Source organism: Ovis aries, chromosome 4, assembly GCF_016772045.2.
Source record: "Ovis aries strain OAR_USU_Benz2616 breed Rambouillet chromosome 4, ARS-UI_Ramb_v3.0, whole genome shotgun sequence".
NCBI lineage: Eukaryota > Metazoa > Chordata > Mammalia > Artiodactyla > Bovidae > Ovis > Ovis aries.
The window spans coordinates 89,504,191-89,560,670 of NC_056057.1; the positions used below are offsets into that span (position 1 = coordinate 89,504,191).

At 39.7% G+C, this 56,480-nt stretch overlaps 1 protein-coding gene across 1 annotated transcript; it reads left to right on the forward strand.

Annotated features, from left to right (window-relative positions):
* Nucleotides 1–975: 975 nt before the first annotated feature.
* Nucleotides 976–42,784, forward strand: ASB15 (ankyrin repeat and SOCS box containing 15). The gene is made up of 11 exons (XM_004008024.6): nucleotides 976–1,051; nucleotides 9,559–9,627; nucleotides 17,466–17,602; nucleotides 19,159–19,211; nucleotides 19,298–19,429; nucleotides 20,602–20,760; nucleotides 30,694–30,939; nucleotides 32,296–32,467; nucleotides 34,034–34,604; nucleotides 35,128–35,281; nucleotides 39,483–42,784. Exons 3-11 carry the CDS (start codon nucleotides 17,496–17,498, stop codon nucleotides 39,653–39,655), a joined length of 1,767 nt encoding a protein of 588 aa, XP_004008073.2. The 5' UTR covers nucleotides 976–1,051; nucleotides 9,559–9,627; nucleotides 17,466–17,495; the 3' UTR covers nucleotides 39,656–42,784.
* Nucleotides 42,785–56,480: the final 13,696 nt, after the last annotated feature.

The window sequence follows — 56,480 nt, forward strand, 5'->3', positions numbered from 1 at the left end:
ACACTAAGTACAGAGTGACACAAAGACAAATCAGAGAGGCACAAAGAAAAACTGATGCATATAGTACTCCCCGAAGCCAAGGGAGTAGGAGTTCCAGGAAACGAGGGAGGGAGAAAGAGCAGGAAGCCCAATAGAGGGCCTGAAAAATAAGAAACAAAGAGCGTCCATCAGCCTTAGACACGAGCAGGTCAATGAGACCCTCGAGACGAGTTGTTTTAGTGGAGTGGTGGGGACAGAAGCCAGATGGCTTTGTGAATGCTGACAGTGACTGAGTTAATCCAAGGATACCCATGTCAAAACAAACTTCAGGCAGATTATTTTCATTAGAAAATCAGTGAGACCGTAAACTTTATTTTTTTAATAGAAAACAAACAACTCTTCCCGAGTGAAAGAATTTTCTCTTGCTTTACCCCTGCTGCTCACTTTCTATGTTTTCTAACTTGACATTAGAAGTCTTGATCAGATTACGTGTCGTTGCATATCATATCCCCATCTGTGTATCAGACTGGCAGCTTTGACATGCAAATCAAATCAAAACCAGTAGATTCCTACAACAAGAAGATTGTATGTAATGAGATTTGACGTGAGTCTGAAAGATGAAGAATGAGAAATAATGTGTGTTTAAATTGACTAAAAGTGGACTGGAGTCTGCAGACACAGAGAGTCACAGGTTTGTTTCTTGAACCACTGATTTTAAAATATTTTTAAATTTTACTCAGCTGGTTTTGCTGTGTTCCTTCAGCAAGGACCCCGGGTTGGCAGATCGTTTGTTTTCATGAGAGCTCTTTGAACCAATGAGGATCTGGATAATCTTATTACACCTCTGTGGCCGTGTGCTTCTTGTGATGAGGGTCCAGAGAAGTGGTGGGTAGCACTTCACTGTGTGCCAGGAATCGCTCATGTTTCAGTTGTACAAGGTCAGAGCTTAATTTAGCCACCAACTGGGTACTTAATTTTAGATACACAGAGGAACACATTGGCTCCAGGGCACTTCCTCTGATTTAGGAAGGCAAGGCCCTGGATAAGAATGACAAGACGATCATTCCAAAAGGTGAGATTATGAAATATTTGATCTGTACCTCATCAACTAGCTTCAGTAGTTTAGTATCGGGAATATTTTGAAGGATGGAAATGTATTGTGATCACTTGTCATTACCTTCTTTCTGATTGATCACTTGTCAGTTTGCTTGTCAATGGCGTTTTTAAGTATAGAATAAAGCCAGGGTTGTTTTGTTTGTTTACAGAATATTAACTCAATTGCATAATTATTAAGCTTGATAAAAAATAGCATCATGAGTAAAGCAGATCAAGAATGAATATGCTTATAAGTATCAATATATACACTGTGGAATGTCTTTGCTAGCTTTGGTTTCTGAGAAAAAACTAAATGATTTTTGTAAATAATTAAATTTCTCTCAAGGCTTTTTAAAATCACATAACAAAAAAATGAGTTAAATTTTTAAAATTAATTTATATTCAGATTTAAAATTCCTTTAAATTCTTTTAAGTCAGATGGAAAACAAAGGAACTCAATAGAATTGTAAATTAACTTCTGGAAGTTCAGTCATAGAGTCTGGAGGCTGGAAAGTCCTTAGAACTTATCTGAGACCATCACTCACCTGATTCTTCAGTGAACAGGTAATTTCTAAGGAACATTCTACATCTAAAATAAAATGGTTCCTAGGAAACAGCAGTGTGCACAGAGAACACTTTTTTAAACACATTTTTTGCTGAGAACTTTGTATAATTGTCATAAAATATCGTAATTCTACACTTTGTTGTTTTTAATGGAAATACCTTGTTTTGAATGAAAACATACCTAAAATATTTAGTTTTACTAGAGTTGTTTGGTAGTTTGCTAGTTGCTTGCTTAAACTCATTAGAAAATTTTTTCTGAGGCTTATGAATATTTAGGTTATAGAATAAGATCCTTTGGTATTAATTCCGAGTAGGCAAGTCATCAGTTACAGTACAAGGGTCAAGTTGTGTGACCTCTAATGTCAAATGCCTCAGTTCACATCTCCATCTCCATCACTCAGTAGATATTCAAGCTTGGACAAATTACCTAACCATTGTGTGCCTCAGTTTCCTCATCTGTAAAATGAGAGGAAAATGTGTCATAGAAATTATATGACATAATCTATTTAGCATACTTAGCCTAATGCATGTCACAGGGAGGCACTTAATAGATATTACATATAATAATTATCAAAATTGATAAAACAAATATTTATTGAGGACCTCCTGTGTGCTTAACTCTCTGCTAAACCTTTGAAGGAAGGGCAGATATTGGTGTTGTTTCTGGGGAGAATGCATTATTTAAAGGCAGCAAATCCTTAAGGCATGGATCCTATTGTCTGGTGTCTAGCAGTGTGCCTGAAATATAGCAGATATTGAATATTTTTGAATAAACAAATAGGATGATCTGAAATTCCTAAGAGAAATTAATAATAATTATTGAGAACTGGTGAGTCAGTGTTCCTCATTTGCTTTCTTGTCTCAGTGGAGAAGGAGAACGTAGTAGATACTATGTATCTGTATTTCAACAAGATATTTGACAGTATCTCTTGACGACGGTCTTGTTATCAAAAAGGAGACATTAATACTAGACGTGGTGTCTTTGGGAGGATTTGTAAATGGATAAACAGCCTTTCTTAAAGGGTGCTAAATAATAGATCAACATCAACCACTGTCCTACGCCAGTTTCTGTTCAACATTTGTCATTATTAATGGAGCAGGTAGACATAGAAGACTTGCAAATATAACAGTAATACTTGGAGGATAGAAAATGCATTTTCTTTTAGCTGATTGAGATAAACGTCAAGTCCAAAAGAAAGAAATAAATGTAATAGGACTAAATAGAGAGTCCTGTATAGAATTGTGCAGCAATAAAGTGGATGGAAAAAATGACATGTAGAATTTAGGGCAACAGGAATCCAAATCAAGTCTGTAACATGAGAGCCCCAAACTCATCTGAATGGGGGTTAAATTAACACCTCTTCAGTGTCCAGCAAAAGGGAAGTGGTCACAGCCGCTTAATGTTGTGTTGGTGTGACAGTAGCTGTTGTGTTGCCTTCAGAGTCCATGGTCCAGAGCTGCTTTTAGAAAGAGATGGATAAACAAGTGTGTTTACAGGAAAGCAATCAACATGGTGGAGGGAGGTAAACTGTTCACAGGAGGAACAGTTGTCCAGGCCTGGGCGGAGAAGGTTCAGTGCAGACTGGCAGCCTTCCTGAGGCCCCTCATGTAGCAGAGGACAAATATTTTCTCAGCGTGGCTCTGAAAAATAGAACTAGGAGTATAGAATACTGATTTGAGGAGGTGGATTCAAGTTCAATATATTTTCCAATTGTTAAAGCTGGCCCAAGATGAAGGGTTGTGTGGGGTATAGTAATCTGCCTGCTACTTTGCTTTTCAAGCTGAGGCTGGACAATTTCTAGACAGCATCTGTAAATGGAATTTACAAGTGGGGCTTACCTAATGGTCTTCAGCTCTGAAGTCTGGTGATTCTAGAGAAAAGAAAGAAAGAAGAAAGTGAAGTCGCTTAATCGTGTCTGACTCTTTGCGACCCTGTGGACTGTAACCTATCAGGCTCCTTATGGCAGCTTGATGGGATTTTCCAGGCAATAATACTGGAGTGGGTTGCCATTTCCTTCTCTAGGGGATTTTCCTGACCCAAGGATCAAACCCAGGTCTTCTGCATTGCAGGCAGACTCTTTACCATCTAAGCCACCAGGGAAGCCCCGGAAATAAAATAATGAGTGTGCCAGAGAACCTGCCTAAGATAAGGATTAGAGCTCAAACCACCAGACAATCCCTAGAATTCTACCTCCTTGTTCCAGAGGGGTTCAGTCACAGAATAATAACAGGTAACAGGTAATGTTTCTTGACTACTTGCAACATGTCAGACACAGCTAATAAGGCAGCTAAGCCAGGAAGGCAGGTTCAACTACTGTCTCCAGAAGAAAGAAATCAATAGCCTGTATATGATTTCAAAATAACATATGAAGAAATGCAATGACTCATTATCGTTTGAGTTTTGAATAGAAAAGGATTTGATGAGCACCAAACAGACCACAGTCCCTGAGGTCACAAAGAATCTGACATGACTGGGCATCCGAGCATGCGTGGGAGCAAACAGGAAGTTCTACCGTGTTCAGTGAAACCTTCCAGGAACAAATATTTTTAGAGAGAGAATATATGTGTATGTATATATGTATTTGGACTTCCCTGGTGGCTCAGTGGTAAAGAATCTGCCTACAATGAAGAAGACGCAGGTTCCATCCCTGGGTCAGAAAGATCCCCTGAAGGAGCAAATGACCACTCACTCCATTATTCTTGCCTGGGAAATCCCATGGACAGAGGAACCTGTCAGGCTATAGTCCATGGGGCTGCAGAGTCAGACACAATTTATTGACTAAACAACAATAACAATATATGTTTTTGTATATGTACATGTACATATATGTGTATATATGCACATTTTTTATTAAGGTCTAAAGATATTATTTTTATTGTTGTGGAGAAGGCAATGGCACCCCACTCTAGTACTCTTGCCTGAAAAGTCCCATGGACTGAGGAGCCTGGTGGGCTGCAGTCCATGGGGTCGCGAAGAGTCAGACACGACTGAACGACTTCACTTTTACTTTTCACTTTCATGCATCGGAGAAGGAAATGGCAACCCACTCCAGTGTTCCTGCCTAGAGAATCCCAGGGATGGTGGAGCCTAGTGAGCTACCGTCTATGGGGTCGCACAGAGTCGGACACGACTGAAGCGACTTAGCAGCAGCAGCAGCAGCAATATAATCAGAAGATTTTACTCACCCTACACCTCAATTGTGTAATAAAATTGTATAAATAGAGTGCAGCTATTTTATAATCTGTAACTGGCTTCACCATCCCCAGGAGCTGCCACTCACTGATCAGTGCAAAATAAATCTGGTCTCATGCAGATGGCACAATAACTTAGGTGATGAAACCTTTGCTTGGATGACTCATGTAAATGGATCAGTCTTTCAGATTTCTGCTCCTTCTTCCCTAGTAAGTATTAAGAGAAGTAAAAGTAGCTCAGTTGTGTCCGACTCTTTGCAACCCCATGGACTATACAGTCCATGGAATTCTCCAGGCCAGAATAATGGAGTGGGTAGCCTTTCCCTTCTTCAGGGGATCTTCCCAATCCAGGGGTCAAACCCAGATCTCCTGCATTGCATGGATCCTCCTTCTCTGCTTTACTATAAATGAGGGCAATTTTCTCTCCTCTCGACCTCACAAAGTCTGGCCTGCCAGGAAGCGATCTATCTTACCACCTATAAGATTTACCCCATGAACCAGATATCAGGCCTGTTTTCTGGAAGATTTTGTAAGATTTGGCTCGATAAAGTCAGTCATAGTTCCCTCACAGTGTCTGGTCGTATCTGATTACATGAACCTCATTCTCTTATATGATACTTTATCTACAGTATTAAATATTCTTCAAGGATGTGAATGTTAATAGCTGTATAGTTTCCCATAGCTTGACTGCACAATAATATCTTCTACAAATTCCCTCTTGTTGGACATTTTATATTGTTTCTAACGATTTGGCAGTTCAACTATGCCTGTGATGAACAATTTTCACATACAAATCTTCTTCCACATCTCTGAATCTCTGTAAGATAAATTCTTGGAATTAAAGACAAAAGGGTGAGTCTTTAAAAGTATCAAGTTATCATGCCAGCTTGTGATAAGGACACATCTATGAATAACACATCTATGAGAAACCCAAGTAAGATGGTAGGTGTTGCAAGAGGGCATCAGAGGGCAGACACACTGAAACCATATTCACAGAAAACTAGTCAATCTAATCACACTAGGACCACAGTCTTGTCTAACTTAATGAAACCAAGCCAAGTCCTCAGGGCAACCCAAGACGGGCAGGTCATGGTGGAGAGGTCTGACAGAATGTGGTCCACTGGAGAAGGGAATAGCAAACCACTTCTGTATTCTTGCCTTGAGAGCCCCATGAACAGTATCAAAAGGCAAAATGATAGGATACCAAAGAGGAACTCCCCAGGTCATTAGGTGCCCAATATGCTACTGGAGGTCAGTGGAGAAATAACTCCAGAAAGAATGAAGGGATGGAGCCATACCAAAAACAATACCCAGTTGTGGATGTGACTGGTGATAGAAGCAACGTCCAATGCTGTAAAGAGCAATATTGCATAGGAACCTGGAATGTCAGGTCCATGAATCAAGGCAAATTGGAAGTGGTCAAACAAGAGATGACAAGAGTGAACGTCAACATTCTAGGAATCAGCGAACTAAAACCGACTGGAATAGGTGAATTTAAGTTAGATGACCATTATATCTACTACTGCAGGCAGGAATCCCTTAGAAGAAATGGAGTAGCCATCATGGTCAACAAAAGAGTTCGAAATTCAGTATTTGGATGCAATCTCAAAAACAACAGAATGATCTCTGTTCGTCTCCAAGGCAAACCATTCAATATCACAGTAATACAAGTCTATGCTCCAACCAGTAATGCTGAAAAAGCTGAAGTTGAATGTTTCTATGAAGACCTACAAGACCTTTTAGAACTAATACCAAAAAAAGATGTCCTTTTCATGATAGGGGACTGGAATGCAAAAGTAGGAAGTCAAGAAACACCTGGAGTAACAGGCAAAATTTGGCCTTGGAGTGCGGAACGAAGGAGGGCAAAGGCTAATAGAGTTTTGCCAAGAAAATGCACTGGTCATAGCAAACAGTCTCTTCCAACAACACAAGAGAAGACTCTACACATGGATATCACCAGATGGTCAACACCAAAATCAGATTGATTATATTCTGTGCAGCCAAAGTTGGAGAAGCTCTATACAGTCAACAAAACCAAGACCAGGAGCTGACTGTGGCTCAGATCATGAACTCCTTATTACCAAATTCAGACTGAAATTGAAGAAAGCAGGGAAAACCACTAGACCATTTAGGTATGACCTAAATCAAATCCCTTATGATTATACAGTGGAAGTGAGAAATAGATTTAAGGGACTAGATCTGATACACAGAGTGCCTGATGAACTATGGACGGAAGTTTGTGACATTGTATAGGAGACAGGGATCAAGACCATCCCCATGGAAAAGAACTGCAAAAAGCAAAATGGCTGTCTGGGGAAGCCCTACAAATAGCTGTGAAAAGAAGAGAAGCGAAAAGCCAAGGAGAAAAGGAAAGATATAAGCATCTGAATGCAGAGTTCCAAAGAATAGCAAGAAGAGATAAGAAAGCCTTCCTTAGCAATCAATGCAAAGAAAATAGAGGAAAAGAACAGAATGGGAAAGACTAGAGATCTCTTAAAGAAAATTAGAGATACCAAGGGAATATTTCATGCAAAGATGGGCTCGATAAAGGACAGAAATGGTATGGACATAACAGAAGCTGAAGATATTAAAAAGAGATGGCGAGAATACACAGAAGAACTGTACAAAAAAGATCTTCACGACCCAGATAATCACGATGGTGTGATCACTCATCTAGAGCTAGACATCCTGGAATGTGAAGTCAAGTAGGCCTTAGAAAGCATCACTACGAACAAAGCTAGTGGAGGTGATGGCGTTCCAGTAGAGCTATTTCAAATCTTGAAAGATGATGCTGTGAAAGTGCTGCACTCAATATGCCAGCAAATTTGGAAAACTCAGCAGTGGCCACAGGACTGGAAAAAGTCACTTTTCATTCCAATCCCAAAGAAAGGCAATGCCAAAGAATTCTCAAACTACCACACAATTGCACTCATCTCACACGCTAGTAAAGTCATGCTCAAAATTCTCCAAGCCAGGCTTCAGCAATATGTGAACCATGAACTTCCAGATGTTCAAGCTGGTTTTAGAAAAGGTAGAGGAACCAGAGATCAAATTGCCAACATCCACTGGATTATGGAAAAAGCAAGAGAGTTCCAGAAAAACATCTATTTCTGCTTTATTGACTATGCCAAAGCCTTTGACTGTGTGGATCACAATAGACTGTGGAAAATTCTGAAAGAGATGGGAATACCAGACCACCTGACCTGCCTCTTGAGAAACCTGTATGCAGGCCAGGAAGCAACAGTTAGAACTGGACATGGAACAACAGACTGGTTCCAAATAGGAAAAGGAGTGCATCAAGGCTGTATATTGTCACCCTGCTTATTTAACTTCTATGCAGAGTACATCATGAGAAATGCTGGACTGGAAGAAGCACAAGCTGGAATCAAGATTGCTGGGAGAAATATCAATAACCTCAGATATGCAGATGACACCACCCTTATGGCAGAAAGTGAAGAGGAACTAAAAAGCCTCTTGATGAAAGTGAAAGAGGAGAGTGAAAAAGTTGGCTTAAAGCTCCACATTCAGAAAACAAAGGTCATGGCACCTGGTTTGCACACTCCAAATCACTGCAGATGGTGACTGCAGCCATGAAAATCACGAACATTGAAGAATTGATGCTTAACTGTAGAAGACGGCTGAAACTCCAGTACTAGAAGAGTTGAGTGACTGAACTGAACTGAACTGATGAATAATTTGCCTCTTCACAGGCCATGCCACATAAAACCTATCGTTGCATAGTATGCCATCTTCCTCCATCTGTCATGATTGAAATTGCCTTGGAAATCAATATTATGGAGTAAAAATGTCTAATGTTGTAATATGGAACTAGAGATAAAGAAAACTAGTATGACAGGCTTTATCATAGTGTATTTATCTAGAAATGAAGCCTAAGTTAGTGCAGTCCTGAAATTGGAAGTGAACTTGGCAAAAACATATGTGTGACATGGAGAAAAAACACAAGCTTAATCTATCTTTTTGCTAATTTTACGAGTGTGTATTTGATCATTCCATTTTTTACTCGTTCAGCAAATACATAGTGAATTCTTATTACATACCAGATATCATATGTAGTGTCTAGAGAAAAATATATCTATTTTGGCTTTCTATATCATTTCTAAAATGTTGAAGCCATTTTGTTGCTGTTGTTCAGTCATTGAGTTGTGTCTGACTCTTTGGCAACCCCATGGAGTGTAGCTCACCCGCATGGCCGGCATATTCCTTACCACTGAACCACTAAGGAAGCCTTGAAGACATTTTAAGGCAACATAAAAAGTAGAATCGAACTAGCTGTGCTGTTAAGAAGTCTCCCTGTCATCCATAGGATTTCTCTCTAAAAGACAAATATCATGAAGAGGGAATGACTGTGACTTATTATTTGTAGATAGAAGTTACTTGTGTCTGTGTGTTAGAAACCAATTCCGACAGTTTTACCTCCTCCTGAAATCTCTTGGGGGCTCACTGACTCTGTTGCTGAAATGAGCCTAATAAAGCTGAGTTGCCGCTTTGTACTACAGGATTCTGAAGAAGCAAACGTGTGTAGCCACCAAATAAAAAACAAAACTGTTGCAACATTTTATTTATTTCTGTATGTCTTCAGAATTACACAAGTGAATGGTCAAAGTGCAGAAAAATGAAAATGAGTATTGTTTTGCATACACTAACTGTGAAATCTTCACAAAACCAAAATGTGACAACGCCTTTTAACTAAAGCTACTCTTCTCGTAGGACGAATCCTGATGATTCTCTCTGGAATCTCCAGTGGATGATTTTCTCTGGGACCATAGCAGTTTCAAGGTAAAAGAAAATGTCCTCAGAATATCAGCACTGCCCCTACCCCCTGCCCCCCTGCCCCCGTGCCCCTGTTTCAAACAGCAGAACCTCAGAGCATTTGGAATTGGGCTAGCCCTGTATAAAGAAAACCAAATTTTACTGTATTGCCCTTTTCTTATCCTCTCCTGTTACCTCCCCCTAGATTCAGTCTTAATGAAAGTGAAAGAGTTAGTTGCTCAATTGTGTCCAGCTCTTTGTGACCCCATGGACAACGGCTTGCCAGGCTCCTCTGTCCATGGAATACTCCAGGCAAGAATACTGGAGTAGCTTGCCATTCCCTTCTTTAGGAGATCTTCCAGACCCAGGAATCGAACTCCGGTCTCCTGCTTTGCAGGTAGATTTTCGTTACTGTCTGAGCCATCAGGGAAGCCACCAAGATTCAGTCTTAGATCGTTTACCATCTTCCCCATCCCATTCAACCCTCAGCAACTATTCCAAGAGATCCTGATTCTACACTGGGGGCCACTATGGTGCTACTGGCGCTTTAAAAGGGGCAACTGGAAGATGGAACAATAAGCCACAAAGGACAGAATTGCTCACTGATGTAACAGAATTGCACTGGTGTGACAGGTGCTGGGGCAGGGTGATATTTATGAACACAGAGTCCTTCCTTGCATCATGGAAGCACCTGTCCACTCTGGGAACTCTTAAGGCCAGCCCTGTTTAGGACCCACAGAGATGGTTTCAGTTTTTTATGCCCCAGACAGAGCATGTGAGTGAGAGGGGTGAAGACTTAATGTAATCGGAAACAAGCCAACCAGACAGTTCACAGGGGACAAAGTTATGTTGGCTCTGGTCCCGGTAAAAGGAGAACCTTGAGCCCATGTTCTGGGAGCTCCCATGTTTCAGGGGAAGGACTGAGAGGCCTCACACACTTATCAACAGTAGAGGAGAAGCCTGAATTGTGGATTGAGGGTGGTTTAGAGAATTCAGGGCTGAGAGGCATCATATACCCATATTCACCTCTGCCTCATATCCTGTAACATTGTCCCAACCCCCGGCCACTTCAGGCAGGCACCAAATGGAATGTTGATCCAAGTTTTTAGACAGTAATGTTTAGAAAAGAATACAGAGTGAAAGCAAGTTTAGGACACCACATCCCCCCTAAGCAAAACAAAGCCTTATTGCACAGAGTCAACGGTAAAGACTCATGTATCCCTGGAAGCTATGTTTTATTTTTGGAAGTTATTGTCATCAAGAGCTGGCTGACAAGATCAGAATGCTTTCTTTTAAGGACAACATACTGTGGGGGTTTTTTCCTGCAGCTCTGGAAAGACATTAAAATGAAGGTACCATTCTCTGTCCAGACTCTACTTATCAGCTCTGTGACAATGGGTGGGTCTCTTAACCTCAGGAAGTCTAAGTTTCCACTTTTGCACGATGAATCTCTAATACCTAGAAAGTAGAACTGGAGGATTTAAAGCGAGACAGCATAGGCAAAGTGCTTTACATGGTGCTGGAAACAAAGCAAGCCCTCACTATTATTATAACCACCATTTTTATGATTACCAAAGTTATTCTTTCCCACTATCTAAATCTAGGATTTCACTCAGTCCATTCTGAAAGTAAACGAATAATTCCTGGTCTCTGAATAATGCATTTGGAAATCCTTAATTTAGTAGTTCTTAGACTGGGACACAAGAATGGGCTTCAGAGAACCCATAAATGCCCTACAATTTTATGCAAACTTTTGAGTGACATACATCCCTCTGGAGAGAGAATCCATTGCTTTCATCAAACATGTTCCTGACTCTAAGAAAGATTTGCTTTGTTCAGTCACTCAGTCACGTCGGACTCTTTGTGACCCCATGGACTGTAGCCTGCCAGGCTTCCCTGTTCTTCACCATCTCCTGGAGCTTGCTCAAACTCATGTCTGTTGAGTCGGTGATGCCATCCAACTATCCTATCCTTTATTGTCTCCTTCTCCTCCTGCCCTCAATCTTTCCCAGCATCAGGGTCTTTTCTAATGAGTTGGCTCTTCTTGTCAGGTGGTCAAAGCAAGATTAACCAGTGCCTGAAGTGAAAAGGCTAACTTTCCATTAGGATTGTCCCAATTATTTCATATATCAGCTACTTTGAGAATAATTAAATTTCAATAGTGGGCTTTTCCAGAACAAGGTTGACAAACTGTTATCTAGAAAGAGTCAATCATCTAGATAGAGAAGTGGGGCTCTCATGAATATGTCTTCAGTTCAATTCAGTTCAGTTCAGTCGCTCAGTCATGTCCAACTCTTTGAGAACCCATGAATCAAGCACACCAGGCCTCCCTGTCCATCACCATCTCCCGGAGTTCACTCAGACTCATGTCCATCGAGTCGGTGATGCCATCCAGTCATCTCATCCTCTGTCGTCCCCTTCTCCTCCTGCCCTCAATCCCTCCCAGCATTAGGGTCTTTTCAGATGAGTCAACTCTTCGCATGAGGTGGCCAAAGTAATGGAGTTTCAGCTTTAGCATCAGTCCTTCCAATGAAAACCCAGGACTGATCTCCTTTAGGATGGACTGTTTGGATCTCCTTGCAGTCCAAGGGACTCTCAAGAGTCTTCTCCAAAACCACAGTTCAAAAGCATCAATTCTTCGGTGCTCACCTTTCTTCACAGTCCAACTCTCACATCCATACATGACCACTGGAAAAACCATAGCCTTGACTAGACAGACCTTTGTCGGCAAAGTAATGTCTCTGTTTTTGAATATGCTGTCTAGGTTGGTCGTAACTTTCCTTCCAAGGAGTAAGCGTCTTTTAATTTCATGGCTGCAATCAACCATCTGCAGTGATTTTGGAGCCCAAAAAAATGAAGTCTGATACTGTTTCCACTGCTTCCCCATCTATTTCCCATGAAGTGATGGGACCAGATGCCATGATCTTCATTTTCTGAATGTTGAGCTTTAAGCCAACTTTTTCACTCTCCTCTTTTACTTTCATCAAGAGGCTTTTTAGTTCCTCTTCACTCTCTGCCATAAGGGTGGTGTCATCTGCATATCTGAGGTTATTGATATTTCTCCCGGCAATCTTGAAGGATGTCAAATATTATTTGGCCCTTTCTCAGACTGCTGGCTGGTGCTTTGTTTGAATAGTTTTAAACAAAGCCTGACAGTAGATAGGCTCTCCTTTTGCCCTCCTCTGCATCTTGACGTCTCTGGTTCTGTTCCACTGATGCTTCTTTGATTGTCTGCCTGACACCTTCATCCAAAGCTTTCAGGAAAAGGTTGAAGACAGCTTGTTTTAGATGGAGGTTGCTCCATGTAGTAGTAAGAGTTTTCTCTCCATTGAGATCCTGCTGTTGTTAGAGATACCAAACAGTTGTTGTGTGTTTGTTGCTCAGTTGTAACTCTTTGTGACCCCATGAACTGTAGCATGCCAGGCTCCTCTGTCCATGGAATTCTCTAGGCCAGAATACTGGAGTGCGTTGCCATTCCCTTCTCTAGGGGTCTTCCTAACTCAGGGATCTAACCTGAGTCTTCTGCGTTGCAGGTGGATTTTTTTTATCATCTGAGCCACCAGGAAAGCCCACAGAAGAGTTAAGAGTTTTAGATAATTTCCTTCTTGGTGGTAGTTAAAAGACATTTAAAAGAACTTTTCACAGAGCAACTCAGTTCTCTAAAGCAGGGGTCCCCAACCTCCTGGATCTAATGCCTGATGATCTGAGGTGGAGCTGATGTAATAAGAATATAAATAAGGTACACAATAAATGTAATGCACTTGAATCATCCCAAAACCATCTCCCCAGCCCTGGTCTGTGAAAACAAATTGTCTTCCATGAAACCAGTCCCTGGTGCCCAAAAGTTTGGGAACTGTTGCAGTAAGGAGTCTGTGATATCTCACGTACTGGAAGGCTAAATTTCAAGCAGGTTTAGCGTTAAGCTGGTGATTTAAATAGGCAAAAGGCTCTGTATCCTATTACTAATCCCAGAGCTGTGCGATCCTCCCCCCATCACCACGTGACATTAGTGAGAGAGGCGACAGGCGATGCCATGCATCTAACTTCATCATCCAGTCCTGCTACCTGAAGACACTCAGGACTTGTCTGCCAGTAATGAGTCAACAGCTGTTTTCCAGTGACCCTGAGAATAGCCATTTCCTATAGTTGATTAGGAGTGGGAGCAAAGAGAAAAGATATATGAGACAGAAAAGTCAAGACTTTATTCCCCTCAGAAAATTAATAGTCCTGGTGAGAATACAAAATACAAAAATGTAAAGAACTTGCAAAACTAATACAAAATGATTGTAAATTCAGTTGGAAAACACCAGGTGAGCAGAGATACTCAGGGATTAAAAGGACCAGAGAGGAATTCAAGAATTCACCGAAGGTTTCCACAGGAGGAGTGGCTGGAGCCAGGCTTGAGGCTGTGGGGACCATGAGTGTGAAGTAGCTGGGAGGGCCTTGTGAATCAAGTGAGATAAGACAGAAGACATGAAAGCGCAGAAGGGCGAAAAATGAAGCCTAACACAGAATGGGTAATCAAATTCATCTAATTAGAATAAAGACTCCAGGGACTTCCCTGATGGTACTATGCTTAAGACTTCACCTTCCAACGCAGAGTGTACAGGTTCGATCCCTGGTCAGCAAGCTAAGATCCCACACGCCTCATAGTCAAAAAACTAAACCATAAAGCAGAATCAATATTATAACAAATTCAATAGAGACTTTAAAACTGTTCCTGTCAGAATAAAGACTCTCCATACAAAAAATGGTTAGTTCTAAGAATAAAGCAGAGCCTAGATTATGTTAAGTTCATTTATTAGCTCATTCATTCATTTTTTCCATTCTTTCAACATGTGTTTAGAGTCTCTGTACCTTGAGATACTGCTTTCCTAGTCTCTGAAGGTAGACTAATTCTCTACTGATTACAGTACATTCTAGGTGGAAGAGATAGATAATGAACAATAAATAATGATAAGCAATAAATTTTTTAAAATGCCATCTGAGTCTATTTGGTGAATAGGGTCCCAAGCCCATGTGTCAAGCTTTTAGGGTTGCTAAGATACCCTGGTGTGAGCGACATGCTTAGTGGAGTGCTATTACTATCTCATGGACATCCTCCAAATATTATCACTTTTCTCCCCTTTCTGTTTCAAGGTTATAGTAAGGCCACTGGTGCAGAACAATAAGCAATAAAGTCATGATGCCACTGAGTTCATGTGCAGTCTGTCCGCAGGTCAGAGACCTTGACTGTCAGCATGTATAGAACTGCCCTTAAGATTTGAACAGCAAGAAGAGGCAAAGCAAAAATCAACTGTGTTTTGGAAATTTCCCACCGAATACTATTTGTGACTTTCCCCTTGATAACACACTGGACAATGTAAAATCTTGCATAGATAATACATTTTGGCTTGAAAAGTGTTATGGCTCAAAATAATTTCCTGTGATTATCAGCCAACCTAGCTGTAGAACTGGCTTCCCAGGTGGCGCTAGCACTCAAGAATCTGCTTGCCAACGCAGAAATGTGTTCCAATGCCAGGAAGAGACATGGGTTCAATCCCTGGGTGAGGAAGATCCCCTGGGGAAGGAAACCCACTTCAGTATTCTTGCCTGGAGAATCCCATGGAAAGAGGAGCCTGGGGGGCTATAGTCCATGGGGTCACAGAGTCAGACATGATGAAGCAACTTAGGACAAAGCAGCTGTAGAACTATTTTGATGTGTATACTTACTAAACTTTCCCTTTATAAAGTAAAGCAATTGATCCAGCTGTAATGGGAGATACATACTCCTCTAATTTGATATCTGAAAGAAATAAGACAATGAGAAATAAGCTATATTTTTGTGTTTGTCTTCAGCGGAGCTGGGCCAGTCAATAGTTGTAGCTTGTAATAGAACAGTGCTAGGGAAGAAATGGGGAATCTATAGGAGGGCTGATCTCTGATCTGGCCATGGAGTTAAAATGACCCAAATTTTAACTGTTCAAATGATGCTGAGACCCAGTCAGACCTTAGAACTTTCCCTGTAAAACAAGGCAAAAGAAAATATGAACCAAATAGTAGCTGCATAAAATTTCATGAATATCATGGGTATGGTATCCCTATCCTTTCCGAAGGAGACTAACCAAATTCTGAGGTCCTTCCACTTTGGGAGAGTATTGAAGACTAGATGATAAAAGATGTTATGTCTGTTTCTCCTCATTTTTTATCTAAAATACTAAATAACTTGGCCACTGTTTGTTTAACTTTCTGATGTGAAAAAATGCTTGACTGAGTTGGGGAATCCCACAGGCTATAAGCCCTTTGGTGCAAATGAAGAAAAATGCTGCTTTCTTGGGGTGTGCAGAGTGGCCTGCCAGCGGGCATAGCTCATGTCGGGGAGGCTTGGCTGGATTTTATCAGCCAGGAGCACTTGCGCTGTGTGCAACCTGCGCTCCCATTCGTGGTGGCTCTGATTTGGTTGAAACATGGATTAGGGAGAAAACTGAAACAGCCATCAATAAATTAAATAAGTCAGTCCAGAAGTTTTTCTGTTTTGACTGTTTTCTTCAAAAGCAAGAATTCAGTTTTAATTCAGCTTTGTGTTTGCCAGTTCCCACATTTAAACCTCACTGGATAAAGCAGGTCCTTACCGCTCCCTTACATTAGTACTCCAGCATCCCTAACTGCATTAGGGATGCCTTTCTGCCAAGGTGGGAGAAAGGATCTTTCTACAGCCAGGAACACAGGTAGCCCAAGTCTGTAAATGTGGATTTCTGGGAGCATCCAGAGAGCCACATGATCTATCAAACCCATCTGGTCAGTAAGGAAGTTCTTCAAGCGCTTAAAACCATTTTTATCAGATTAATCCTCTCTTGTATTAAAGTTCTGGACTTCTGAAAGCTGTTCACTTCATTGTGAGACTAGACAGTGTTTTCTCAGGGAGAACAGGGCTGAAAGTTGTCAGTGCCTTCTATTTAAAGTTACCTTTGTGTCTTCTCCATGTACACCATCAAACTTCCTGAGGGCAGAGCTAGGTCACTATGTTTGTGACGTTCCGTTCTCTCAACTTTAATTCAACAGATGTTCACTGGGACGCTTCCTTATGCCAAGCACCTTCTAGAGTTGTAGGTGATGCAGAGATGAGTCACATAGAACCCCTCACCTCCAAGAGTGATTTTGGTAGAAGGAGTTGAATGCAAATACAGAAATAACTGCAATTCAAGGCAGTCAACTCAAACCACTTTGGGAGTAGAAAGAACTAAATCAGTGAAAAAGCACACACAGAGGACAGAGAATAAAGAAAAAGTAAAGAATGTGAAGGACTTCCCAAGTGGCTCAGTAACAAAGAATCCACCTGCCAATGCAGGAGACACAGCTTCCATCTTTGGGTTGGGAAGATCCCCTGGAGAAGGAAACGGCAACCCACTCCAGTATTCCTCCAGGGAAGCCCCAGGGACAGAGAAGCCTGGTGACCTACAGTCCATGGGATCCAAAAAGGATGGGATGCAATTTAGCAGCAAAACAGCAAAGAGAAAGGCTAATTGTTCTTTATTCCTTCCTTTGTTTGTCTTCTCAGAGTTTTAAACTTCTAATGTGTTATGTAGAGCAATGTCTTGAGGAAATGATGGGCCAAATTAGTGTAAGTCAGAAATGTAGGAAAAGTCATTCTAAGCCCAACTGTAGTCATTACTCAAAAGAAAGTGAAAAACCAGAAAACGCAGACACTTAAAGGACAGGTAATCAAAGGTTTCAAAAGTTAGAATGGGCATTTTATACATATAAAAGATAAACTAAATGTTATCTACCTCTGTATCTTTTTAAATGAGGAAAGGTGAATGTATTTTTCATTTTGCCTCTTTCGTGTTGACTCTATATGCTGTTCTGTGGCTTTTGCTGATAATAAGAAATTGCCTGCTTCGAAATTATATCCCGTCATGGATGCTAATGATGACCCTGATGAAGATCATCTTACAAGTTATGATGTTCAGCTCAGTATTCAAGAATCTATTGAAGCCAGCAAGACTGTATTTTATCCTGAAAGGTAACATTCAAATTGATGATCCTCAACTAAACTTCATGGCATTCATTTTTTGTAAGATCAAATGAATGATGTTTCCAGACCTCTCTACCTATTGTTTTGTGGCCGGAAATTCAATACCTTTACAAGAACTGCTGTGCACAGGTGTAGCCATCTGATTCTACAAATTCCCATCTCCTGTGAAGTATGAGACTACCTAGATAGGAAATTCCCAGCTCAGTTTGTTTGTATAGAATTGCCTATTTCCTCAATTCATATACAATCAAAAAGGACGGTAAATAATGTGAATGAAATTGTAAACACTGTTTATATGACTAATGTATAGATATATATACAGAATCTGTTGTGCTACTGACTCAGGCAACCTTTATAAGTAATATATTCCATTTTGCACAGTTAAAATATGAAGAATAATGCTAACTCACCTGCCTATAAGCTTAATGAGTGGGAAAAGAGTTGAAGGCTTTTGTAATATATGGCAAAGTGATATATAAACCAGAACTTATTTAATTATCTACTGTTAAAGTGACAGCAGTTAAGAAATTATACATGAAATAGGTGGTTTGTGTTGGCAAGAGTTATAGCATCTAAAACTGCCAAAGTAAATTTTCATTTTGAGTAGCACACATACTTCTGACAAAACTAAACTTTAATTTACCTTTAAATTCGATTATAGTATTTAGAATCCTGTATTCTGAAATTAGTAGTGCTTTTGAAAAGATTCAGTGCTATAAAATGATTGCTTTTGAGCTTTTGAAAAACAGACATGTTAACGGTTATATTTCTGGTCTTTTTCATTCTTCCCTTATCTCCCAGGAAGGCATTCACAACCCTGGAATACCAGTGGATGTTTCTGCTTTAATAGAGTTAAATCAATTTGTTATTCAATACCTAGTCACCTTTGAATAAACACACATCAGACAATTTCCATGAGGGTTGACAATGACCTCCTGGGTCAGTGATTAGAATTTGTTCAATAAATGCTCAGCCTATTTTTCACTAGTTTTCACAGTTGATTAAATACTAACATGCAATATACAGCATATGCTCCCAAATAAGCAACCATTAATTAGCCATTATTAAATTCAAAGCAAGAAACCTTTATTGAGCATAGAATTTTTAAAGTTGGGAGAAACCTTAGAGATCTTCCTATATAATCTTCTCATTTTACTGATGCAGGAACCACCATCCAGAGAGGCTGCTGGCCTCCTCAGGATCACAAAATCACAACATCTGAAAGCAGCTCCTCCGTCTCTGACTCCAGTTATTTACCCCCTTTTCATTGCCTACAATTAATTTCATAGACAATGTTTTAACCTTCTACTTTTCCATCTTCCCTAATGTTCATAGGTCCAGTGTATCATAAACATATTCTGTATCTGACTTTTAGACATTTACATGTCTAAAAATTTATCTACTTTTTAAAGTAGATAACATCAGTTGTGTGCATTTCTTGAAGATCCTGATTATTAAATGTATGTGCAAAAACTAAACAAATGTTTTGATGCCTTGGAGTATATCATGAATACAAATATGGCTTATATTTCTTTCCCTGCTAGATTTGTACCACTAAGCAATCAGAACAGAAAGCTTGTGGAGGCCATACAGCAAGGTAAATGGATTTATCACCTACAGTAGAATGGGCTGGAGAGTCCAGCTGGCTGAGAGATTTGTTATCAGCCCATGTGCTTATTTTAGGTCACATTCTTGAGCTCCAGGAGTATGTGAAATATAAACATGCTTTGGATGAAGCTGATGAAAAAGGATGGTTTCCATTGCATGAAGCTGTTGTCCAACCCATTCGGCAGATACTTGAAGTTGTCTTGGATGGTAAGAAAATGTAGAATGCCCTTAACCAAACTGAAGCCCAAATGCAGATGTTCTGGAGTATTCCCAATGAAAAGAATAAGCAAAAGGAAAAAGTCGAATAAAAGGTGATTTGCAGTTTGGAAAAGATAGTACCCATGCTTTAAACTGAGTACAAAACTAGCCTATTTTGTGGAGTTCAGGGTTTACCTTTTACATCTTTCTAAAAATATGACCCAGTTTGGTGGGAGGATGTGATTATCAACTAAAAGTTTATACATACCATTAATTAATTGATTTAAATATAAAATATTTTGCTTTTCAAAGTTGGTTGTAAACTTTCATCTTGAACTGAGTTGATGATAGTTTCCAAAAGAGTATTATTTTGTACAATATCTGTACAAAATTACATTACATTACATCACATTTTCTGTCCTTATATTACATTGATTTTTTCATCATGCAAACATGAATAACTGCTGTGGTATATCTACCCAAGGTTAAATGTTATTAATAATTTCTACATTTCAACAGTTTTTTTCACATCCCAGCATCTTATAAAACACTTTGAGAATGCCCTTCTTTTCTTTTTTTTTTTTTTTAATGCCCTTCTTTTCAACCTTCAACGTTGCTTCCTAGTGCTGTTGTAAGAGATAATGATAGCCACTGGATAATTAACTATCCAGCTAGTCAGCCAGCTACAAAAAGTTAAAAATAGACAGACAGATAGGATAGATAGTCAGACAGATATAGAAGATGATGTTAAGCATGGTATTTTTTTTGGTAACATATTCTGATAGGATACATCATTGATAAATACTTCTCATTCCCACAGGCACAGACTTCATTTGACAAAAAACAATTTCAGGTTCAATTTAAATAATAATACAAAGGATTAGGGAAGTTGTTCATAATTTATTAAGAAGTGAGAAGTCACAACCCATTATCTTTTTTTTGTAAAAAAACACCTTGAAACACAGACGTTGGTTTGCTAGCTGTCAACTTGATTAGCAAGCCCATGCTCATCTATTTCTACTCACCATCATTTGCTAGACTTTAATCATTTCTCTTTTTACTCTTCTCTTTTTTGTCAATTGACTTTGTCTAATCTAGTGTAGATAATATTGCATCATTCTGTTCTATATGACATCCTTTAAGTAAAGACTTTTAATTTTCCACATGCTTTCATATCTCAGCATCTTATAAGACGCTCTGGGAGTTCAAGACCTCTGATGGAGAAACACCTTTGACTTTGGCAGTCAAAGCTGGTCTGGTGGAAAATGTAAGAACTTTACTAGAGAAAGGAGTGTGGCCAAACACCAAAAATGACAAAGGAGAGACGCCCCTTCTGCTTGGTAAATGAGCTATTTTTCCTAGAACTTTTATAATTTGAGACAAATAATATTTATTCAGTATTTAATGGAAGCCACTGTGTATTGACTAAAATTATGTGACCTCATCTGTTTCCACTCTCTGATGTCCTTTCCTAACCCCCATCTCACTTGCCATAAAGTTTTGTTTTCTTCTCCCACCAGGGGGTGAAACGTGAAAGCTCTTTCAGCACCAGTTAATCAGAAGGGGTCTAATGAGGAGTTTTATGAGGCCAGGAGTGCCCGTTTTGCAGAAATAGTCTCTAAGGGGGGGTCCGGCCTCTAAGAGATATTGCATGTGTGACCTGTAGCTTAAACAAAGAGGCAGAAAGGGGACTCCAGAGAGAGACATGAGGTACAGAGCAGAATGATGAGACCAAATTTGAAGGCAGGCGAGCCAGCAGATTCTGAGCACACCCGTGTGTCACTGGGGTCACCACTGCGACACATCAAAGCAATGATTGTAAGCCTGAAGATGTTGTTTATCTGTACACAGCTTCTTCTCAGGCTTGTATATCCTGCTGTTTGTTGACCAGTAAGAATTGGCACATCTATTTGCAATACCAGAGTGAGATGAGATTAACGATAGATGACCACAGATAACCTTTCTTTCTCTCAGGGACGTAGGTGTGGAGAAAGAATTAGGGTTTTGGCATCTGAGATACTTGTATTTATTTTTCTTCCATTTTATTGAAATGTAATTGACATATAACATGGTACTAGTTTAAGGTATACAACATAATTTGATGTATGTATTACTATGAAATCATTATAACAGAAAGCCTAGTTAACATGCCTCACTTCACATAGTTACACATTGTTTTTTCTTGTGTTGCAAACTCTGTTTTGCAGACTTTTAAGATCTGCTCTCTTAACTTTCAAGTATACAGTTCAGTATTGTCATGTGAATGTTAATTCTAGCTGGGAGACTGCAGTTATGGGTCCAGCTTCCTCATGTGTAAAATGGAAATACAACATCCACCATGCAGAATTAGCCTATTATACAGAGTGAAGTAAGTCAGAATGGAAAACACCAAGACAGTATATTAATGCATATATATGGAATTTAGAAAGATGGTAATGATGACCCTATATGCAAGACAGCAAAAAAGGCACAGATGTAAAGAACAGACTTTTGGACTCTGTGGGAAAAGGCGAGGATGGGATGATTTGAGAGAATAACACTGAAACATGTATACTACCTATATGTATATGTGTGAAGTGTCCTGTCTTTGACTGTAGTCTACTGGGCTCCTTGGTCCATGGGATTTTCCAAGCAAGAATACTGGAGTGGGTTGCCATTTCCTTCTCCAGGGGAACTTCCCGACCCAGGGATCGGACCCAGGGATCGAACCCGGGTCTCCCGCATTGTATATAGTATGTATATGCATATTTCACATGTATATGTGAAATAGATCGCCAGTCCAGGTTCAATGCATGAGACAGGGTGCTTAGGGCCTGTGCACTGGGATGACCCTGAGGGATGTGATGAGGAGAGAGATGGGAGGGGGTTTCAGGATGGGGGACACATGTACACCCATGGCGATTCATGTGAATGTATGGCAAAACCGCTAAAATATTGTAAAGTAATTAGGCTCCAATTAAAATATATAAATTATTTTACAAAAAAATTAGAGAAAAATCAGTTCAATTCCATTCAGTTCAGTCACTCAGTTGTGTCTGACTCTTTGTGACCCCATGGACTGCAGCATGCCAGGCTTCCCTGTCCATCACCAACTCCTGGAGTTTGCTCAAACTCACGTCCATTGTGTCAGTAATGCCATCCAACCATCTCATCTTCTGTCATCCCCTTCTCCTCCCACCTTCAATCTTTCCCAGCATCAGGGTCTTTTCAAATGAGTCAGTTCTTCGCATCAGATGGCTAAAGTATTGGAGCTTCAGCATCAGTCCTTTCAATGAATATTCAGGGCTGATTTCCTCTAATAATGACTGGTTGGATCTCCTTGAAGTCCAAGGGACTCTCAAGAGTCTTCTCCATCACCACAGTTCAAAAGCATCAATTCTTGGATGCTCAGTTTTCTTTATAGTCCAACTCTCAATACCATTGGAGAAGGAAATGGCAACCCACTCCAGTACTCTTGCCTGGAAAATCCCATGGACTGAGAAGCCTGGTAGGCTACAGCCCATGGCGTCACAGAGGCGGACACGACTGAGCGACTTTCCTTTCCTTTCCTTTCTCAATTCCATACATGACTACTGGAAAAGCCATAGCTTTGACTAGACGGACCTTTGTTGGCAAAGTAACGTCTCTGCTTTTTACTATGCTGTCTAGGTAGGTCATAACTTTTCTTCCAAGGAGCAAGCGTGTTTTAATTTCATGGCTGCAGTCACCATCTGCAGTGATTTTGGAGCCTCTAAAAATAAAGTAACCATTTCCATTGTTTTCCCATCTATTTGCCATGAAGTGATGGGACCAGATACCATGATCTTAGTTTTCAGAATGTTGAGTTTTAAGCCAACTCTCTCACTCTCCTCTTTCACTTTCACCAAGAGGCTTTTTAGTTCCTCTTCACTTTCTGCCATTAGGGTGGTGTCATCTGCATATCTGAGGTTATTGATATTTCTCCCAGCAATCTTGATTCCAGATTGTACTTCATCCAGCCTGGCATTTTTCATGATGTCCTGTTCATAAAAGTTAAATAAGTAGGGTGACAATATACAGCCTTGACGTACTCCTTTCCCAATTTGGAACCAGTCTATTATTCAATGTCCAGTTCTAACTGTTGCTTCTGACTTGCCTACAGATTTCTCAGGAGGCAGGTCAGGTGGTCTGGTATTCCCATCTCTTTAAGAATTTTCCACAGTTTGTTGTGATCCACACAGTCAAAAGCTTTTGCATAGTCAATAAAGTGAATAGAGAAAAATATTAATATGTAAACTTCTGCCACATGGTAGATGCTCAGGAGAGGAGAGATGTTATGAAATAATGCACATGGGACAGGAGGAGGGAAAGCAGCCCTGAGATTGTTCACCAGCCATCCCAGTGCAGTTCAGTTCAGTTGCTCGGTCATGCCCAACTCTTTGTGACTCTATGGACTGCAGCATACCAGGCTTCCCTATCACCAACTCCCAGAGCTTACTCAAACTCATGTCCATTGAGTCAGTGATGCCATCCAACCATCTCATCCTCTGACATCCCCTTCTCCTCCTGCCTTCAATCTTTCTCAGCATCAGGGTCTTTTCAAATGAGTCAGTTCTTTGCATCAGGTGGCCAAAGTATTGGAGTTTCAGCTTCAGCATCAGTCCTTCCAATGAACACCCAGGACTGATCTCCTTTAGGATGGACTAGTTGGACCTCCTTGCAGTCCAAGGGACTCTCAAGAGTTTTCTCCAACACCACAGTTCAAAAGCATCAATTATTCAGTGCTCAGCTTTCTTTATAGTCCAACTCTCACATCCACACATGACCACTGGAAAAATCATAACCTTGACTAGATGGGGCCTTTGTTGACAAAGTAATGAGTCTGCTTTTGAATATGCTATCTAGGTTTGTCATACTTTTCCTTCCAAGGAGTAAGCGTCTTTTAATTTCATGGCCGCAGTCACCATCTGCAATGATTTTGGAGCCCAGAAAAATAAAGTCAGCCACTGTTTCCACTGTTTCCCCATCTATTTGCCATGAAGTGATGGGACCGGATGCCATGATCTTAGTTGAGCTTTAAGCCAGTTTTTTCACTCTTCTCTTTCACTTTCATCAAGAGGCTCTTTAGTTCCTCTTCACTTTCTGCCATAAGAGTGGTGTCATTTGCATATCTGAGGTTATTGATATTTCTCCCAGCAGTCTTGATTCCAGCTTGTGCTTCCTCCAGCCCAGCATTTCTCATGATGTTTTCTTTATATAAGTTAAATAAGCAGGGTGACAATATACAGCCTTGACGTACTCCTTTTCCAATTTGGAACCAGTCTGGAAGTCACAGTAAACCAGATTCTATGCTGAATAGCACAGTACAAATGGAATGATCATCTTTCAAAGAGTCTAGTGAGAGCCTAGATATGATCGAAATAGAAAATAAGTGTTAATAAATGCTATAACAAAGGCGTATATCCAAAGTAAATTGGGGAAATAAGAGAGCAGTGGAATCTGTGAAACTTCCAAAGAAATAGTTGTGACTCATGGGACATAGGGGGGATCAGCAACAGGTCTTTGCCCCTGCACAAAAATGTTAAATGAATAGTGTCATCACATCTTGGGAGCATTCTGCTCTGATTTCTTCTTTACTCTTCTCTTATTTGGCAGCTTTTCAGTTCAGTTCAGTCGCTCAGTCCTGTCCGACTCTCTGCGACCCCATGAATCGCAGCATACCAGGCCTCCCTGTCCATCATCAACTCCCGGAGTTCACTCAAACTCACGTCCATCGAGTCAGTGATGCCATCCAGCAATCTCATTCTCTGTCGTCCCCTTTTCCTCCTGCCCCCAATCCCTCCCAGCATCAGAGTCTTTTCCATTGAGTCAACTCTTCGCATGAGGTGGCCAAAGTACTGGAGTTTCAGCTTTAGCATCATTCCCTCCAAAGAACACCCAGGACTTATCTCCTTTAGAATAGACTGGTTGGACCTCCTTGCAGTCCAAGGGACTCTCAAGAGTTTTCTCCAACACCACAGTTCAAAGCATCAATTATTTGGTGCTCAGCTTTCTTTATAGTCCAACTCTCACATCCACACATGACTAATGCAAAAACCATAGCCTTGACTAGATGGGGCCTTTGTTGACAAAATATTGTCTCTGCTTTTGAATATGCTATCTAGGTTGGTCATAGCTTTCCTTCCAAGGAGTAAGCGTCTTTTAATTTCATGGCTGCAGTCACCATCTGCAGTGATTTGGGAGCCCAAAAAGATAAAGTCTGACACTGTTTCCATAGTTTCCCCATCTATTTCCCATGAAGTGATGGGACCAGATACCATGATCTTCATTTTCTGAATGCTGAGGTTCAAGCCAACCTTTTCACTCTCCTCTTTCACTTTCATCAAGAGGTTCTTTAGTTCTTCTTCACTTTCCGCCATAAGGGTGGTGTCATCTGCATATCTGGGGTTATTGATACTTCTCCCGGCAATCTTGATTCCAGCTTATGCTTCCTCCAGTCCAGTGTTTCTCATGATGTACTCTGCATATCAGTTAAATAAGCAGGGTGTCAGTATACAGCCTTGATGTACTCCTTTTCCTAATTGGAACCAGTCTGTTGTTCCATGTCCAGTTCTAACTGTTCTTCCTGACCTGCATACAGGTTTCTCAAGAGGCAGGTCAGGTGGTCTGGTATTCCCTTCTCTTTCAGAATTTTCCACAGTTTATTTTGATCCACACAGTCAAAGGCTTTGGCATAGTCAATAAAGCAGAAATCAATGTTTTTCTGGAACTCTCTTGCTTTTTCCATGATCCAGCAGATTTTGGCAGTTTGATCTTTGGTTCCTCTGCCTTTTCTAAAACCAACTTGAACATCTGGAAGTTCACAGTTCACGTATTGCTGAAGCCTGGCTTGGAGAATTTTGAGCATGACTTTACTAGCGTGTGAGATGAGTGCAATTATGCAGCAGTTTGAGCATTCTTCGGCACTGCCTTTCTTTGGGTTTGGAATGGCAAAGATGGGCGGGTCATGGTGGCAGCTTTTAGCCTTCTCCAATTCAGATTAATCTGGAAAAACTAATTATTATAGTCAGGGTACAGATAAAACTTCCAGAACAAAACAAGCAAACAAACACAGATACATAAACAAACGCACTGCAATGACTTCGAAAAGAAAGTTCATTCCTCTCTCACACAACAATTCAGAAGTGAGTGGTCCAGGGTTTGGCAGGATGGCTATACCACCTTTACATAAGACTTTAGATGTTACATTTTTCCATCCATCAGGGAGGAGGAAAGAGGCAGCCTTGGGAAAATTTCAGCCTCTAAGAGGATGACCTAGACGTGTACACAGCACTTCTGTTCATACCCTGTTTGTTCAGATTTTGTCACATAGTCTTAGGTGCAAGGAAGGCTGGGGTATTTAGTTTCTACCTGGATAGACTGTGAACAGCTAAAGCTTGGGAACTTCTGATTCTAAAGGAAAAGGTGAAATACAAGTACTGAAGGAGATATGGTTTTCTCTGCGTACATGTTACCAGACTTTATGTCACAGTAACATGGTGCTTTTTAAAATGAACAGAACACTTTTCCTGAGCAAGATCTACTGATACTACCAGAATATCACATATGGTTGCTTCACCACTATTAGCATGACTTATTATTTTTGTAAAGGCATATGCCATGGACTATTTGCATGTATTTGTTACTATTTCTATAGTCTTTGATTTCTGCAAAAAAGATACACTCTTCCAGAGTTTATATATTATCTCACTTTGCGAATATAAAATTATTCTCTACTTGCTATTCTTGATCCACTTAATATTGTTAAGGGACAACTAAGTCATGATTATCACTCATTCGTTTTCATTTTACTTCACTTAAAATTTCCTTTACTGCTTAATGCCCACAACAGAGCATTAAATATTTGTCTGCATTTCAAAGTCTCAATTGTTAGTCTCTCTACTCTAGCAATAACTGAAATGTGGGAAAGGAACTTTGATCATTGAGTTATAAGAATCAAAATAGAATTAATGCTTAGAAATAATATTTTTAAAAACCAAATGGTAACATCATAGATAAAACAAAAGTCTCACAGAGGAAATATTATGGAGGTGTTCACTTATGTCCCCACCAGCCGCATTGCTGGAGGATAGGGACTCCCCTTGGGATACCTTCTTTAGGCCATTCATTGTGGATTCTATGTCATCTTTTTAGGTTCATAAGAAAATGGATCTTCCATGGCACTTTCTGTTTTCCTTTTTCTTGCATTTTGAAGCTACTTGAAATATGCTACTCATAGTTTATTAACTTATAAAGGAGAGACGAGGGGGGAAAGTGCTGTTATTTTTTTAATGTATGCACAACACCATTTTTGTCTTAACCTGACATTATTATCTTTGTCTTTATTTTTGAAATATCCTTGTGTGTGCTCAGTCGCTCAGTTATGTCCGACTGCAGTAGCCCACTGGCTCCTCTGTCCATGGAATTTTCCAGGCAAGAATACTGGAGTGGATTGCCAGTTCCTACTCCAGGGGATCTCCTGAACCTAGGGACTGAATCTGTGTCTCTTGAGTCTCCTGTGTTGGCAGGCAGATTCTTTAACACTAGAGATATCCTTTAGAAAGAAAAAAGTAAATTCACTTTTGGTCCCTCAAGGGCCCTTCTTCCCCCAGCAGCCAGCTGACCCTTAATTATGGTACTTTGATATATTACAATCTTGTTATACAGTTACTTGCTGAGTGTAGATATCTGATATGTGATGATCTTATAGTTATTAAGTGTTTTTTGCACACAGACTCCTTCTCAGCCCATCCCTCTAAACTTGGTGTCGCCTTCCTCCAGTAGGACAGTCATATGATTGTCCTGGCCAGAGGGTCCCAGGGTGCAGAGGAAGCCAAGGGAACTGTCTGGTACAACAGCTCAGCTCCTCTGCTTTCCACTTTCCCAAAACATGGCGCCATTCACAGCTCAGTTAATTTTACTTCATTTTCTTTTTTACAAATTGGTATATATCCTCTTTACTCCATCTCCTCTTTCAGTCTTCCAATCTTTGTCTAGGTACTACGGAAGAAAATCTCTATTGGTATATCATATGAGTCAGATGATCACTGAAGATATTAAGTAAATTATATGGGCAAAACTCATGAAGAGTAGGACATGACTGAGCGACTGAACTGGAACTGGATGGGCAAAACACATATATCCAGAAAGAAAATGACAAAAATTTTTTTAAAGAAAGAAAGTGCCAGCAAACTATAAAGTGTTCAAAAGTGCCTATAACCTATGCAAAATGTCTCCTTAAATTCCCTAACTCTTCAACTGAGGCTTGCTCTCCTCTAAGCGTATAAAGATACATCTATTATGTGAAATGTATTCTTTACTTCATAAATTATTTAATTTGTGTTTTACTTAGTTACATTACACACATACTGGACCTTGTTAATTTTCAGTATTTTAGCCAATTATTGATTAAGGATGTCTTCACGGTTTAGCTTGGAAGAGGGGTTCCCCACGATTTTCATTATTATTTCTATGAGGAATAAAATATATTCTTAGTTCCAAAAACTGAACTAAAAATAAGTTTAATTTTCTTGGTTATTTCAAGTTGAATATGGCTTATATATGCTGTTATTTTCTTGAAGAAAGGCTAGTATCTCTAATCAACATGTTCCCTGAGTCAGACTAAAGGAAAACGGATCATAAAGGAAGAGGTTCATTATTTTATTACTGTTTTTTCTAATTAGAAAAAATGGAATAGGAGCAAGAAGATAAATGAGGGCACATTATCTCTTATTTTGTTTAAATTATTGATGTTTGCTTCGCAAGAGCACCAGCTAGGATGAGGTAATTCACTGTAATTAGAGCTGCCAGTGGCAGGTGGGTGATTCAGAGAAAGGCATTTGTCAACAGATTCTGCTTCAGACAGTGAGCAGGAGAAAAACTGAAATTTTGCTGCAGTGATGGCTTGCTTCCCTCCTGGTGAAATAGACAATTTGTCCTCATCCTCCTTTTCTGCCTTTTGGAACCATTTCTCTTGCCTTGGCCTCAGAGCCTTTCCACCTTCTGCTTCTTACCTGCCCAGGATGTTCCATGTGCCCCCACATCCCCTTCTGTCTTTCCCAGCAAAGGCCCAGTCTTTGAATCTTTTATTCAAACAGAAAATAGTATCGCTTTCACCCCCAGGCTGCAAATTCCCCAAGTGAGAACCATGTCTGTCTTTTTCCTGCTGCCCCCTGTACCTAACAAGTGACTCAGACAGTAAAGAATCTGCCTGCAATGCAGGAGACCTGGGTTCAATCCCTGGTTTGGGAAGACCCCCTGGAGGAGGGCATGGCTACCCATTCCAGTATTCTTGCCTGGAGAATCTCCATGGACAGAGGAGGCCAGTGGGCTACAGTCTACCGGATCACAAAGAGTCAGACACGACTGAATGACTAACACTTACATATAGCCAGCACATATTAACTGAATGAAAGAATGAGCAAATGAATAAGTGTTAGAGAGTAACCTTCATCCTGCTCTGTTTCTTAAAAGATTTTACATACTGATAAGAGGAAAATGCATGACATCTTGGAGAAGTATTTATATCTAACCTGGGAGAATCCATTAACAATCCGAAAGAGAAAAAGACTTGACAGTGTAATTTCAGCTACTAGAAAAAGATAAGAGAGGGAAAGAGACATCTGATTTACTGAACCTCAGAAAACATAGTACATCAGCTGTCTTGTATTTCACCTGTAAGAACAACAACTGACCTACCTGGATTCTAAACATTCCTGTTGCTAACATCTCATAAGTATGGGAAAGAAATGTTCATTTAATATTTTCTACTTTGGTGGGAAAAAAACTTTCTCTAGAGGGATAAAAACTTGATAAACATTATCTGCACAGGCGGCTCCAGGATCCTTGAAGTGAGGAAATCATAATAATAATAATGGTTATCATTTATTGAGCTCCTACTGTATACTAAGCATTTTACATACATTTTTTTTTATTTATTTAACTGATACAAAAATTGATATTATTTTCATCTTGGCGATGAAGTAGGAGTTTAGAAAGAATACAAAAAGTATCCTAACTTAGTGACATGCATCCTGTTTTCCACCAAACTCTTATCCCTCCTCAGGTCAGGGTCTTAAAGAAAAGGCAGTATCATCTTATATGCTTACATTCCTCAAGAGAAACCTGGTATGAGAAACAGAGGGGTATGGAAGATACAAGAAAAGTTGTCACTAATACCTCCCTTGATATTAAATCTGGTAATTTGTTTAGTGCCATGTAAAGCATTCATGTTATATGCCTCCTGTTGACTGTTCTTTTTAAAAATCATCTTTAAGCTGTTAAAAGAGGCTCCTATGACATGGTGTCTGCTCTGCTTAAACACAACACCAGTCTTGACCAGCCCTGTGTGAAGCGATGGTCAGCAATGCATGAAGCAGCCAAACAAGGCCGCAAAGACATCATAGCTCTGCTACTGAACAATGGAGGCAATGTCCACCTAAAAGACGGATTTGGAGTGACCCCGTTAGGTGTTGCGGCCGAGTATGGTCACTATGATGTTTTGGAACATCTGATCCACAAAGGTACGTGGAAAGGAACTGCATGTTGCTGATGTTTCTCCTGGGCTTCCCAGGTGGCTCAGTGGCAAAGAATCTGCTTGCCAAGGCAGGAAACACAGGTTCGATCCGTGGGTCAGAAGATCCCCTGGAGGAGGAAATGGCAACCCTCTCCAGTGTTCTTGCCTGGGAAATCCCATGGATAGAGAAGCCTGGTGGGCTATCATCTATGCGGTTGCAGAGTCGGACACAACTGAGCAACTGAGCACAAGCACAGTGCTTCTCCTGCCTCTCAGATCTCCTTTTCTCCATCTCTCTCTGGCCCCTCTTCCTCTCCTGAATGTATCTGGGCATCAGATTTTTACCCCATCCCTCAATAAGCCCCTATTGCATGACTCACTTGAATCCTATGCATGGGGACCTACAAATCCGAGTGCCCAGCCCTGATGGCTATCTCTGCTGCTGCTGCTAGGTCGCTTCAGTCGTGTCCGACTCTGCAGCCCCAAAGATGGCAGCCCACCAGCCTCCCCCGTGCCTGGGATTCTCCAGGCAAGAACACTGAAGTGCGTTCCCATTTCCTTCTCCAAGGCGTGAAAGTGAAGTCGCTCAGTCGTGTCTGACTCTTAGCGACCCCATGGACTGCAGCCTACCAGGCTCCTCCGCCTATGGGACTTTCCAGGCAAGAGTATTGGAGTGGGTTGCATAGGACCACATTATTCTCAAGGGTACTCTGTAGGGAAAAGACTAACATTTTGAACTTCCCCCACAATGCAACTCATTTAATTATCAAATGAGCCATATGAAATAAGCTATATTACTGTAGTTTACAGATAAGGAGTTGGAAGCTCATGGAAGTAAGTAGCTTGCCCCAAACTCTCAGTCAGCAACAAAGCCGTAATTCAAACAGACCACTTTCCCCTACATCATGTCTTCTGGTCCTCATGACATTTGAATATTACACAATTTGTGTTCTCTGATGATATTTTGTGTCATTTCCCCTCTGGGCCATTTAAGATAGTCAGGCTTATTCATCTTAGGATCTTCTGCTGGATCATGCATGGTATTTGCACATAGAAGACAGTTGATAAAGATTTGTTGAAATGAGACAGAGCATTAACTGTTGTCTTTAAAAGTCTAACTAGACCTTTTTTAGGGAGTCAATTATCATGAAAATTGACTTGATTTCTCAGATGTCAATGAGGGAAAGATTTTCCAATAGAATGAAACATGCTTCATGATTGTTTATTGAAAAGGCCAAGAACACAGATGTTCTTAATTCTGTATTTTTAAGTCCTAATCAGAAAGGAAAACAACAGTTTATTTTTGAGGAGATGATCTTGCATCTGCCCAGTGGTCACTCTGCTGCCTGTGTTATCCTGCCAGGAGGTGATGTGCTTGCTTTGGCGGATGATGGTGCATCGGTGTTGTTTGAGGCAGCAGGAGGGGGCAATCCTGACTGCATCTCCCTCCTGCTGGAATATGGAGGAAGTGGAAACATACCTAACAGAGCAGGGCATCTTCCTATACACCGAGCTGCCTATGAGGGACATTACCTGTGAGTAACAAATCATAGCATGATCACTTCAAGTTGAAAACACAGATTTGTATATATGGTATAAGCTTAAATATGTCTCCCAAAATCCAAACAGAAAAAGGTAAAATGTTCACAAGTTTTGTATATCTACGTGTTTGTTTGATTTCTCCCTTCTTTTTATATTCTTATACCTTAAAAAATTTCCACATTGAATTTATACTGCTTGTCAAATGAAAAGGTATTTTCTCTTAGAAGAAAGTTATAAGTGAGACTTCTGCACGTGCCACCCAAATGTGCCTTTTTAAAAAAATCTGTTTAACAGAAGGCTACAGGGCTTCTAAAAATTTTGCCCTTGGCAAAGGATTAAAATTTGTATTACTCCAATTTTTATCAACATCAACAGATATTATAATGTAAAATATATCCTTGAATAGAAAGGTATCATTATAATTTTAGGTTTCTTTAAGAAAATGGTCAGATATATTTTAAAATCACAAAATGTGCCACAACCAACACATCAATTGAAATCTATAATCATAATAAACTACCCACCTTGAAAGGATGGTGTTTGGCAATTAAATGTATTTCATAAATTCAAAACTGTGAGCTCATTAGGCTTCATCACTTTCAGTGGTGACGTTGGCTAAGTTAAGTGGCTAATGACAAGTAATTGATGCGAAGTGACATGTTGTTAAAGTTTACCTGGATTTACTCCCAGTGTTCATAAATTCACACCTGGTAGCTCTGAATTAGGCACAAGAGATCAAGTTCTCCTTGCCTGTGGCTCTCATACATGTCCAATTCATCAGTCAAGTGTGAAATTCACAGCTATTTGTCACAGGTTCTTAGTAATACAAGCTGCGGTTAGTTATCTCAATTGAAATCATGTAAGATTGATGGAACAATAAAGACCCTTCTTGTTGCTAATAATTCAAACTCAAGTAAGTAGAGAGGATATACATGGACAATATTAAAGCACAGATTGTTCATGGAGCAGTGAAAGCGGAATAACAAATAAAAATTCAAGTCATTACTAAATTCTAGTCATTACTCTTCTGCATCTGTGTGACCTTGGACAAGTCATTTCACCTCTCAAGTCTTCGTATGGCTGTGCTGGTAATAAAAGGGTTGGACTCAGCAATGCCCAAGGTGACTTCCAGCTCTAATTTCCTGTGACTCTGTGGTTCTAATTAATGGTCAACAATATGAAGCATTCATCTGTAACATTGAATGGACCTACTTTTCTGTTATATTTTCTTCATTAAGTAGCCTTGGTTGATTATAGATAATATGTTGTTCAGAGAAGAATTGAAAAATTGGGGAGGGTTCCTGAGGAATCGCAATTCTAGAACCAAATATATAAGATCTAGTAGGTTCCCCAGGAATATTTAGACTGGGAAGCTAAATCAAAACTAAACTGAATAGTACTAAGTCTATGGACAAAGACTGAATGTTTTTGTGTAAGGTTATCTAGAGAAAATAAACTAATCAAATTGCATTCACTTGTCCAGCACGGAAGCTGGTTTATTTCATTTCATGATTTTCTTCCTGCTATGTGGATATTTAATTCTTTTTTTTTTTTTTTAGTGCACTGAAATATCTTATTCCAGTAACATCCAAACATGCAATCCAGAAAAGTGGGCTAACACCAATTCACTCAGCAGCAGATGGACAAAATGCACAGTGCCTAGAACTGCTGATTGAAAATGGCTTTGATGTCAATAGCCTGCTTTCTGACCACATTTCTGAGAGTTATGATGACGAACGGAAGACTGCGCTCTATTTTGCTGTTTGCAATAATGATATCCTTTGCACAGAAATCCTCCTTGCTGCAGGTGCAGACCCAAACCTGGATCCCCTCAACTGTCTACTGGTGGCAGTGAGGGCCAGTAATCATGAAATTGTCCGGCTGCTTCTTGCCCATGGAGCTAATGTCAATTGTTACTTCATGCATGTGAATGACACTCGTTTCCCCAGTGCCATACAGTATGCCCTAAATGATGAGGTAATGCTCAGGCTGTTGCTGAATAATGGCTATCAGGTGGAGATGTGCTTCGAATGCATGCATGGGGACATCTTTGGAAACTCGTTTGTGTGGTCGGAGATAGAGGAAGAGGTACTGCCGGGATGGACATCTTGTGTCATAAAAGATAACCCGGTGAGTTACACCCTTCTCTTCTTCGTATTGGGTCAGCATCATAATTTTGCTCATTTAGGGATGTTCCAAGAAAAGAAAAATCAACTCCAACTTTTATATTTTTCTTCTTCTTGTGTTTTTGTTTGCAATGAGATGGGGAAATCAGCATTAAACTAAGCCCCCCAAAGTATAGTTTTCTTGAATTGGAAACCAAATGTTGAATGATTTGGAAAATGTATGCAATTAATAACTCATGCTTATTTAGTGGAATCTGGGGGCTAGAAACACAGTGAGAAGAATCATGGAAAATAGCATGGTTCTTCCACATGATGCTGAGTACTGTCACATCAGAGTCACGCATGCTCCAGGGCTCATTGTTTCACAGAAACAAACAAATCATTTACTTTGCTTTTTTGGTTCCATAACAAGAAGGGTACCTTTATTTCATGTAAAAAGGCAAAGGAAGTAATTTGTCAGAACAAAATTGTTTATCAATAGAGTATATTAAAAGTGCTACTAACTTCAATTTTATTACTTCTCTCAGTTCTGTGAGTTTATTACAGTCCCCTGGATGAAGCACTTGGTAGGCAGTGTTATTCGTGTATTAATAGATTACATGGATTATATCCCTCTGTGTGCTAAACTGAAGTCTGCACTAGAAGTACAGAGAGAATGGCCAGAAATCCGTCAAATACTAGGTAAAAGCAAAAGTTTTTCCTACAAAATTTTTTATGGAGAATGTATATAGGAAAAATTTCTTAATGTCAGTTTTGATACTTTTTCGGTGCTACCTTATATTCAGATTTATCTGTTTTCTCAAATCATCCTTAATTGTTCCCCTGATAGAAGATACTTTTTGCTTTTTCTTGACACTTTCCAACTGTTTAATTGTATAATGAACAATACCATAACTATATTAACATTCTGAATAGAACTCACTTTTTAAAAGTTAACTTCTATAATATCATAAAGTATAGGATTCTCCATGTGGGCAGGGATCTGTTTTGTTTATTTTTGTACTCTTGGGGCTTAGCATAATGCCTCATAAGCAGTAGATACTCAATACTAAATAAATGAATGAATGGAATGAATTAAAATATCCTTTTTGATCTAGTTTCTCTGGGTCTTTACTGACAAATTTGTACTATGAAAAGTATGTTTTACAGGCAGGCCATTTTGTATTTTCTAGGTTAAGGCTTAGTTACAATCATAAAAGTGAATCATATTATGAAAGTTTCAATAAAAATACATCTAAAATTACTCCAAATACATATAGAAAGTGAAGTCGCTCAGTCGTGTCCGACTCTTTGCGACCCCATGGACTGTAGCCTACCAGGCTCTTCCCTCCATGGGATTCTCCAGGCAAGAGTGCTGGAGTGGGTTGCCATCTCCTTCTCCAGGGGATCTTCCCGACCCAGGGATCGAACTCGGGTCTCCCGCATTCCAGGCAGACGCTTTAACCTCTGAGCCACCAGGGAAGCCCAAATACATATAACAACCAGAGAAAAAATTATAAATTTGGAATGTTTTCTCTTTCAAAATAGGAGTTTGGAAAAATGTACTTTCAAAACCTCCTTGGACAATTTCATGGAGGCTAAAGAAGCATCCTAGAACCTACACCTAAATCAATCTTCAATGGTATAACAAAACCACAACATCCCATTCTTTAAGATCAAGCAAATTTTATGCAAATTAGTAGATATTTTATAGTCAAAAAAATGAGATTGAAATGTTTACCTGATTTACATACCATATTTGTTATATATAAAGTTCTAGAAAAAGAAATGTTCATCTAAGCACTTAGTTTCAGTCAGTCTCATACATTAAAGTATATGATCTGAATCTGGACTGTTTTGACCATGGTAGCAACAGACGGAAGTTGGCAGAAACGGTGGAGATTTGATTGGCTAGAAAGAGTGTTAGTTCAGCTGAACACACATTAGGTGGTAAGCTTGGAGTTTCCTCACATGGCTCTTCCACTGGAATGAGTTCTAGGATAGAATAGACTTCGGGGCAACTAAAACAGGAATCTCAGAGAATCTAGTGAATGATAGAGCCTAGAAATTGACGTCTGGGGTCAGACAGGTCTGAAATAGGATGCAACATTGTTCTTGGCCTGGTATAGACTTGCTGAGCCACATAGTGCTTAGGTCACCCAGGGCTGATATTTTCATGAAAACAAGCAACAATTTAGTCTATCATTTTTGTTTCATTCAGGGGAGGGGATTTTTTGTAATGTTTAATTTCCTATAAGAAAACCAAGATAGTCATACTGGTTGTATGACTTTGAGCATGGTTACTTATTCTTTTTATATCAAGGTTTTCCCACTGCAGAATGGGGCTTGCATAGTATTTACCTGTTAAGGTTGTTGTGGGAATTAAAAGAGATGTCACATATAAGGCACTTAGCATAATGCCTACAGCATTAAAAACACTTAGTAAATTTACCTATTTTAAAGACTAAATTATTAGTATTTTTATGTTATTTTTACTACATGGTAAGGTTATATGAAGTATCTGAAATGTGTATGTAAGCATGTCATGAACCCCCACAACTTGAAGAGTTAGATATTATCATTGCTAATTTTTAAAAATTAAAAACTAAGGCTAAAGGGGATTTACATAATAGTCTGGACACTATAAATTCTTGAAGCTAGTTACCCTTCTGAACAAAAGCCCAACTTAGGAGTGAAGTCAAAATCAAGCAGGACAGATGAAGAACTGCAGCATTTTGGATCTTAAAGATTAATTGAAAGAAAGAGAAGGGGGATGGAGAGAAGGACCAACAGATTAAAAGAACTAAAAAGAACACATCAAACTAAAAAAAAAAAAAATACTGTCAATACTATAGTTTAGGGATAGCACACAAAGATAATGAAGCTGTAAAGAAAGTGATTACTATAAAAGTCTGAAGAGTAGTTTCTTACAGGGAAGAAGGAATGAAGTTTGGATGGATTGTGGAGGGAATTCTGGGATGACTGGGGAAGTTCTATTCATGACCTAGGAGAGGTTTGCAGATGTTCACCTGATAATCACTTAAGAAACTATATGTACCGTTGCTTTACCTATATTTTACAATGAAAGAGTTAAAATATTTTGGAAATTGTAAAGGAAAAAACCATAAGGCTTATAAAAATTATTTCCCAAAGTTACAGACAGAAAAATAGCAAAACAAGTATTTGAACTCTAGTCCATTTAAACACAGGCTCTTTCTCCAATACTACTGTACTTCCTGTCATAGAACAGATTTTGCTTCTAATTAGTAATACGTTGGCCATGTGTTTGTATTGGAAAAGAATGACAAATTCTTGTGACTTTAGAAAAGAAATCCAAGTAAGAATAAGATCAGAAAGTTTTCTAGTTGTTTCAGACACATCGTTGCAACTAGAGTGTAGTCAGTTGACTGCTATAAGTACAGTTAACCACTGGATGTCAGGATTTCTCCAGGTATATGTAGGGCAGAGTTTTTGTTAGAGGGAAAAATAAATTTTTTTTAAAGATAGGTTTATTCTGTCTATTTTAGTAATGATAACTTTGCCTCAATAGTTTTTGAAAAACAGTCTTATTTTTTTTAAAAAAACTTGAGTATTTATAATTGCAAATATAACAAGAAATGTGATCTCTTTGATTACTGAATTGAGTGATTGTTCACAAATGATTACAATATACCAAACACTTTTCTAATGCTTTACATGAATTAATTTGTTTGACATTTAAACAGTCCTATGAGGTGAGTCCCACTGTTATCCACATTTCCCAGGTGAGAATGCTGAGATCATAGGGGTTAAGTAGCTTGTCCAGGATAACACAAATACTATTTAAGTGGCAGAGACTTGATTTTAATCCAAGCTGACTGAGTCCAGAGCTTACCTCTAAGCCTGTGGGCAATGCTGCCTTTTCACTCACTCCTGTTGCTGGATTAATATTTCGGTACTGTAATTATACTAAAGATAAAGTTACTAGAGATAAAGTAAGAGTTGAAAAGAAAGACTTAACATCAGTTATTTGAACAACATTAGCAGGTTTTTTGAAAAATATAAAATTTTTAGGTGTCATACACTGAACCAAACCTAAGATTGAATCACTGACATATGCAATCAGTTGTATCAGATGATTCACAGATAACTATTCATCAGAAAGATTGGTAGGAGAGAACAGAAGCGAAGGAATGTATCTCTAAAATACTCAGTTCTAAACAATAAATAGTAGGAGATATGAGCATTTGCTTCCTTTAATCAAGTCCATTCATTCATTTAACATATTCTGTACTTCCCTGATAGTCCAGTGATTAAGGCCACGCTCCCACTGCAGGGAGTTTGATCCCCAAGGGAGGAAGATCCCCCATGTCACATGGCGAGGTTAAAAACAAAAACAAAAAGCATATTCTAGTTGAACACTCCCTAGAAGTCAAGCTCTGTTTTTGACACAGTTCAGTTCAGTTCAGATGCTCAGTCATGTCTGACTCTTTGTGACCCCATGAATCACAGCACGCCAGGCCTCCCTGTCCATCACCAACTCCCAGAGTTCACTCAGACTCACATCCATTGAGTCGGTGATGCCATCCAGCCATCTCATCCTCTGTCGTCCCCTTTTCCTCCTGCCCCCAATCCCTCCCAGCATCAGAGTCTTTCCCAATGAGTCAACTCTTCGCATGAAGTGGCCAAAGTACCAGAGTTTTTGACACAGAGACACACTAAATACCTACCTCAATGGAGCTTGCATTCTAGAGGAAGGGTGTGGAATGCTTAATTGCAATTTGAATTTTACTCAGTCACAAGTTACTAACATGTGCATGCTTGTTTTTTAGAATGACACTTAGTATTATTCTAAAACAGTCTGTATCTTATAGGTTCATTCATATTGTTTTTATTTTTTGCTTGTTTTCCCCATTCACTTTAGAGAATCCATGCTCATTAAAGCATTTATGTCGGTTAAAAATTCGAAGACTGATGGGGCTACAGCGGCTCTGCCAGCCAACCTCGATGGAGAAGCTCTCTCTACCACCAACTATTCAAAGATACATATTATTTAAAGAGTATGACCTCTATGGACAAGAGCTAAAACTGCCATAATTTAAAATAATATTTTTAAATGTGACTTTAAAAATATGTTTAAATGAGATTCCCTCGGAGAATTTCTTGGAATCGTTTTACATCCTGACATATATTTAAATCCACTGACAATTTTATAACTGGATCCTGGGTTCTTTGGGGAACACCATATTTCACATCTTTAAAGAACTTTACATTGTGATTTTTTTTTAAGAGAGTTAATATTTTGCATGTGATTTTCTATTGATTATCTTTGCTCGCAACAAGTCTTCAAACTCTCCTTATCAGGTGGCTCCTACAGTATCCATGAGCAAGTCTCTCCTTTGCTCGTAAAACAATCAATCACTTTCTCAAACCCCAGTTGCTGGCCCATTCTGTCCTTTCTCTTATTGCCACACTGTATAAAAGAGCTCCTCCCTGTCTCTGCAGATGCCCTCATTGTTATCTGGCTTCTACTCCCTCCACTGCCCTTCCCCTGGTCCTTATCAACTTGCTTGTTGCTACTTTCCGTGAGCATCCTCCAGTCTTTGCAACTGATTGCTGCCGCATCTGACACTATTACCTACTCTACTCCAGGAAATGGTCTTCCCTTGGTTTTCCAGGTATCTTGTTCTCTTGGCTCTCTTCCAGCCGGTCTAACCACTCTGTTTCTGGCTTCTTTCTTGTGCACCTCCTACCAACTCTTTAGTAACATATCTTAAGTTCTCTTTTTTTACGCTCCGTTCAACAGGACATTTCATCCATACCCATGGTTTTATTTACAACCTACATGTTTTTTGACTGTAAATTTATATCTGAAGTTCAACTTTTTCTCTCATGCACATGAGACCTGTGTAGACAATTGGCCTACAGGACCTTTGAACACAAAGGAACCTCAAATTCAACATATCCTAAAGCAAATGTGTTGTCTTCCTCCACAAAAAAGGGGGGGAGCTCCTTCTTTTACTATCTCTAGCTCAATTATTCAGTCGCTCAGTCATATCTGACTCTTTGTGACCCCATGGACTGCAGCATGCCAGGCTTCCCTGTCCTGCACCAACTCCCAGAGCTTGCTCAAACTCACGTCCATTGAGTCAGTGATGCCATCCAACCATCTCATCCTCTGTCATCCCCTTCTCCTCCTGCCTTCAATCTTTCCCAGCATCAGGGTGTTTTCAAGTGAGTCAGTTCTTTGTATCAGGTGGCCAAAGTATTGGAACTTCAGCTTGAGCATCAGTCCTTCCAATGTATATTCAGGACTGATTTCCTTTAGAATTGACTGGTTTGATCTCCTTGCAGTCCAAGGGACTCTCATTAACCCAATTATTGATTCAGTTTCCCAAGTCAAAACTTGCACATAAAATTTGACCATCCCATTTTCCTTATCCAAGTTTATTTCATGAAGTCATCTTCTACTCAGTCTCACTGATTCAGCCTGAATACCAGCTCTTATCTCCTTTCTTCCTGGGATATTGCAGTGTTGCCAAACTGATCCTCCTCTCTGCTATCTTGCCTCATCTAACCCATGTTCTACACAGAACATCCCAGAGTGATCTTTTACAAATGTAAGCAAGTTTCACTCCCCTGCTTAAAATCATTCCCACTGCTCTTGGGATAAAGTCCAAAGTTCTCCATCTGCTCCAAATCCCTGCCTTCCTCTTAGCCTTATCTCTTGGTGTCTCCCGTATGCCAGCTCTTTAAACATGTTAAATACCTCTGATAAGTTAATGCTTTGAACAGTGATTTTATACATCACTGTGGTGGTGGTTTAGTCACAAAGTCATGTCCGACTCTGGCAATCCCATGGACTGTAGCCCACCAGGCTCCTCTGTCCATGAGGTTTTTCAGGCAAGAATACTGGAGTAGGTTACCGTTTCCTTCTCCAGGGGATCTTCCCAACCCAGGGATAGAATCTGGGTCTCCTACACTGCAGGCAGATTCTTCACCAACTAGTCTACCTATACATCACTAGTTTCTGTTTTAAAAATAGGGTCATCTGTTTTATATATACATATATAAAATCTATTATCATGGATATTTCATAAAAGAAGGGCCATTTTAATGCCAGAAAATGGGGCTGCCTTAAACTCAATTATTAAAATTGAATTACTTTATCTTTGTAAAAACTTAACAGTTTGGTCTTCATTTCCACATTGATGAGTGAAAATTTCATTCTAGCCCAACAAGTCTCTGAGGTCTTTGATTTGGGAACCACTGTCACATTGATGAGTGAAAATTTCATTCTAGCCCAACAAGTCTCTGAGGTCTTTGATTTGGGAACCACTGTTTTAAAAGAGACTATTTTCTTGGCCCTCGGGGCCTTTGTATGTTCTTCTCCTTCTGCCTGGCATCCCCTTTCCATCTCCTTCTTCCTCCCTCCACCCCTTATCCTACAGGTCTCAGTTTAGGTGTTCCTGCCTCTAGGATGGGAGGCCCTAGAACAGCATTTCTCATGCTGTGTTACAGAAACCTATGTTCCCATCTGTCTGTCCACTAGACTGTAAGCTCTGTGAGGGCAGGGTCTATGTCCAATTTGTTTTACAGGGTTTTTTTGGGTCAAACACATTCCCTAGAGCATAGAGAGAATGCAAAAATTACTTGTTGAATACATTGAATGAGTGAATGTTATGTTGTATAAGATCCAGACAAAATTAATCAGTGACCTCATGGTAAAATGATAGTTCTGAATCTCTGAATTGGTTATATAGCTTTAATTATGTAATTACTTGGATTCATTCTTAGATTTTCTTATAGTCATTTTTATCTTGAGTTATTGTATTCTTTCAATAGTACTATCTCACTAGTTTATGAGCTATACAAATTGTATTTAGCTCTAGCTATAAGTATGAAAAAAATGTATAATTAGACATAACTTTTAACCACTTTTATTCCCTAAAGAATATATTTTCATATAGATTAAACTCTAATGTATTTAATTAGAACTATAATGTTTTGGGTATGGGATTCCTGTGATTCCTCTGTTGCTCTCCTACTTGTGGCTAAAATGCGTTGTTATCTATAATCTTACTCTAAGTAGATTTTTTTTTTAAGATTTAAGTGTACCATATGATACTTCAGATATTAAATGAACTAAAACTTGGATATTTACTGTATTTTTGTATAAATACATTCAAGATACCTCAGATATTAAATAAACTCGAGTACACAAAAGTTTGACATTTTCTTTAATGCGTTTTATGTAAATATATTCAAGAAACACTTGAATGAAAGGATATGAATTCACTGCACCTACTATGGGTTGAAAGTGGTTCTTTGGTACTTGTGAAGCAGGAGAAAAATACATTCTATGAAACTGAGACGATCACTATATTCAAAATGGATTCAACCTCTTTCCTATTACATGTCGAAATTTTCTATCAGTGTTTTTGTTTTGGGGTGAGCTGGATGGTAAGAGGATTATTTTATATCTAATTAGGACTCTGTTTCTCCAAGAATATGTCACTTTATCTGGGAGGGCAACAGCTGCTTCTCCCCAGTGAGCTTCAGGAGAAGCCAAACATTCTACATGCTGCCTGTTTAACCACTATCATGTTTAATCAACATGATAGGGTTTTGATGACATCTTCCATGCTGCCAAGATGATCATAGCTGTTTTGGTAACTGTGGATTCTGTTTTGTACCATACAGAGACTCTGGTTGGGAAGAAGCAGATATGGCCTCTCATTTGAGTGAGGTTTGTTTAGTTTTTCAGTAGGTCATCTTTAAATACTATTTCCATTTCTGACTTACAATAATTTCATAAGCTCATTGAAGCCATGTACCTCCTGAAGAATATGGGTTATTCATTTTAAATAGTCTCAGAACATGTTTCCAGGCATAAGTCAATGGTGCATAAGTTGCGACAATTGTGTAAATGTTGTACAGCAGATATTCTTGGGTAACACTTGCTTTGATGCAGGTTTTTGAAAAATCAGTGCATAAGGGTGAAACAGCATGGAAACTTCCAAAAAAAAAGATGGAGTCTTTTATGACATAGCACATGAAACCCCGCATCTGCTATTGCTTGATAAAGTCCCAATCATCAAAAAGGAAGAAGGGCTTCTTAGGGGAGAAGATGTGTAGAAGGAAATAGACTTATTTGACCTCAGTGCCCTGTGTTGTGTAATCACACGGAGTGCTAGAGATGTCTGGGGATTTGCTGTTTTCGGAAGGAGACAGTCTAGTAATTTGAATCTGGGCACTGGGAGCGCCTGAGTTCTAATGATGGATTGACCAGGGATTCCACCAGAGGCACTGGACGGGTGCTCACATTCTGTGTTTCAGATTCTAGTAGATGAGAGACAGTCATTTCTCTTTCTTTGGAAGTCTTTCATCCCAGGAGATCCCCATGATTTTAGATAAAACTCCTTGGAAGCAGCCTGTAGTGTTGGATAAGGTAGAGGGTGTGGAGGGTGATAAATATGATACTTACTTGAGGATCGAGTGGGTGTGAGACAGCAGTATCTGGTTCTTTCTGTTTGAAGAAAAGCCTGTACTGGCTTCCCGAAAAAACTTTCTCATGCTTTGTGGAAGTCAAATAACCAGACATGACATTCAGTAGTCAACAATCTATGTTCCTGATTGTTCTAGTAGCCCCTCATGATCTAGTTACCCCAATTGGTTTAATATTGTTTCAGTGAAGCACCAGCTTTAGTAATTTTTGTCTGGAGGATGGAAATATTTGCACAGGCTTTAACTCATTAGAAGCCTTTCAGCTTGGACTCAGCTGTGGCCCTAAGCCCCTTATTGGGGGCCTGACCTTCAGAGTCATCTGAGGTACCGAAGAGGCAAAAACTGAATCTGTGGGTTGGATGCCCTGATTAAATTTGAGCTGCAACTGAACTGAGTCCAACTTCATGATTGATTCTAGGATATCTGAAGACCCTCTCTTCAATGGGAAAAAAAGCCTTTTATTTGACAATCAAAAATAAGAGTCTAAAACACAAATAAATTTAAGAGAGAATCATTTAAAAATCTTTCTAAATAGCAGGGTTTGGTAAGGGAAAATGATGAGACCCCAATGACCTGGAAGGAAAAACGTAGTCACTTCCTACCCTCCTGCCATAGATCATTTGTTCTATGAATGTGGAAAGATTCTTGAGAGAAATATAGTTCATTTTAATATGTTCCAGTGTTCTTGCCTGAAGAATCCCAGGGACGGGGGAGCCTGGTGGGCTGCCGTCTATGGGGTCGCACAGAGTCGGACACGGCTGAAGCGACTTAGCAGCAGCAGCAGCAGTACTACTTCACTAACAATGCCTTTCCTTTGTCCTGTGTTTTACAGTTCATGAAGCATTTCTCACATGTCATCCCCCTTTGCTGCAGGAGCAGGACAGTGAAGGGGTTAAAGATCTCCACTCTGTAGATAAGGAAATCAGTTTCACAGTTAACTAAGATAGTAAATGCTGGGGCTAGGATGCAGTCTAGGGTTTCTGATTGCAAATCCCATGTTGTTTTCACCACATCATTTTTAGTACGGATTAGGAGAGCATTGTTTAGAACAACCCAAAAGTGGAAGCAATCCAAATGTCCATCAACTGGTGAATGGATAAAGACAGTATGGCCAGTCTATACAATGGATTACTATTTGGCAACATACTACAACATGGACGAATCTCAAAAGCATTATGTTGAGTGAAAGAAGCCACACATGAAATCACACTATTGCATGATTTCGTTTGTATAAAAATGTCCAGCCAAAGCAAATATACAGAGACAGAAAACAGAGGAGTGGTTGCCTGGAGCTCAACGGGGTGGGCACAAAGGTTGAATGCAAGTGGGCACAGGGATTTTGGGAGGTCACAGGAAATGTTCTAAAATTGAATCATGGTGATGGTTGCACAACTTGGTAAATTTACTGACAATAAGGATTGAACTTTACACAAAGTTGAGTGAATGTTATGGCCCATCAACTACATCTGAATAAATCACTTAAAAAAAAAACACACAAAAACAAACTAGAAGAGCATGTCTCTTGTTGACAGGTGGTGCCATGTTTACAACCTTGCTGAGGTCGCCCAGCTGAACAATGGAGTCACCTGGCTCAGAGGAAAGCACTCGGTTCTTGCGCTGGCAGCCCATGATTTATTAGTTTTGCTCTGCTGATAAGACCATGAAAAGCAGATGAGGACACAGCATTCAAGGGCAGTGCCTGTTGCCTTCACCAGTCTCACTGGCTCTCAAACCCAAACAAACACAGCCTGCTCTGCCAGCCTCTGACACTTCCATGAAGCTTATTTTACGACTTTCCCACCTATTATTATCTACAAAACACACAAAAACAGGCAGTTTAGAGACCTAAAAATGAAGCTTTCCTGTCCAAGTGAGGGCATAAACTGACAAGGAATCATGGTATCCTGGGATGGATGGGTGTTTCAGTTCGGATTCCCTGGGGGTGCAGTGGAAAAGAAAGCCAGGAGAAATGGGGGTAGGGATGGCGTTTCAGGGGAAATCAGATAAAGCAAGCTTTCAAAAGGCTGTGGATCTCAGGAACCCAGGACAACCGAGGAAGGAAATGTCAGTGAGGAACTGTGAGTCTGTGTGAAAAGACAGTGCCCTTGATTTTCCCGAGAAATTTGCCAATGAAAAAGCTCAGTAACCGGACACCAGCTCTCAAGCACTGACTGTGCCATCTCAGATCACACCGTGTCCCCACAATTCCCAGACTTTGACACTGAATTTACCCTTCTAGCACCTCTTCACAGTGGAATCTCAGCTGTTCTGCCCTTTCTGTTACTACTTCCCTGCAGGACTGGAGTTTTCTTAAGTGACAGTTGTCATAAACCTGAGGAGAGAGCCCTCCCAGGGAACAAATCTGTGTCTTGGGTGGTCTTGAGTGCCGATCATTCTTCCTAATACACAGTGAACAAACTGGCCCCAAACTGTCATATCAAGACGTGGGGTTACACCTAACTGGTTACTGAAATGGATGAAAGCCTCAGACCTTCCAGGATACCCCACGTAAAATTTCCTTATTCAGGATTTCATATGATATATGTCAAATCTGTTCCCGCTTCTATAAATGGAATTCCATGTTTATGAGCTGCCTCAGGAGGAAAATCTGATTGAAGAAATTCAGCTATTCTTTCTTCACTTTTGAATTTTTTCTAACAACCACTTTGTTTTGGTCTTTATAATTTTAACATTATGAGCTTGTCTATTAATTTGCACCTGGGCTCATTTTTACGTGTTTGAATTACTTCAGCAAAGGATACTTGAACCTGCTACACACAAGGCAAAGCATTAGCTGTGCTATTAAAAATTTCTGTCTTTCATCCCATCTGTCTTCTATTTTGGTACATTTTGAAATGACAAACTGGAAAATCTCAACATGAGAAGCACTCGGACTTACAGAACATAACACTAATTATCACATCGTAGCTGGGTATACTTTAAGAGACTTTTTAACCTCTCAGAACCCCAGAACCCATTTTCACCCTTTATAAAATGGGTGGCATAGTATCTATTTCACCAAGCATTGCCTCACACGCAGTAAGTGGCAGCTACACACAATTATTCCGTGGAGATCCGATTACTATGTCGGACTGCCTGGCACACTGTACGTAAAAGCATTCTGTAAACTATAAACGTTATACAATGGCAAGATATTAGCTTTATAAATAGCTCTAATAATTTTAAATTTGACTCATGCTCACAACCACAAGCTGGCACAGCTGGGAGATTTACTTGGCTGCCAAGCCTGAGAGAGAAGACTTGATAAGGATATTGCCAGTTCTCATCTGATCCATGGGGCCTGTTTGGTTGTTGTCTGTGCTGGGCCTGACCTTTGCCTGACATTCCCCCTGGGATCCTGTCTCCTGCTATCTGAGAAGCTCCCAGCAGACAGACTGAGTGAAGTCGGAAGCTTCACTTCCTTAGAGGTCATTGCGTTAGTTCTGCAGCCTTTGGATCAACCAGCCATAGGAATTGTTGAAAACCCAAATTCTTCTGCATAAGTGAGAAACAGGTTAAATCTAGTTCAGGAAGTAATCTGGCAATTGTACAATGAGAGAGATGAGCTAAGCTCTTAAACAAAAAAAGAGCAAAAATAGAGAGAAGGTGAAATTTAGGAATAACTTGTTAACAGTAGGTAGGTGATACTTGTGAAAATAAGGGAATTTCCAGTTCCCCAACTTTGTAAATGACACTGTAGCATATGATTTTCATGTTTCCTCATCAGCAAACTGAGAACAATTTAAATAAGGAAGGCATCCATGAAATGAACAAAAAAGTCATTGTGAGATATGAACACATAGCGACCAGTCAGGCTAATTTGTGAGTTTGGGAGCCACATTCAGAGGCAGACTGATCATGAAGCAGGAGCTTCTGGGCCCTTGTGAGTGTTGGGAGTCCCAGGAGTAATGGAACGTTGAGCAGGTTTTTGTGTGAGAAAGAAGCCAGGTTATAATTAGGTGCCATTTCGCTATATGCATTTCTGGCAAGCCACTTCAAGAGAAAAAGCTCTGCTTGCTCAGTTGCTTCAGTCGTGTCTGACTCTTTGCAACCCATGGACTGTAACCCTCCAGGCTCCCCTATCCATGGGATTCTCCAGGCAAGAATACTGAAGTGGGTTGCCATTTCTTCCTCCAGGGGATTTTTGGACTCAGGGATTAAACTTGAGTCTCCTGCATCTCCTGCATTGCAGGTGGATTCTTTACTGCTGAGCCACTGAGGTAGCGGTGTTTTATACACTCTTATAACTAATTTTGTTTTATATTATTATTCTTAAAGAGGTCCCCACCACTGTAAAATCACTAGACTCTATAAGACCTGGATCTACCACTGCCTACACTGGAAACCATCTGAGTTGATTTTTCAACTTTTTCTTTCTTTTATATTTTTACTTTATTTTATCTTATTTGTTTATTTATAGACTGTGCCAGATGGCACGTGAGATCTAGCCCTGTCTGGGAAAACTGACCCCCACCCCCAAATTGGGAGCCCTGAGTCTTAACCACTGGACTGCCAGGAAAGTCTCTGGGTTTTGTGCTTTTTTTGAAAACACACACACACACACACACACACACACACACACACATTCTTCTTAAACACCTGAGAACTTTAGTAGGCCTTGGGGATGATGAATGGGCAGACGTAGCTCCTTTGGGAAAAAATTCCTTTCCTGTGAAGACAAATTCAAATCAAGTGATCCCAAGTGGGAGGCTGCATAGAATAAAGTTTTGTGGGAACTTAGAGAACTAAGCTGACCTCAGGAATCAGGAAAGACCTCTCTTTGGGAGTGTTACTTAAGAGTAAAGAATCTAATGAGGTGCATGAACCTAGAGCCTGTTATAAGAGTGAAGTCAGAAAGAGAAAGATAAATATCGCATACTAATGCATGCACACGTCATGGCAAATAGATGGGGAATTAGTGGAAACAGTGGCTGACTTTATTTTTCTGGGCTCCAAAATCACTGTGGATGGTGATTGCAGCCATGAAATTAAAAGACACTTGCTCCTTGGAAAGAAAGTTATGACCAACCTAGACACCATTTTAAAAAGCAGAGACATTGCCAACAAAGGTCCATCTAGTCAAGGCTATGGTTTTTCCAGTGGTCATGTATGGATTTGAGAGTCGGACTATAAAGAAAGCTGAGTGCCAAAGAATTGATGTTTTTGAACTCTGGTGTTGGAGAAGACTCTTGAGAGTCCCTTGGCCTGCAAGGAGATCCAACCAGTCCATCCTAAAGGAGATCAGTCCTGGGTGTTCATTGGAGGGACTAATGTTGAAGCTGAAACTCCATTACTTTGGCCACCTGATGCGGAGAGCTGACTCATTTGCAAAGCCCCTGATGCTGGGAAAGACTGAGGGCTGGAGAAGAACGGGACGACAGAGGATGAGATGATTGGATGGCATTGTGGACACAATGGACATGGGTTTGACTGGATTCCGGAAGTTGGTGATGGACAGGGAGGCCTTGTGTGCTGCGGTTCATGGGGTCGTAAAGAGTCGGACACGACTGAGTGACTGAACTGAACTGAACTGAATGCATATACATGGAATCTAGAAAGATGGCACTGACGAATTTATTTGCAGGGCAGCAATGGAGAAACAAACAGAGAATAGACACAGGGAGAGGGGAGGGGAGGGTGAGAGGTATGGAGAAAGTAACACTGAAACTTACATTACCATATGTAAAACAGATAGCCAATGGGAATTTGCTGTATGTCTCAGGGAACTCAAACAGGGGCTCTGTATCAACCTAGAGGGGTGGAATGGGGAAGGAGATGGGAGGGATGTTCAAGAGGGAGGGTCTCCCCTCTCTTGAACATATGCATACCTATGGCTGATTCATGTTGATGTTTGACAGAAAACAACAAAATTCTGTAAAGCAATTATCCTTCCATTAAAAAATAAAATTTTTAAAGAAGAATGTATAAAATAGTAACTGCCACAGAGGAAAAAAGAAAAGAGCGAGGAGGAAGCAGAGGCCTCCCAGGCAAGTGGAGGGAGCATGCGAATGGCCTGGGATGGGAGCCAGGGAGCTAGCCTAGGGTTCAGAAGCTCTGAGTGGCTGAGGGTGAGTGTTGGAGGAAGTGACCCAAGTTGAGGCTGGAGAGGTGAGCAGGGACTTTTCCTGGAGTGGCCAGAGGGCACGATGAAAGATTCTTTCTGAAGGACAATGGGAGCCCTGTATGAGGGTCTTAGGTAGAGAGTAACCAGATGAGATCTGTGGTTTCAAAAAATTACTCTAGCTATATGGTGGCAAAGGAAAAGATGTCGGGCATCAGGGAAAATGAGGACAGGAGCTTAGACTGGGACCGGGTGGAGCATGCACAGATAAAGCAGGATTCAAGAGCTTGTGACTGAATATGATAATATTGGTGAGAGAAGATGACACACAGGCTCCAGAACTAGGTGGATGAGGAGACCATTTTCAGAAATTTGAGAGCTTTGGGGTGGGGGAAGTGGAAAGAAGAAAATCAGGTTACTGATTTGGAGCAAGTTGAGGTTTTCAAGCCATGAGACAACACTCTTTCCTACCCCACTTCCTGCCCACCTCCAATGAAGTTTTTATTGGTGGTTTCTTAAGAATTCCTGTGGACACAAATATTAGCTCAGTCAAATTACATGTTATTGTGAATCTTGGCCCTTTGGGGTCCTTTCAAATCACTGAAACTACGTATATTAAATTTGTGAGTGACAAGTGCCTACAGTAGAATAAAGCCAAGAACCAGGGGAAATAAAAAGGTTTATTAAATATATTCTTGTAATACATACTTTTCTTTGTGGTTATAAATTTTAAAAATGCCTATACAAACTTTCTTTTTCTTTTGTTATGACTTATTACATCAGACATTGAATATAGCTCCCTGTACTATACACTAGGACCTTGTTATTTATCCATTCTATATATAATGGTTTGCATATAAATATTTTGAAATATGAACAGTTCCTGAAATTACCAAATTCTTCCTGAAATGAGGGGGTTATTAAAGAAAATAAAGACTCAATTGACAGAACCTTAGGTGATGAAATTCCACTTGAGCTATTTCAAATCCTAAAAGATGATGCTGTGAAAGTGCTGCACTCAATATGTCAGCAAATTTGGAAAACTCAGCAGTGGCCACAGGACTGGAAAAGGTCAGTTTTCATTCCAGTACCAAAGAAAGGCAATGCCAAAGAATGCTCATACTACCGCACAATTGCACTCATCTCACACGCTAATAAAGTAATGCTCAAAATTCTCCAAGCCAGGCTTTAGCAATGCGTGAACCATAAACTTCCAGATGTTCAAGCTAGTTTTAGAAAAGGGAGAGGAACCAGAGGTTAAATTGACAACATCCATTTGATCATGGAAAAAGCAAGAGAGTTTCAGAAAAACATTGATTTCTGCTTTATTGACTATGCCAAAGCCTTTGACTGTGTGGATCACAAGAAACTGTGGAAAATTCTTCAAGAGATGGGAATACCAGAGCACCTGACCTGCCTCTTGAGAAACTTTTATGCAGGTCAGGAAGCAACAGTTAGAACTGGACATTGAACAACAAACTGGTTCCAAATAGGAAAAGGAGTACGTCAAGGCTAAATATTCTCACCCTGCTTATTTAACTTATATGCAGAGTACATCATGAGAAACGCTGGGCTGGAGGAAGCACAAGCTGGAGTCAAGATTGCCGGGAGAAATATCAATAACCTCGGATATACAGATGACACCACCCTTATGGCAGAAAGGGAAGAAGAACTAAAGAACCTCTTCATGAAAGTGAAAGAGGAGAGTGAAAAAGTTGGCTTAAAGCTCAACATTTAGAAAACGAAGATCATGGCATCTGGTCTCATCACTTCATGGGAAATAGATCGGGAAACAGTGGAAACAGTGTCAGACTTTATTTTGGGGGCTCCCAAATCACTGCAGATGGTGACTGCAGCCATGAAATTAAAAGACGCTTACTCCTTGGAAGGAAAGTTAATGACCAACTTAGACAGCATATTAAAAAGCAGAGACATTACTTTGTCAACAAAGGTCTGACTAGTCAAGTGGTCGTGTATGGATGTGAGAGTTGGACTATAAAGAAAGCTGAGCACTGAAGAATTGATGCTTTTGAACTGTGGTGTTTGAGAAGACTCTTGAGAGTCCCTTGGACTGCAAGGAGATCCAACCAGTCCAACCTAAAGGAGATCAGTCCTGGGTGTTCATTGGAAGGACTGATGTTGAAGCTGAAGCTCCAATACTTTGGCCACCTAATGTGAAGAGCTGACTCATTTGCAAAGACCCTGATGCTGGGAAAGATTGAGGACAGGAGAAGAAGGGGACGACAGAGGATGAGATGGTTGGACGGCATCACTGACTCTATGAACACGAGTTTGAGTAAACTCCAGGAGTTGGTGATGGATAGGGAGCCCTGGCATGCTGCAGTTTATGGGGTCGCAAAGAGTCAGACATGACTGAGGCTGAACTTAATTGAACTGACCTCTCAACTTTTCTGAACATTAAGAGCCAAAAGCACATAAGCCACAAGCCAAGAAACTCACCTTAAAGGGAGGGTCTCCCTCAATTATCGAGGGTTAGGCTGAAGTAGTTAATACACACCACTAGAGTTAGGAGGTGTCTGATCACTGCCTAAAAATATTACTTACTGAAATACCAGCTCTGCTGGCAGGGCCCATAGTGCTGATTTTTGGAGGTGCTGATGAGTTTTGCTCTTCTTGAGTCTCCATTAGTACCAGGACACTTGCTGGGATTAACGGTAGCTTGTATAACATTACAGATTTCTACTTAACTTTAGATGTAATAAAGTCCAAAACTCCTCGACATGACCCTTCAAATATAAAATATTCAGCATCTATATGTGTTTACCAGGTGTCAGCCATGATGGTGGTGGCTAGGAGGGGAAAAAGACGAGTTGCAGGGGAAGTAAGAACCAGGGCCAGTTTCTGCCTAGCTCCACCTACTCCTCATCTCTACTGAACAATGCCTGGCTTTGTTTGTGTTTGCATTTTTATTTTCATACTCTTGTGTGTTTGCTCAGAGGCTTCTCTCTCTTCCAGGAAATCTCTTTATGGTTCCTGTGACTTCTCCAACTGCAGCCACGTGGGCTGCCTTGCTTCTTCATCTGTATTTATTCCACAGCTCTACTCTTGTTGGCACCTCGGCGGAGCTGTCACTGCACTGTGTTACTGTCGGCTGTCTGCCTCTCTATGAGGAGCAGAGCTCCTGAGGGCCGCAGTGTCTAGATCAATTTTTATTTTTCAGTTTATAACCCTAGCTTCCAGCATAGCACCTATCCACGCAGCAGACATCTCGTAAATGGACATTGAATAAAGAAACAAATATTAGCATTTTCAAGAGGAAGTTTCAAAGGGAAAAAAAGGTTGAAAGAAAAAAAAAAACAACTCTTTTCACTAAAAAGAAAATTGCTGATGTCCTGGGAAATAGTGTATATCTGATTGACAGTCAAGAAGCATGAAAATAATTCTCTCCGAGAGAGACTGTTCTAAAGAGAAAGTGTAAATCTTCAGATGGCTTGTAGTACTGATGGCTCTAAAAACAATCCTACTGGAAAACACAATGTAATCAGGTTAAAAATCACAAAATAGAAAATGGTGATGCTCAGAGAACTTTTGACTGAGATTTTTCCCCTCGATGCAGATAAGTTTGCAAAGAAATCTAAATTTTTCATTGTACTTAGGTCTGGCCAGAGTCAGGCATTGGTGTTTAATTAGTCAACAGAATTTTATCCAATGGATTTCAAGTCTGCGGAGAAAACCTAAAGAGAGATCCAGTGAACTAAGATCATCCATGAGCTGTGATTTTTATCATAATTAGAGTGGTTTGTAATATATATACTAGGATGTCTGAATGACCATTGTTCTTCATAGAGTGTCTTGAGAGGCTATAATATTATTTTTTTTGCCAGTGATGCTGCCACAGAGCAAAACACTTTAATGTCTCCTTTTCCAGAGTTATTTTCAGAGTCATTCATGGGCTACCCAAGATTTGGAAGAAGAAACTCACATGAGAACACATGTAGTCTGCATTGTTCCAATGAGAAAACTTAAATATATTTATGGTGAGTTTTAAAGAGATCAGTTTTAACACAATAGAAAGAAAGATGTTGTAGTGATTTGAGCCCTCCAACAATGGAAGGAGTTTTTGGTAATGTACAGTTTTCACCGAAAGTACTCAAGCAAACCCTAAATGACCACTTATAGAAGTCACAGAGGATTGATGTTTTTCCAAGTCACTTTGAAAGCTGAGAATCTGTGATTCCAAAAATATCTCAGTCATTATTTTATAGTCATATTAACTGTGTATTATTGCATCAAGACCTTACTTCAGATCTGTGCTCAAAAGTCATCTTATTAAAACAGAGGTCTTCCCTACTTGAAATATTACCTGCACAATCTTCTTTCTTCCCTTTTATCCCACTTTATTTCTCGCCATTGAGCTTCTGTCTGTGCGTTCTGTGTTTACTCATTTACTTACATATTGTCTGTTTCCCCCAGTGAGACTGTAAACTCCATGAAGGAAGAAATTTTTATTTTTGGTTTTCTTCAATGCTCTAATGCCAGCACTTAATTTAGAATCTGACAGGTAGTGTATGTTCAATAAGTTGTCAGATGAAAATAATATTAAAATATTATAGAAAAACTATAAACGAGATAAAAAGTAAAACACAATTTCATATTTTTACAGTTATGCATCTCAAATTTATATAGTGGTCGGCATATCATATGTGCCTAATACATACTTGTTGAAGAAACAAAAGTATACTATCATTTTAATGTATTTTTCATCTTTTTTATAAAAAAACAGAGGCTTTTATACAGTTGTAATCATAATTCATCTTTTAACCTAAAATTTATTATTCAGCTGAATAACTCATCTTATTCATCAGATTTGGATATAATATTTCCAAAAATCAAAACTATTTTCACATAAAAAAATGTATTATCACTGAGGCTATAACAAAGGCATATGCTAAAGGCCATAAAAAAACAATGAACTCATCATTTCTAATATCATAATTATCCTAGTAGTATCACTGAAAAGAGTCATAGTTATTTTGGTAGACAGAATTTCATAATGAGTTAAGACCATAATACTTAGCCAAAACATTCTTGCAAAAGAAAAAAGTGAAGAACGTATACTTCCTGGTTTCAGTACATACTACAAAGCTATAATAAGTAAGACTAGATGGTACTGTCTTAAGAAAATAGACTCACAGATCTATAGAACATAACCTACTGTTCAGAAATAAACCCTTACATTTATGCCCAATTAATTTTCCACAAAGGCACCAATGCAATTTAATAAAAAAAATTATAAGACAATTGGACATCTGTATACAAAAAGATGAATTTAGACCATTACCCTACACAGACGCAAATATTAAATCAAAATGTGTAATATACCTCTGAAAACCCAAAACTGTAAAACTCTTAGAAGAATGCATAAAAGTAAGTCTCAGATTCTGTGTTTAGGAAAAGATATCTTAGTTATAATACCAAAAGCTCAAGCAATAGAAGAAGAAATAGATAAACTGAGCTTCATCAAAATTAAATAGGTTTACTTTTCAAAAGACAATCCACAGAATGACAGATAATATCTGCCAATCTGATAAAGTCCAGATTATAAAAATAATTTTTATAACTTAGTAATAAGACAACCCGATTTAAAAATGAGCATGAGATTTAAATGAATATTTTACCAAAATTGACATAAGATTGCCAGTAAACATATGATGTTCAGTATCACTAGTTATGGGCGTCCCTGGTGGATCAGATGGTAAAGAATCTGCCTGCAATGTGGGAGACCTAGGTTCGATCCCTGGGTTGGGACAATCCCCTGGAGGAGGGCATCTAACCCACTCCAGTATTCTTGCCTGGAGAATCTGCATGAAAGAGGAGCCTGGCAGCCTACAGTCCATGAAGCAGCAAAGAGTTGGACACAACTGAGCAACTAAACGCAGCACACATCATTAGTTATTAGAGAAATGAAATTTAAAACAATAATGAGATACCATTTCATAGGCACTGAAATAGCTATACTCCAACACTTCAGCAAAAACATGTTAGAATGTGGAGAAACTGGAATGCTCCTCATTGCTGGTGGGAAAGTAAATTGGTACAGCCATTTCAGAAAATAATTAGGCAGTTTCATGAAAAGTAAATTTACCATATAACTCAGCAATTCCACTACTGCAAACTAGATACCCAAGGGAAATAAAAACATGTGGCTACATAGACTTGCAGTAAGTGTTCAACATTGGTTATAACTCCCCAAACCTGGAAACAACCCAAACATTCACAACTACTGAATGTATAAACAAAATATCATGTATTTGTGTTGACACATATGTAGTTCTCTGTATATATACATTTTAACAGATGTTCATGTATCTGTATGCTAGGATGATATATTTA

Excerpts from the sequence above, each read along its gene's own strand:
- ASB15 (XM_004008024.6), top strand. The coding sequence starts at position 17,496 with ATGGATGCTAATGATGACCCTGATGAAGATCATCTTACAAGTTATGAT. Across the intron at positions 20,761-30,693 it reads AGAGACGCCCCTTCTGCTTG|CTGTTAAAAGAGGCTCCTAT; the intron begins GTAAATGAGCTA and ends ATCATCTTTAAG. Across the intron at positions 35,282-39,482 it reads AGAAATCCGTCAAATACTAG|AGAATCCATGCTCATTAAAG; the intron begins GTAAAAGCAAAA and ends CATTCACTTTAG.